The 72,089-nt window shown below is 46.8% G+C and overlaps 2 protein-coding genes and 1 long non-coding RNA gene across 6 annotated transcripts; all 3 read right to left on the bottom strand.

The window, feature by feature from the left end:
• Window positions 1-42,286: 42,286 nt before the first annotated feature.
• LOC123048804 (uncharacterized) lies at window positions 42,287-43,394 on the bottom strand. The gene is made up of 2 exons (XM_044471832.1): window positions 43,050-43,394; window positions 42,287-42,924 (listed from the first exon to the last, which is right to left on the bottom strand). The coding sequence occupies exons 1-2, from the start codon at window positions 43,181-43,183 to the stop codon at window positions 42,573-42,575; spliced, it is 486 nt and encodes a 161-aa protein (XP_044327767.1). The 5' UTR covers window positions 43,184-43,394; the 3' UTR covers window positions 42,287-42,572.
• Window positions 43,395-48,941: 5,547 nt separating this feature from the next.
• Window positions 48,942-52,576, bottom strand: LOC123048802 (uncharacterized). Of its 4 annotated transcripts, XM_044471830.1 has the most exons (5): window positions 51,938-52,576; window positions 51,664-51,857; window positions 51,436-51,505; window positions 51,040-51,273; window positions 48,942-49,276 (listed from the first exon to the last, which is right to left on the bottom strand). In XM_044471830.1, exons 2-5 carry the CDS (start codon window positions 51,853-51,855, stop codon window positions 49,062-49,064), a joined length of 711 nt encoding a protein of 236 aa, XP_044327765.1. In that variant the 5' UTR covers window positions 51,856-51,857; window positions 51,938-52,576; the 3' UTR covers window positions 48,942-49,061. The 4 variants fall into 4 exon arrangements, 3 of the variants coding, with proteins under 3 accessions (XP_044327765.1, XP_044327764.1, XP_044327766.1); XR_006423382.1 differs by having other exon boundaries at window positions 51,590-52,568; XM_044471829.1 differs by having other exon boundaries at window positions 51,664-52,575.
• A 3,483-nt stretch (window positions 52,577-56,059) lies between these two features.
• Window positions 56,060-56,939, bottom strand: LOC123048801 (uncharacterized). Its single transcript, XR_006423381.1, has 3 exons — window positions 56,810-56,939; window positions 56,561-56,598; window positions 56,060-56,382 (listed from the first exon to the last, which is right to left on the bottom strand). It is a non-coding gene; the product is annotated as an uncharacterized lncRNA (long non-coding RNA).
• Window positions 56,940-72,089: the final 15,150 nt, after the last annotated feature.

Raw genomic sequence — 72,089 nt, 5'->3', positions numbered from 1 at the left:
CAAATTTTGGGGGAGTGCGCGGTGATCTCCCTTGCCAATATCTTGGACTGCCTCTAGGGTTACGAAATTCAAAGAGAGTGGAGGTGCAACCTTTGATTGATAAGATAGCAGGGAAGCTGGCTCCCAGGAAAGGAAGATACCTTAATAGAATGGGAAGACTGGTGTATACCAACTCGGTGGTAACGGCTACAACAACTTTCTTTCTGACGGCTTTCTCACCGGATAAGTGGTTTATAAAAAAGGTGGACAAACTGCGAAAAAACTTCCTCTGGGAGGCAGAGGACATAACAATTGGGGGAAAGAGTCTGGTAAACTAGAAACAAGTGTGCTCGCCGAAGCAATATGGAGGGCTCGGGATCAAAAACATCGAGTGTTTCAGCAGGGCCTTAAGACTGCGATGGGAGTGGTTTAGATGGGAAGATAGAGACGGAATGTAGAAGGGATTGGCAACACCTTGTGACGACACTGATAAAAAAGTGTTCAGCAGCTGCACGAAGATCAAAGTTGGCAATGGAAGCATCACAAGTTTCTGAAGAGACCGATGGCTTAACGGGGAAGCCCCAAGTGATAAAGCCCGGGCCGTGTTCAACCTGCAAGATTCAAAAAGATAACTATCAAGGAGGGACTGCAAGATGGAAAATGGATGCAGGGGCTGCAAAGAATGGACAATACGGAGCAACTCACATAGTTCATGCAACTGTGGGAGGAAGTGCACCAGATTGCATTGCCGCCGGAGACAGATACAATTGCTTGGAGTCTTACTGCAAATAGAATTTACACTGCAGGCTCAGCATATGCGGCGCAATTTCTCACAAAGATTGATAAGCCAGGGCTGGCCAAAGTATGGCGAAGTAAGATGGAAGGGAAAGTTAGGTTCTATGTTTGGCTCTTGCTTCAGAACAGAAACTGGACTGCAGATCGACTTCAAGCGCGAGGATGGCCCCACAACGATAAGTGCAAGTTATGTGACCAGGAGCCTGAAACTGCGGACCACATCGCATTGCTGTGCTCATATACAAAAGAGGTTTGGTTCTAGTTCCGACAGTCCAATGCTGCACTGTGTGATATCGCTGCCGCGGCTCAATCCATTGGGGAATGCTGGGACAGATTATGCAATGCGAACCGGCCAAAAGAGAAAATCAACGAGGAGATCACATTGGCGGCATACATACTGTGGAACTTATGGAAGGAGCGGAACGGTAGAATTTTCGAGCTGAAGGAATTATCGACCATTGCTCTCACGGGACTAATTCAAGAGGATGTTAGGTGTTTCAGGGAGGCCTGGAGTGAGTGAGTGTGAGTGTTTGTGTTATTTTGTATGAGTGATTATGTTGGGGAACGTAGTAATTTCAAAAAATTTCCTATGCACATGCAGGATCATGGTGATGCATAGCAACGAGAGGGGATAGTATCATCCACGTACCCTCGTAGACCGAAAGCGGAAGCATTAGCACAACGTGGTTGATGTAGTCGTACGTCTTCACGATCCGACCGATCAAGTGCCGAATGTACGGCACCTCCGAGTTCAGCACACGTTCAGCTCGATGACGTCCCACGAACTCCGATCCAGCAGAGCTTTGCAGGAGAGTTCCGTCAGCACGACGGCGTGATGACGGTGTTGATGATGCTACCGACGCAGGGCTTCGCCTAAGCACCGCTACGATATTATCGAGGTGGAATATGGTGGAGGGGGGCACCGCACACGGCTAAGAGATCAATGATCAATTGTTGTGTCTATGGAGTGACCCCCTGCCCCCGTATATAAAGGAGCAAGGGAGAGGCCGGCCCTAGAGGGGGCGCGCCAAGCGTGGGGATTCCTACTAGGACTCCCGAGTCCTAGTAGGATTCCCCTTTCCTTTCCGGAGTAGGAGAGAAGGAAAGAGGGGGAGAGGGAGAAGGAAAAGGGGGCTGCACCCCTTGTCCAATTCGGACCAGAGGGGGGCGCGCGCCTCCTTCCTTTTGGCCTCTCTCCTCTATTCCCGTATGGCCCAATAAGGCCCAATACTTCTCCCGGTGAATTCCTGTAACTCCCCGGTACTCCGAAAATACCCGAATCACTCGGAACCTTTCCGATGTTCGAATATAGTCGTCCAATATATCGATCTTTACGTCTCGACCATTTCGAGACTCCTCGTCATGTCCCCGATCTCATCCGGGACTCCGAACTACCTTCGGTACATCAAATCACATAACTCATAATACAAATCATCATCGAACTTTAAGCGTGCGGACCCTACGGGTTCGAGAACTATGTAGACACGACTGAGACACGTCTCCGGTCAATAACCAATAGCGGAACCTGGATGCTCATATTGGCTCCTACATACTCTATGAAGATCTTTATCGGTCAAACCGCATAACAACATACGTTGTTCCCTTTGTCATCGGTTTGTTACTTCCCGAGATTCGATCGTCGGTATCTCAATACCTAGTTCAATCTCGTTACCGGCAAGTCTCTTTACTCGTTTCGTAATATATCATCACGCAACTAACTCATTAGTTACAATGCTTGCAAGGCTTATAGTGATGTGCATTACCGAGTGAGCCCAGAGATACCTCCCCGGCAATCGGAGTGACAAATCATAATCTCAAAATACGCCAACCCAACAAGTACCTTCGGAGACACCTGTAGAGCACCTTTATAATCACCCAGTTACGTTGTGACGTTTGGTAGCACACAAAGTGTTCCTCCGGTAAACAGGAGTTGCATAATCTCATAGTCATAGGAACATGTATAAGTCATGAAGAAAGCAATAGCAGAATACTAAACGATCAAGTGCTAAGCTAACGGAATGGGTCAAGTCAATCACATCATTCTCCTAACGATGTGATCCCGTTAATCAAATGACAACTCATGTCTATGGCTAGGAAACATAACCATCTTTGATCAACGAGCTAGTCAAGTAGAGGCATACTAGTGACACTCTGTTTGTCTATGTATTCACACAAGTATTATGTTTCCAGTTAATAAAATTCTAGCATGAATAATAAATATTTATCATGATATGAGGAAATAAATAATAACTTTATTATTGCCTCTAGGGCATATTTCCTTCAATCTCCCACTTGCACTAGAGTCAATAATCTAGTTCACATCGCCATGTGATTTAACACCAATAGTTCACATCACCATGTGGTTAACACTCATAGTTCACATCGTCATGTGACCAACACCGAAAGGGTTTACTAGAGTCAATAATCTAGTTCACATCGCTATGTGATTAACACCCAAAGAGTACTAAGGTGTGATCATGTTTTGCTTGTGAGAGAAGTTTAGTCAACGGGTCTACCACATTCAGATCCGTATCACTACAAAAAAAGACACATCCGTGACATTTTGGGCCGAACGAAATTTTTTTCTGTCATACATATGACACTTCTATGACAATGATTGTGACAAAACCCGGTATCATCATAGATGTGGTGGGCTCCTACTTCTATGACAAAAAATCATGACAGAAAATGGGCTTTTCGTCCTGGGCGGGCCGGAGACGCAGCTGCATGACATTCTTTGGGCCGTCCATGACGGAAAAAACCGTGGTAGAAGCGAGGGCGAGGAAAATTTCGGGGAGTTCCCGGTTACGGTGGGAGGTCGGGGGCCGAGCGATGCGCGTTTCTCTCGTACACGTACGCGCGTGTATTCGAGGCGTTGGCTCTAACTGAACCCGAGCGAGGCGTTGGGCTCTAACTGAACCCGAGCGATTGCACTGCAGGCTACACGTTACTGAACCCGAGCGATCGATCGATGGCTGTTAACTGAACCCGATCGAGCGATTCCTTCGCTACTGCTGCTAACTGAAGCCGATCGATGCTGCCTCTGGGATGAACAGTGAGCGTTGCGTGCGGGGGGGGGGGGGGTTGGATGAACAATGAGCGGTGGCGTTGCCTTTGGATGAACAGGACCCCGTGGTGTGGTGGAGGGCTGGATGAACAGTAGACGGTGAAGGGGTGCCCTTGAAGGGATGGTTGAACAGGACCCCGTGGTGTGGAGGGCTGGATGAACAGTAGACGGTGGAGGGGTGCCCGTGGAGGGGTGGTTGAACAGTAGCCGGTGGAGTAGCGCGCGGTGGAGGCTGGATGAACAGGAGCCCGTGGAGGCTGGAGGAGGTCGACGGTAGCCCGTGGAGGCTGGAGGAGGTCAACGGTGGAGATGAACAGTATCCCGTGGAGTCCCGTTTTGCGGTACGCCACACCCCTCCTGATGAACAGGACCCCCGTTTCGACCGTAGGAGGTCCGTTTCGTCCGTTTTGCGGTACGCCACACCCCTCCCGATCAACAGGACCCCCGTTTCGACCGTAGGAGGTCCGTTTCGTCCGTTTTGCGGTACGCCGCACCCCTCCCGATCAACAGGACCCCCGTTTCGTCCGTAGGAGGTCCGTTTCCTCCGTTTTGCGGTACGCCACACCCCTCCCGATCAATAGGACCCCCGTTTCGACCGTAGGAGGTCCGTTTCCTCCGTTTTGCGGTACGCCACACTCCTCCCGATCAACAGGACCCCCGTTTCGACCGTACGTATGCGCGAGTAGGCGTTCGAGACCCCGCCCGTATGTACACAAACGTGGCTGTATTTTCTTTCTTGCACCCTGGCCGCTGTACATACGTGTACATGCTACGTGCGCACCTCTACTACGACACGTACGCGCCTCTACTACAACACGTGCGCGCCTCTACATCCACCAGTATATATGTACGTACACGTTCGCGGCCAGAATGACAACGCTACGTATGCTTCGACCAGGTGGGTCCCGACTGTCAGGCACTTGTTTCGCAAAAAAAGGCACTTCCTTGCCTGCGAAGATGTAGCTGGTGGGTCCCAGCAGTCAGGGGGCGAATCGTTTTTTTTTTGCCCGGACGCACTTCCTTGCGTGCGAAGATGTAGCTGGTGGGTCCCAGCTGTCAGGGGGAAACATTTTTTTCGCGAAATACAGTGGCTCGTCCGGTGGGTCCCAGCTGTCAAGTGGAGGAATCATTATTTTCCGCGTAATAAGGAGGCACTTCCTTGCTGCGGCCGTGGACCCAGCTGTCAGCCTCCGCACGTACAGTCCATGTCCGATGAAAGTCGTTCCTTGACCACGTTGACCACACCGCGCCGAGAGCACCAGGGCGGTGGACGACGGCGAGGCCTAGGAAGGGGACGACGGGGAGGCGGGGAAGACGCGGCAGTGGAAGCCCGCGCGGAGAGGTGTACGAGGGTTCACTGGTTCGGCTGTGGTGTGAGGCTGCTGTCACCGCAGGGCCTGGCCAGCGGTGGGAATAGTAGGGGGCGGTGAGGCCTCCGCGGCAGCACAGCCAGCCACGGGAGGCAGGAGCATGCGGCACGACCGGCGCTGCTTTGGGCGGCTGGAGCAAGAAGACCAGAGGTTGAAGAAGCACTACGGCCGTTGGATGGACATCGTACGGTCACTGGAGCTAGAATCGTTCATATTGACTAAAGTTGACAAAGGCCCCCGTCCCAGTCAACTTAGTAGGCCCACAAGTCAGCCTCCCACCATGGTGGGTCCCAGCTAGCAGGGGGAGTATTCATTTTTTTGTGCGTAATAAGGAGGCACTTCCTTGCGTGCGAAGATATAGCTGGTGGGTCCGAGCTGTCAGCGGCGGTAACGTTTTTTTTCGCGAAATACAGAGGCCCTTTCGGTGGGTCCCTGATGTCAGGTGGAGGAATCATTATTTTGCGCGTAATAAGGAGGCATTTCCTTGCGTGCGGCCGTGGACCCAGCTGTCGGCCTCTCCACGTACAGTCCACTTCAGATGCATGTCGGTCATTGACCACGTTGACCAGGCCGCGCCGAGAGCACCAGGGCGGTGGACGACGGCGAGGCCTAGGAAGGGAACGACACGGAGGCAGGGAAGACTCGGCAGTTGTTTCCCACGCGGAGGGGAGTACGACTGTACGAGGGTTTACTGGTTCGTCTGCCGTCGCCGGAGAATAACAGCAGGTGTGGGTGAGTAGAGGGATGGCTAGGCCAGCGATGGGAGTACGGTGGGGCGGTGAGGCCTGCGCGGCAGCAGAGCCGGCCGCGGGGAGGAGGGAGCAGGCAGTCCCGCCGGCGCTTGTTTGAGCGGCTGGAGCAGGAAGAGCAGAGATTGAAGAAGCACGACGGCCGTTGGATGGCCATCCAACAGTCACTGCTTGTGCGTCAACCTTTTTTTAGGAAAGCCTCAAATCTGTGGAAAACAGCATACAACCCATCTGCCATTATTTCTAATAATTTACAGCCCATTTGCTAATTATTAAGGGTTTTTTTGGAGCCCATATTCTTTTTGTTAGCATTACAGCCCATATTGTGGCCACGGTTAAAAAATTATACGAAATTTTGCATATTTCGGTGCGGTCCGAACTGTTTTTAATCCCGAAATTTCAACTCACATTCAAACTGATTTTAAAAATAAATGTATATCAATATAAAATCCAACAAATTCTCCACGCATAAAAATTAATGTAATTTAAAATCTCGAAATGAAAAAAAGATATTTGAAACTAATTGCCGGTTTGATGTGTTTTAAAAATGTACAGCCCATTTCTCATTACTGATGGGCCATTTTCTCGGCCAGCCGAATGAAAGCTCTCCTCGTCTTGAAAGATTTGCAGCCCAACAGGCCTGACAAAGCGACTTACTTGGCAAATCACAAAAAAACTGGGCTGTGGCCGTGGACCCAGCTGTCAGCCTCTCCACGTACAGTACTCTTCCGATGGAAGTCGTTCCTTGACCACGTTGACCACGCCGCGCGGAGAGCACCACGGCGGTGGACGACGGCGAGGCCTAGGAAGGGGACGACGCGGAGCCGGGGAAGACGCGGCAGTGGAAGCCCGCGCGGAGAGGAGTACGAGGGTTCACTGGTTCGGCTGCGGTGTGAGGCTGCCGTCGCCGCAGGGCCTGGCCAGCGGTGGGAATAGTAGGGGCGGTGAGGCCTCCGCGGCAGCACAGCCGGCCACGGGAGGCAGGAGCATGCGGCACGACCGGCGCTGCTTTGGGCGGCTGGAGCAAGAAGACCAGAGGTTGAAGAAGCACTACGGCCGTTGGATGGACATCGTACGGTCACTGGAGCTAGAATCGTTCATATTGACTAAAGTTGACAAAGGCCCCCGTCCCAGTCAACTTAGTAGGCCCACAAGTCAGCCTCCCACCATGGTGGGTCCCAGCTAGCAGGGGGAGTATTCATTTTTTTGTGCGTAATAAGGAGGCACTTCCTTGCGTGCGAAGATATAGCTGGTGGGTCCGAGCTGTCAGCGGCGGTAACGTTTTTTTCGCGAAATACAGAGGCCCTTTCGGTGGGTCCCTGATGTCAGGTGGAGGAATCATTATTTTGCGCGTAATAAGGAGGCATTTCCTTGCGTGCGGCCGTGGACCCAGCTGTCGGCCTCTCCACGTACAGTCCACTTCAGATGCATGTCGGTCGTTGACCACGTTGACCAGGCCGCGCCGAGAGCACCAGGGCGGTGGACGACGGCGAGGCCTACGAAGGGAACGACACGGAGGCAGGGAAGACTCGGCAGTTGTTTCCCACGCGGAGGGGAGTACGACTGTACGAGGGTTTACTGGTTCGTCTGCCGTCGCCGGAGAATAACAGCAGGTGTGGGTGAGTAGAGGGATGGCTAGGCCAGCGATGGGAGTACGGTGGGGCGGTGAGGCCTGCGCGGCAGCAGAGCCGGCCGCGGGGAGGAGGGAGCAGGCAGTCCCGCCGGCGCTTGTTTGAGCGGCTGGAGCAGGAAGAGCAGAGATTGAAGAAGCACGACGGCCGTTGGATGGCCATCCAACAGTCACTGCTTGTGCGTCAACCTTTTTTTAGGAAAGCCTCAAATCTGTGGAAAACAGCATACAACCCATCTGCCATTATTTCTAATAATTTACAGCCCATTTGCTAATTATTAAGGTTTTTTTGGAGCCCATATTCTTTTTGTTAGCATTACAGCCCATATTGTGGCCACGGTTAAAAAATTATACGAAATTTTGCATATTTCGGTGCGGTCCGAACTGTTTTTAATCCCGAAATTTGACTCACATTCAAACTGATTTTAAAAATAAATGTATATCAATATAAAATCCAACAAATTCTCCATGCATAAAAATTAATGTAATTTAAAATCTCGAAATGAAAAAAAGATACTTGAAACTAATTGCCGGTTTGATGTGTTTTAAAAATGTACAGCCCATTTCTCATTACTGATGGGCCATTTTCTCGGCCAGCCGAATGAAAGCTCTCCTCGTCTTACTTGGCAAATCACAAAAAACTGGGCTGTGGCCGTGGACCCAGCTGTCAGCCTCTCCACGTACAGTACTCCGTCGATGGAAGTCGTTCCTTGACCACGTTGACAACGCCATGCGAAGAGCACCACGGCGGTGGACTACAGCGAGGCCTAGGAAGGGGACGACGCGGAGACGGGGAAGACGCGGCAGTGGAAGCCCGCGCGGAGAGGAGTACGAGGGTTCATTGGTTCGGCTGCGGTGTGAGGCTGTCGTCGTCGCAGGGCCTGGCCAGCGGTGGGAATAGTAGGGGTCGGTGAGGCCTCCGCGGCAGCACAGCCAGCCATGGGAGGCAGGAGCATGCGGCACGACCGGCGCTGCTTTGGGCGGCTAGAGCAAGAAGACCACAGGTTGAAGAAGCACTACAGCCGTTGGATGGACATCGTACGGTCACTTGAGCTAGAATCGTTCATATTGACTAAAGTTGACAAAGGCCCCCGTCCCAGTCAACTTAGTAGGCCCACAAGTCAGCCTCCCACCATGGTGGGTCCCAGCTAGCATGGGGAGTATTCATTTTTTTGTGCGTAATAAGGAGGCACTTCCTTGCGTGCGGAGATATAGCTGGTGGGTCCGAGCTATCAGCGGTGGTAACATTTTTTTCACGAAATATAGAGGCCCTTTTGGTGGGTCCCTGATGTCAGGTGGAGGAATCATTATTTTGCGCGTAATAAGGAGGCATTTCCTTGCGTGCGGCCATGGACCCAGCTGTCGGCCTCTCCACGTACAGTCCACTTCAGATGCATGTCGGTCGTTGACCACATTGACCAGGCCGCGCCGGGAGCACCAAGGCGGTGGACGACGACGAGGCCTACGAAGGGAACGACACGGAGGCAGGGAAGACTCGGCAGTTGTTTCCCACGTGGAGGGGAGTACGACTGTACGAGGGTTTACTGGTTCGTCTGCCATCGCCGGAGAATAACAGCAGGTGTGGGTGAGTAGAGGGATGGCTAGGCCAGCGATGGGAGTACGGTGGGGCGGTGAGGCCTGCGCGGCAGCAGAGCCGGCCGCGGGGAGGAGGGAGCAGGCAGTCCCGCCGGTGCTTGTTTGAGCGGCTGGAGCAGGAAGAGCATGGATTGAAGAAGCACGACGGCCGTTGGATGGCCATCCAACAGTCACTGCTTGTGCGTCAACCTTTTTTTAGGAAAGCCTCAAATCTGTGGAAAACAGCATACAGCCCATCTGCCATTATTTCTAATAATTTACAGCCCATTTGCTAATTATTAAGGTTTTTTTGGAGCCCATATTCTTTTTGTTAGCATTACAGCCCATATTGTGGCCACGGTTAAAAAATTATACGAAATTTTGCATATTTCGGTGCGGTCCGAACTGTTTTTAATCCCAAAATTTCGACTCACATTCAAACTGATTTTAAAAATAAATGTATATCAATATAAAATCCAACAAATTCTCCACGCATAAAAATTAATGTAATTTAAAATCTCGAAATGAAAAAAAGATATTTGAAACTAATTGCCGGTTTGATGTGTTTTAAAAATGTACAGCCCATTTCTCATTACTGATGGGCCATTTTCTCGGCCAGCCGAATGAAAGCTCTCCTCGTCTTGAAAGATTTGCAGCCCAACAGGCCTGACAAAGCGACTTACTTGGCAAATCACAAAAAAACTGGGCTGTGGCCGTGGACCCAGCTGTCAGCCTCTCCACGTACAGTACTCTTCCGATGGAAGTCGTTCCTTGACCACGTTGACCATGCCGCGCGGAGAGCACCACGGCGGTGGACGACGGCGAGGCCTAGGAAGGGGACGACGCGGAGCCGGGGAAGACGCGGCAGTGGAAGCCCGCGCGGAGAGGAGTACGAGGGTTCACTGGTTCGGCTGCGGTGTGAGGCTGCCGTCGCCGCAGGGCCTGGCCAGCGGTGGGAATAGTAGGGGGCGGTGAGGCCTCCGCGGCAGCACAGCCGGCCACGGGAGGCAGGAGCATGCGGCACGACCGGCGCTGCTTTGGGCGGCTGGAGCAAGAAGACCAGAGGTTGAAGAAGCACTACGGCCGTTGGATGGACATCGTACGGTCACTGGAGCTAGAATCGTTCATATTGACTAAAGTTGACAAAGGCCCCCGTCCCAGTCAACTTAGTAGGCCCACAAGTCAGCCTCCCACCATGGTGGGTCCCAGCTAGCAGGGGGAGTATTCATTTTTTGTGCGTAATAAGGAGGCACTTCCTTGCGTGCGAAGATATAGCTGGTGGGTCCGAGCTGTCAGCGGCGGTAACGTTTTTTTCGCGAAATACAGAGGCCCTTTCGGTGGGTCCCTGATGTCAGGTGGAGGAATCATTATTTTGCGCGTAATAAGGAGGCATTTCCTTGCGTGCGGCCGTGGACCCAGCTGTCGGCCTCTCCACGTACAGTCCACTTCAGATGCATGTCGGTCGTTGACCACGTTGACCAGGCCGCGCCGAGAGCACCAGGGCGGTGGACGACGGCGAGGCCTAGGAAGGGAACGACACGGAGGCAGGGAAGACTCGGCAGTTGTTTCCCACGCGGAGGGGAGTACGACTGTACGAGGGTTTACTGGTTCGTCTGCCGTCGCCGGAGAATAACAGCAGGTGTGGGTGAGTAGAGGGATGGCTAGGCCAGCGATGGGAGTACGGTGGGGCGGTGAGGCCTGCGCGGCAGCAGAGCCGGCCGCGGGGAGGAGGGAGCAGGCCTAGACGGGGCAGCCCAAAACCACGTCCAACACTTGCCAAAACTTCGTCCCTCGTTTTCTCTGTGTTTCGCACACTCGACATTGTGTGGGCATTTTGACTGTGCATCATATGAAGATGTGCTATGCATGAATGTTGATCAGCATGATGTTAACTGGCTGGTAGTTCCATTTTCGACCATGAATAAAACTTCCAACATGATGTTAACCCTGTTTGAAAAGGCCGTGTTAATATAAATGCTCTGCCTCTGAAAGTTGCAGTTTCTTATCTGAAACTGAACTTGCAGTTTCTTATCTGAAACTGAAACTTGCAGTTTCTTCTCTGAGAATCACATTGTCTGCACTTTTATACTCCTATGAAACTACATTTTTTAAGTGCTAAAAATAGATCTCTAGAATTCATAAAATACTTCATATGCTCAATACTGCAAATCTGAAATTCAAAAGACATTCATATCTGAAAGTACTCTCAAAATACACAACACAAAACACAATTCACAACCTGCAAATACTGACAACCCTAAGCTCCTCCTGACAATTCACAACCTGCCCGACTATTGGGCTGGGGGGGGGCAGCCCCCTCCTATTCCTCGGTGGCAGACAGCCGCCCCGTGAGACGATGTGAACGGCGAGGGAGACGATGGCGGGGAAGCGTCGTCGGGCCAACTGCTTTTCTCCTCTTGCAGTTGGGTTCGGTCGACGAAGACTCCACCGGCTCGCTCTGGCAGGACACCCTCACAAACGGCACCCTGTAGATGCTCGATCCTTCAATCTCTGGTGGATGCTCCATCTGGGATCGATACTCCCACCACCGCTCCCTCACGATCGGATTCGGTGAATCTGTTTGCTCCATGGCCCAGAGGAGCAGCTCTATGTACTCCGGCGCGACTCCCTCCGGGAGTATCGCCGCCTTTTCGCTCTGTTGCAGATATTTGGCCATGGATGTCGCCGTCGCCGCTAGTTGGTCCTTGTTGTCAAACCAAGACTGTATCTCCAACATCCTAGCTAGCTTCACAGGGTCGCCGTCTGCGATCCTCACGTATCGGTTGTACTCCTCCATCGATCTACTTCTCCACAGCACCTTCACTCGCCGGCGGTGGTTTTTGAATGGAAGAGGAGAGGAGCAGCGCTGGTTTTGGATTAGAACGGGAGAGGAGCGACGCTGGTTTTGGACTGGAACAGGAGAGGAGGGGCGGTGGTTTTGAAATGGAAGAGGAGAGGAGCGGCGCTGCATTTAGATTGGAACAGGAGAGGAGCGGCGGTGGTTTAAGAGGAGAAGAGCGGAAGAGCGGCGCTGGTCTTGGAAGTATTTTTTTGTTGTTTTGCGTATTTTGGGTCAAAGTTTGACCACGTACTGTATTTGACAAGCAAAATGTGAATGCATGTCACCAAAAATTGTATCGTTTGGTTCGTATCTGAATGTACTTTCAAATTATATTATTTTTGCAACGTATAACATATATTTTATGTGCGAAGAGAGCAACACTAGCAAGCAAGCGCGGAGGCTCCTGCCTATATAGTGGAGTAGTACTAGTTTTCTTTTGTCTACCGGAGCCGGCTTGACCTCGTCAATGACTGTCGAGAAGTCTTCATGCACGTGGCCCGGAGGCGCAGTTGTCGTCATTTTGATCTGAAGCGCCGGATTATAACATATAACACGAAAAAATGCCACATGACAAGAAATCATAACCTCACTGCCCAAAGGAGACAACATGAATCCCGACGGACAAACTAGACGAGGAACAAAGCTCAAATTAAAGATAAACTCGTAGAAAAGGGGTCCGTCGATAGATGTCCTAATTAACATAGCCGGCTTGACCTAGATGGCAGCCGAGTAGTCACTGTTCGTGCATGTGCCCCCAATGACTAGCCCAACTCAGTTGTCGCTGTTTAACCCTCGCAGTGATCCGAAGCACATGACACCTAATTTTGCGAGATGACAAGAAACCTTTTTTTAGATTTCTCACCACAACTACAGCCATGTACAACACAGCCTGCACGATATGTAGACGATAGCCAATCCAGGCGTGTCTGCTGGAGTCTGGTCACATGCATGGACGAACTGATCTTCCGTGTCTTGCAGGGATCGTCCAGGCACCAACGTAGTACAACACTTCTCTAGTACTATCGCTCGTCTCCCTCTTCTATTAAGTCACCCGACTTGCGGGGCCGGGGAGTGTGCCTATGGTCGGTTCTCAATTGCCGTCCCACATGTGTGTGCAAACGCAATATGACGCGCGTTCCATTCGGAGAGCAGCGTGCCAGACCGACCGACCGTCTGGGGTGCGACGCGAACGCGACGGGCGTGCTGTATACTCCGTACATGTGTACCGCCGTTTTCTAGACGCTTTGCTCCATGGCGCGGGTGCAATCCATGGATACAAAATTAGTATACTGTATACTATTTAAAAGTCGAGGGCGGGGCTTTTCCTGCGCGGTAGGCGGGGCAGTTCCGCCTAGTCGGTTCGACAGAGACGCGAGAAGACGAGGGAGTAGGCTGCTGCAAACGTAGGGCTGTGTGATTTGACAGCGAGTTACTGCTGGACAGGTGGGGCCCCGTGATTTGACTTGCCATTATCATTTTAACTGCGGCGCTACGACCGGCGTGAGTCTCCCGATTCCTGACCACCTCCATACAGGTGCCTCTCCCAATGCTCCACCATGTAGTAGAGGCTGGCTCTTGCATGAGAGCCCACTTCTCCACTTTTTCCTTGCCTCTCTTTCCTCCACATATGCAAAAATGCCATGTAAAGCGCACTATTGTACTTACTTTTACTTGCTCCTACAGGTGCTTAAGCTTGCCACATAGGCATAAAGTCTGATGTGGCAAGTTAATCAAGAAGAGAGAGACTAGTTTGGTGACCCAAGGAAGAAACGGTGCTAAGCGCGTGTACCTAGGTGAAAAGACAATTTTGAGTCTATAGCTAATTAAATGAAGCAAACTTAGCAACACCATTTCATTGGAAGAGGTCACTCCTTGGCAAATGCAATAAATACTAGTACTCCCTGTGTCCCATAATATAAGAACGTTTTTGGCACTACACTAGTGTCAAAAACGTTCTTATATTATGGGACGGAGGGAGTACGAAGAAAGAGATAGAGAGGAGTAAAAAAATTACACTTATAGCCAACCTTATAGCCAACCTTGTTGTAGTATGAGTGACTAAGTGATGACTATGTATGACATGCCAACATCAGATAGCCTAACGCACCGTGTTAAATCTCCAAGGGCGCGACCGCGCGAGCGACGCGACGGTCGTGGTAGGCGCGACCATGATACGGGCTGCTGGCAGCCCTTGGATCTGAGATCAAACGGTCGCATGCTAAGTTGCTGAAAATTTGCAGAATAACCCTCCAGGATAGGATATTCACCCATAGGTCTAGAATCACGCCATGCAACCGTTCGATCTCAGATCCAAGGGCTCTCGGAAGCCCGTATCATGGGAGAATGGAAAGCCACTACCCTGCCGTTCGCACGCTGGCAGTTCGCTCCTACTCGTCCCCGCACGTCCTTCAATACTACGGCGGTTCGCTCCTAGTCGTCCCGTCCATTCACATTACGGCAGTTCCACTAATCCTAACCCTCCTCCCAAATCCATGGCGTCCCAAATCTCCACGATCGGCGGTGAGTACAAGGTTAGAACCATCACCGGCGATGAGTTCGACGTCATCTACACCCGTTCTTCCGCGACGGTGAAAGGATGCCTTTCTCGCTTCAGACGCATGTTCGAAGACTCAGATGATGAGTGGGTCGCTGGGCTAGATGTTGAGTACACCACAGTCCTGGGACGAGAGAAGGATCTAAAGGACGAAGAGAGGAAGAAGCCCGCCGTGATCCAGGTTTGCGTGCATGACTTATGCTTGGTCTACCACATATGCCATGCCGACGTTGAGTGCCAGGATTTTAAGGACTTCCTCGAGAGCAACCGCCGTTATTTTAGTCTGACTAAAAATAGTCTCTTTAAGAGGCTAAAGTTCCAAGCACCCCTGACTAAAGAGGGGCTAAAACTAGTCTTGAGACTAAATTTTTTAGTCAGGGGTACCCCTACTAAAATGTGGATTAGTCCTCTCTCTACTCATTTAACTCCTCTCCTTTAACACAGGCGAGTTCTGGATTGGAGGGTTTGGAGGATAATAAATGCTCATTAACTTGATTTTAGCCTTTTTAGTATTTGGATCCAAGCATGGGTGAGGCTAGCATGTTTTAGTCCCACTACTTTTAGTCATGGGACTAAAACGTATCCAAGCACCCTCTTAGTTTTATTTGAGGGGTGGGTTGTGCTGGACACCATTATTGTGACTAGCCTTTTTAATAGTACTATATGCATAATTTGGCGACGAGCGCTCTCTATATGTACCACCTTTTTTTTAATTTCAAGTTTTGCTCCATGGCGCAATCCATCGATACTACTGCTGTACAAAAGTATACATTTTTTAAAAGGCTAGAGGGCGGGGCAGTCTAGCTTGGTCGGTTTCACGAGAGGCGAGGGCCTTTGTGATTTGACGGCTCATTACTGCTGGAAGGCGGGGCCTTGTGATTTGACTGCTCGTATAAATGCGCCGACGACCTGATCGAGGAGGAGCAAAGAACCGTGCGGTATACTCAAGTTTTCCACTGGAGTAGTACTGCGACGGAGGAGCACGAAACACGGCAGCCCAGTGCCATATGGCGATAAAAAATGATCTAATTTGCTAGTCATCTCATTGTTAGCATTGTTCTATTCATTCCCTCAAAAAAACATTGTTCTATTCATGCCTCGCAGAGAACGTGACACGTGCGGCGAAACACCCGAAGCAAAAGATGAAACACAGGAGCAAAAGAAGAAGGAAGATTATCACCCCAAATGATCTAATTCGCCGCGGAGTCGTAACTGCTTCTTCATCGCCTCCACGACCTCCATCTCCTTGCGCGTCTCCTCCGCCATCTTCTTCATTCTGTCCATGACGCGGGATTTCTCGACGCGAGCCTTCATCATCTGTTCCACGGCCGCATTACGTACCTTGACAGCAGCCGGGTGCTCGATGCGGAGCTTCGCCAACTCCTCCTTCTGTTCCATGACGAGGGCCTGCAGCATCTTCATCGAGGAACTACTATTCTCATGCAGCTTCTTCCAGCCGGCGTTCTTCTCCTTCAACAGGTCGATCTCGTGGCAGAGCTTCGCCTTGTCCTCCTGAAGTCGCAGGATTTCGCCGGTCGCCTTCTTCTCCGAGGCAATGCTCTTCTTCAGCAGCATCACCAAGCCGGCGGTCAACTCCCCCTGCTGATTGAGCTCAGCGGGCATGTCGTCGAGGCTCTCCTTCAGCAACTCCATCAAGCCTTGGATGAACTCCTTCTGCTTATTGAGCTGATCGGGCATGCCGTCGAGGGATAACGACTCCAGCTCCGCCGGCTCGGCATGTTCGCCTCCGCGGCTAGGGCGCTCCTGGGAGCCATCGCCTGCCCGTGAGAGATCTTTCGAGGTCTCTGCGTGGCGGCGAGCCCTCTTTTTTTTCCGCAGCCTTGGTTGCCGCTCCCTTGTTACGAGTAGTTCTCGACCTAGAGCTCTGCTCACCGGCCATGGCAACGACGGACGAAGAAGAAGCACTTATGAGGAGGAAAGGTAGAGTAATTTTCGGTTAGGTAGTTCCCCTTTTTATAACCTAAGTACTAGCACTAGTACTAATACCTGCATAGTGGGAACACGTTCAGGTTTGGTACGTACTAGTAGGTGTGAGCAGGCTTTCGAATGTGATGGGAACAAGGTAAAGATTAATTGATGGTTTTGGTTTCGAGGCCCGAAACGGCTCCCGATGAGTTTAGCGGAACATAAATTTCAAGTACTACACTGCTCAAATGCGTAAATATTATGTTACTGTCAAAAATTGGCACAAAATACGAAGGAGACCAATGGAAGTACTACTAGCAACCCACGATTTAACTACTCGCATGCGCGCAGTGGAGTAATAATGTCTTTCTTCCGCCCTCACGTCCACTCAATTTGCATGCGCTGTATTAATTGACCATCAATGAAGTGAACGACTTTACACGCGTCAAATTATCACATGGGGTGGATCTTGGTACAAAATTGCGTCCGCCCGTGTACCCGCGTGTGCGTGCGAGGGAATGAGTGCGTGCGTGGCGTGCGTGCACATCTTCGCTTCGTGCATGTACCGCCAGTATGGCTCAGGGAGGACGAGTACATTCTTCTGGAACCAGCAGCACGTCACTGTGATCAATCCACGCAAGGAGGTCGCGACAACGCCTCCACATGTGCCACGTGGCTTCATGAACTGTAAGAGAGACACTGTGTAGCGTGCCATTGGTATTCTAATTTACGTGTTTTGCACATACTCGAAGTACTAGTAAGGTACACGTGCATTGCACGCATCAGATTTTGCAACCAAATTATGAATAAATACCACACTATAGCATGTAAGCTCTGAGTCATATATGCCTGATGTAGCCCTTCGTTTAATTCTTATAGTTCATCTCATTCAAAATCAATTAGTTTTTATAAAAAAGCTAAGAACGCGGGAATAGGAAAAACATGGGATTATAGTGGAATGTCGTCTTGAATCCTACAGGATTGTACGAGTGTTTGATTGTGCATAGAAAAAACGCAGAATTCTTTCAAAGAGGTTTGAGTGGATGGGATGTTTCCTATGAAATCTAGTGCAAATGAATCATATGGAAAAATTCCTATGGTTTACAATCCTACGAATCAAACAACCAAGATAGGAAAAATTCCTAATGATTAGAATCCTCCAAAATTCCTTTGAGAATCCTTTGAATCAAAGAAGCCCTTAATCTATTTTATGATTCATGGAATTGTGCGTTGTAAAGCATAAAGTAAAAACAAATAATGGCAATTCAACTAGAAAAAAAGTTTGGGCAGTTATGATACGGAAGATTCTAGAACAAAAGAGAACCACTGTTGTTTTGAGGTTTGTGCATTATGCTTAAGTTCAACCATGGAGTCTGCTAGATTGTACATGTGGCAAAATCCGGTGGGGGGCTAGAAGATGGTGCGAGGGGCCGAGTGGAGGGAGACTATGAAGGAATGCACAAGTGCGAGATCGATATTTAGAGAGAGGGGGCGAACACGTGCGCTGTTGCGCGCAGTGGCGGAGCCATGAAAAATAAATGAGCTAGGGGGCCAAGCATTGCTAATCCTTTACGAGGAGGGTCAATTCATGAACTTAAACCATTTTTAGCAGCAATTGTCTAATGATCACATTCATATTAGCCTCGATATATAGTGATGTTAGGGGGGAGGGGGGCAGGGCCCTTACTGCCCCCTGTCTTCGCCATTGTGCACGCGTCTGAGAGATGAAGCGGAAGGCATGGATGATGAGAGGGGGACGTTGGATATATAATTAATGTGGGTGTATTAGCTATATATGTTAATCCTATATAGAGAGGTATAGATTGATCGATGTGGACGTGGGAAAGAGGGTGAGACCTCACTGGATATATCGATTGATCGGTTTGTGTGGAAAACTATGAAAGACCTAGCTATATACACACATACATAGAGGAACATCGATCGTTGCGCATGCACGCGTGAGAGATAAAGAATGCCCGATATGATGGAGAGGGGGATGTGTGTGGGTGTGTGCCTTCATGGGAGACCGACCTGAAGAAAAAGATTGTATGCGTGCGATGGATAATGCCGACTGGTAGTGTGTGTGCATGCATGCACGAGAGAAAGTTAGTGGTACAATTATAAAGAGAAGACTACTGTGTGGGTGTAAAAGAATAGGTGAGGTCATAATCAATGTAAAGTTGAATTCAAATATTTGAATAAGAGATCCTGATGTTTGAAACCCATGCATGCATGAATATAACGGAGATCTGCGCGGTGTGGTTTGGAAACGAGCATGTTGTAATGTATACACATTGAACAAGGTCAGACTGATTTGAATTTGAGATACCGATGGCAGACATCATTTGGCCACGTCGCATCCGTGCATGGACACACTATTCTAATTGGAGATGATGGGCGGCTTTCGCATCACATATCTATATCTATACCCCTATATATATATTATTATATTTTTTATATTGTGTGCGGGTAACTTTAACTTTGAAAGATGGTCGTTGGATGAGGCGAATCCGATGGTCCAAAGATGGCAAATTTGAGCACTACTGGCCGTTGGATATCATCTAGATTCCACCAGATTTCGCCACATGTATAATCTAGAAGACTCCATGGTTGAACTTAAGCATAATGCACAAACATCAAAACACAAGCACTTCTTATTTGTTCTAGAATCTTCCGTATCAGAATTGCCCAAATGTTTTTCTACATGATTTGCCATTATTTGTTTTTACTTTATGTCTTACGACGCACAATTCCATGAATCTTAAAATAGATTAGCTTTCTTATAAAAACTAGATGATTTTGAATGAAATGAACTATAAGAATTAAACGAACATCTACATCATGCATATATGACTCAAAGCTTGCATGCTATAATGTGGTATTTATTCATAATTTGGTTGCCAAATCTCATGCGTGCAATGCACGTGTACCTTACTCTAGTCTAAATGGTGTTTGTGTGTGTGTTGTGCGTGTTGAGGTGCAAATTGTCTTTTTTTGGTACACGTTAAGCTTGTTCTTCCGAAATTTCAAGCCGCGCCTTGTTATGCCGAAAATTCAAGCTAGCGTCTCTGTCTATCGTGCTGCGAAACTCCCGCCTCTTCAACCCGCGCCTTGTTAGCCCGAAATATTTAAGATATATCTTTGTCTCGTTGTGCTCCGACAACTCCCTCCATCTCAACCCGCGCCTTGCTATTCCGAAATTACAACGCGCGCGAAAACTCCCACCTCCTGTGAAATCCCGACACGCGAAATGCCCGTGGTACCCCTGAACCGAAAGAACCGCCTCAAATCGGTGGGGGTACTTTCGTAACTTACCCCACATTTCGGACAAGCGCGTCTCTAAGCCATGGTTCCCCACTGCCATCCCATCCGCCCACCCATTCGTACACCGAGGCCGCGAAAACCCGCGACGAAACCCCACACCCTGCTCCGTCCGCCACCCAGCCGGAGCCTCTTCCCCGACGACGTCGTCCACAGCAACACCTCGACGTCCCTCATCCACCGTACCGGATGAGGATCCGTCGTCGATCTCATCGCCCCGCCGGCTCAGCCACCCCGTCCTCCACCTCCAAGGAGCTGCCCCGACGTTCCCCTCGTCTTTCGCGCCACCTCCATTCCCACACCGCCGTCTTCACCTGCACCACCGGAAGAGCATCATCATCACCGTTTCCTCGGATGAAGCTGCGGCCTAATCGGCGCCACCAAAGAGGTTGTACACTAATCGCCGCATTTTCTTCTTGATTCGATCTCACGGTGCTGCCGGCGCTCGGTCCTGAGCCGACACGGCGTGGCTCCATCCACGGCGGCGTCGCCGGCCACTTCCTCCACGGCGTCGCTCCCTCGGCGGCGACGTCCACATCAGTAGGAGTTGCTGCTGCTTTAGCTCTCGCTCGCGCTGCTGCTCTGCTCTTGCTCTCGGTCCCCTGCCTGGTCTGCTCTTGCTCGTGCTGCTGCTCTCGCTCTTGCTCTTACTTGCGATGCTGCTCCGATTTAGCTACACTTCAGTCGACTAAATTGACTTTTGGGTCAGTCGATTTTCAGGGGGTGGGGGGACTCGCCGGGGTGAAGGAAGAACCAGCCGCAGCGGGGAGGGGGCTCGCCGGAGAGGTATCCCACTATCTATCTTAGGGTTCAGGATGGGGGCGGTGGTCGCCGGCGGTGGCGGGGCGGTGGCATGGGGATCGCCGGAGAAAAAGCTCGGCACGGGGGGGGGGCTAGAGGGATGGCCGGGGCGGCGGCGGACCAGCGGTGGGGAGTGTTTTAGGGGCGGGCGGGGTGGCGCACCGCCGGCCGCGGGCGGCGGGGGCTGATGTTTGGCCGGTGGTGGCTGGCGGCTCGGGGGGTGGAGGTTGAAGATGAACCGCAGGCCCTTGATTTCGTATCCAACAGCTACAAAATCGACTGACCAGAGATGAAAAAGTCAGTCGACCGACGTGTAGCCACACCTTGCTAGTGCGTTCAGTTTCGACAACAAATTCAGTTTCGACAGCAAAATTCAGTTTCGACAGTTAAGTTCAGTTTCGACAGGTAAGTTCAGTTCCGACAGTTAAATTCAGTTTCGACAGTTAAGTTCAGAGATGAGCGGCTGATGTATTTTACATCTAGCACTTTGTGGTTATGTATTTTATGTAATGTATTGGAGATGCTATTAGAATTCCACTCAGGTTAACGTTGTTCGTTGTCTCTCTTGTCCTGCTTCAGCCTCGGCGTCGTACAACTCACCGGAGCTGCTCCAACGACGAAACCCTCCATCACAGCGGAGCAGTACCTCGGGCTCCATCTCCATACGCCTAAGATCTTCTTCCCCTCCTCCGACAGCCAAGTCAGCCGGAGCATCCTCACCGGCCAACCCAATCACACTGAGATCGACATGGCTTCGCCAAAGAGGTTGTACACTTGTTGCATCTCTTTTTTACTCTACATGTTATATATATTGTCCACTGAGCACTCGTAGTAACGGGAAATACGATTATTTTATCCTACTATATGACAAGCAGTGAGGTACCAGGCAACTTAGCTATCCGTGATGGACTCTCTTGAACGCCATCATTATTTATCTCTGCGCGTTTGAGCTGTGCATTTGTCGATGGGCCTGGGAGTTGAGCTAGTATGGCAGTGGCCTGGGTCCAAAGTAATAGAAGTAGCACAAAAACATTTTTTTAGTGTAGGATTTTCCTTGCTCAAGCCTGCCTACTAGAATCGCCTGTGCTTGAAAGGAAAAGTGAATGAAAAACATCGGAATTGGAAAGTTTCCTATGGTACTACTTTTCATGAATTTGGTGCAAAAGAATGGAGCAAAGGAAAACTGTAGGATTTGTTCCTTTAGTGTCTCCTTGAAAGAAAAACCGTAGGAATTCTAATTTCCACTTCTCCTCCTTTTCATATTCCTATTCATCAAGCACAAGACTAAGAGATAGTAGCATAATAGCATTATAACCGTACATTTTCTTGTGGTTTGACTTAATCTCACCATGCTTTTTTGCATCCTGTGATCTTCCAATTGTTGTGAATTAAACACCCAGCATCCTGTGATCTTCCAATTGTTGTGAATCAAACACCCAGATTGGCAGAAATCCTGTGTTTTTAAATTCTCTGTTTTGCACGTGCATTCCTATCCTATTCCTGTCTATTTCCTATCCCTCCATTGTTAGAATCCTCAAATTCAAACAAGCCCTTACTCAATTACTTCTGTTACAGATATGTGTCAAAGAAAACCTTGTGTGGTTTGTCCTGCTCCTGCGGCGCTGTGTTCCACCCCAGCTCAGCTGCTCCAACGACGGAAGGGTTCACCACAACAGGGATCCGCTTTCCAGACTGTCTTTCGCCGCCTCAGATCTTCTTCCCCGCCGCCGGCAGCCACGGCAACTGCATTACCATCATAAACTGAGCAGATGACCTTGAGGACTACACGGGTCCGCAAGAGAGGTCACACTCTTCCCTGTCTGCTTACGTTATGCGTCGCTTAATATGATGACATGCTACATTATCGTTGTGTTCACCTATTAGACTCCGAGTCAGGTCCAAACTAATGCTGAAACTTGAGTTTTTAAATGGTTGTGGGGTATATATTGGGGCAACAATCAGTACTATCTGTCTACTATCTGGTTAATCTCTGGTGTCTACTATGAGTTTCATGTTGGGTGCAAACAAACATTAAAGGAGCCATTGTCTGTATTTTTAACTAAAGCTATTATCTGCCTGCTATCATTGGTTTTGGGTCTATCCACAGTTTGCTACCATCACTCTGGATTTGTGCATGCACTCCTTACATAATCTCACTATGTTTTATTCCTATGCATGCCAGTTATTGTACACAATGGAACTGATCATGTAGAGCAAAAGAGACGAGCCTTGCGTGGCAATAAAATTTCATGCAGACGTCGTTCCATGGTGGGCGCAAAGGCAGCCCCCCTCCACCCATTTCGGATCGTAATCAAGAGGAAGATAACTGTTCTGAGGGGGATTCAGAAGGAGAAGACCACTCCTATTTACCCCATGAGGTCTTCGCTCTAACTTGGCATGCTGATGTTGGTAATATCATGCATATGGTGCCTTGCATTGCTTACTGTATACATTAAAGATGTCATCTGCTTAGTTTAGACATGCTTTGTGTCAATGCCATCTGTTTAGTTTCTTTATCGTATATGTGAATCATGCAATGCCATCTTGTCTAGCCAGGCATCATATATGTGAATTTTGCAATGCCACCCTGGTTAGCCAGTCATCTTATATGTGAATTATATCATGCCATCATTTTTTTATTACGTGTTAAATTTGTCAACAATTTTAGTACATTCAATTACTCTTCCTGTGCATCAGCCATTCGGCACGGTCATGGAAAAATCTGGAGTGGAAACAAGGTCTTCAGAGCAGACAATGCTATCTGACGAAGCGCATGTCTTGCTGGTTACCGATAGCTCCTCAGAGGAGGATTCAGAGACAGATGACCAGTCATATTCCCCCCCCCCCGTGGTGCATGCCCTAACTTGGCAGGGTTATGTTGCTCATATCGTGCGTATGGTATCTTGCATTGCTATGTCATTTGCTTAGTTTAGACATGCTTTGTGTGAATGCCACCTGTTTAGTGTCTAATTACCATATATGTGAATTATGCAATGCCATCTTGTTGCAAGACATTATATATGTGAATTATGCAATGTTATCTTGTTGCAAGGCATTATGTATGTGAATTATGCAATGCCATGCTGTTTAGGCAAGCGTCATATATGTGAATTATATCATGCCGTCCTTTTTTTGTATTTCTCATTGCTTTTGTCGACAATGTTTGTATATTCAACTGCTCTTCCTGTGCATCAGCCATTTGAATTGGTGATGGAGAAATCTGGAGTGAAAACAAGGTCTTCAGAGCAGACAATGCTACCTGCTGAAGCAGATATCTTGCTGGTTACATATAGCTCTTCAGAGGAGGATTCGGAGGCAGATGACCAGTCCTATTATCCCCCTGAGGTGTATGCTCAAACTTGGCAGGGTCATATTACTCATATAATGCATATGTTGTATTGCAATGCTTAGTTTTTACATCATATACACAATATTGAATGCCATCTCCTTAGTTGACACATCATATATTTGAATTATGTCATGCCATGATGTTTACATAGACAGCATGTATCTGAATTATGGCATGCCAACCCATTTTCTAAAGACATAATATAGTTATATCATCTCATCCTATTTACATAGTCATCGTATTTTAAATTATGTCATTCTATCCGTGAATTATATCATGCCATCATGTTTCCATCAATGGCATGTTTGTGATTTATGGCATGCCAACCACTTTAATAGACACATCGTATAGTTATATCATGTCATCCTGTTTACATAGTCATCATATTTTGAAGTATGTCATTCTATCCTGTTTAGTTAGCCATCATACATGTGAAATTGTGTCATGCTATCCTGTTTAATTAGCCATCATATATGTGAAATTATGTCCTGCTATTCTGTTTGCTTAGACAACATAAATGTGAATTATTTCATGCCCTGTTTTCTTCCCTACTATCCATTGCACCTGTCTATCTTACAATGTCTGTACATTCAATTACTTTTCTTGTTTATCAGCCATTTCAATTGGAGGGAGTGATGGCAGTATCTGTGGGAGTAAAAACACGGTCTTCAGAAAAGATCGTGCTACCTGTCGATGCAGATAGAACCACGGTTGTACTTGCCCAAGAACCAGCCCCACCACACATAACCCACACTCATGCAGATTGTACCCCTACCCAGTTGGACAGAGAACCAGCTACACCCCTTCTAACCCCAACCCCAGCAGATAGACACCCAGTTCCCGTTGACACAGCACCGTCTCCACCACAGAGCACCCAAACACGAGCAGTTAGTAAGGCAACTGCAGTGCCCAAATCACGAGGACCACCACTCCGAACCCGAAGTCAACGCTTAAAGCAGAAGAAGAATTGTTCTCAGGTCAGGTTCCGTAGCTATGGTTCATACTACTTTGCTCTTGCATCACTGTATTTACTGATACCAACTAATTTCAAATTTGAAGGATGCAATTGAAACTCCAATGGCGCAACAGGTATGTTTTAAACCTGTTTCTTCAACGTGTTTGGCTGTTTGCTGTTGTAACTTGCTCTATGTTGATTTCAGTTTCAATTGAATAAACAGTTATGTTCTCATGCCATGCACATTACAAGTGTTGTTATTGCTGTGTAGTTTCCCACACTTATATTCTGTCTATGCTGCTTTGTCTTAAATAGATATGATTCGAACTGTATCTATCTTGATTTGGCAACATAAACTAGAATGATATAGACCATACAGTGACCATACTACATAGATATATGTTTGTTTCATGTTGTTATCCTGTCCACCTTACTACTGAACTGGTTTACCAAAATGAGTTTCATATACTACATTGTAAACCTGAGATGTGTTTGTTTGTTTCTCTTTTAGAACGCGGATAAAATATTGGAGAAGAGTACCCTGTTATGCAATGGTAAAGGAAGTAATGCAGATAAGGTTCAAGATAGTGAGACATCCCTGTTGGTCTCCAAGAAAGCTGATAAAAACTATATTGAAGACACTGAGACAACCCCAAAGTCCTGTCTTGATGTAGTGTTCGAGTTACTGGCTACCACTGCTGGCACCAGCTCTTCGAACTCGTTGCCTGAATCAGTTCGGCTTCTTGAGTCTCAACTTCAAGTTGAAAGACATCGATCAGATGTTATGCGACAGGAAGCCGAAGGACTGAGGAAGTCCCTGCAGAATTCAGATGCATACTTTCTGGTGCAACAGCAAGCGCTGGAGGACTTAAGCGCCAAACAAGAGAAAGTTAATAAGCTTGCTAAGCATCTTGCCAGCATTATGGGTACCCAGGATATTGTTTCTTGAGCTCTTCTGAAGTGGTTTCAGTTCTGGACTTGTTTTGCTGCGGCGTTTATATGCTGCTGTGTTCCCTATATTTGCACTGGTGGCGAACTTTGATGCCCAGTGGATGTAATATGTGTAATAGCCGTGATAGCCTAGTGTAAGTTGCTTGCTTATTTATTTCCTTGTTATCTTGTTTATTTGTTTGCTTGTAGTCAGTGCAGTTCTTTTTCTGCGGTTTGCTAGTGGCTGCAATAACCTATTTTTTAAAACTAGGCCACAATAACCATGGGCTAATATTTACTGTAGTGACACTGGGCCTCCTACGGGCCGTAGAAATAGTGGGCCTTCTACGGGCCGTAGAAGCAGTGGGCCTTCTACGGGCCGTAGAAACAGTGGGCCTTCTACGGGCCATAGAAACAGTGGGCCTTCTACGGGCTGTAGAAACAATGGGCCTTCTACTGGCCGTATCATCAATGGGCCTTATACGGGCCGTATGATCGATTGGCCAAACATGGGCCAAACAGACCGCATTCTGGCCGTAAACGGGCTAGAGTTGGAATCGTCCGTTCATGGGCCGACCATAACGGGCCATCGTTAATAGGCCGTATTTGATGACGCTATGAAAACGGCCCAACGTATTAATGGACCACAAATGGGCCGACTGTAACCACGAGCTGAATTTGGCCCACAAGCAGAAAATGACAGTAACGGGCCGTAAGTAAACGAATGCTGGAAAATAGCCCAAGAATAAATGGGCTCTGAGAAGGCCGAAAGATAACATGGGCTGGAAATGGCCCAACGGAATAACGGGCCGTTAATGGGTATAAAGTGATACACTGTTCTTTACGGGCCAGTTTCACCACGGGCCGTTAATGGGTGTAAAGTGATACACTGTTCATTACGGGCCAGTTTCAGCACGGGCCGTTAATAGGCCAAGAGTTACATAGGGCCTCATATGGGCCGAAAGACGTCATGGGCCATACATGGGCCAGAAGTGAAAAGAGGCTGGAATCATATTGGATGGCCCAGATGACGCTACTGGGCCTAATTCGAATAGGGCATAACGGGCCTTGGGTTAGCGGGCTGTAAATGGGCTATATGCGAACAGGCCGTTAACAGGCTTTCCATGGGCCGGCCCGCCACCTTTTGACCAAGTCAAACGGGCCGGCCTTTTCACAGGAATGGGCCTCTGTTGGGCCGTGCCACGTGTCGACGTATCATAGGCGCCTTCTGTCCAATGAGTGGATGACATCTGTCCCAGCTATGAGCCGACACGTGTTTCCTCCAGCCAATGATGATTTTACACGTGGACAATCCCCATTGGTCGGGGTTGTTAACGGGTTATCGGATCCAAAACCCGACCCGATAGCTTAACGGCGTTCCGTTACGGTGGATGCCACGTGTCGGTCACCCTTGACGAAAGCACTTCTGTGACGCGCGATTTATCGTCATGGAAGTGGACACTTCCGTGATGATAATTTTGGTAATGTCATGGAACACTTCTACGACAGCACAGGTATGACTATCTTGATTCCGTCATAAATTTGTCATGGATGTACATGCATGACAAAAAACGCGACCTACTGTGACAAACATGTATCATCATGGAAGTGTATTTTTTTGTAGTGTGTGTATTTTGCAAATTTCTATGTCAACAATGCTCTACACGGAGCTACTCTAGCTAATAGTTCCCACTTTCAATATGTATCCAGATTGAGACTTAGAGTCATTTGGATCAGTGTAAAAAACTTGCATCGATGTAACCCTTTACGACGAACCTTTTGTCACCTCCATAATCGAGAAACATATCCTTATTCCACTAAGGATAATTTTGACCGCTGTCCAGTGATCTACTCCTAGATCACTATTGTACTCCTTTGCCAAACTCAGTGGTAGGGTATACAATAGATCTGGAACACAGCATGGCATACTATATAGAACCTATGACTGAGGCATAGGGAATGACTTTTCATTCTCTTTCTATTTTTCTGCTGTGGTCGGGTTTTGAGTCTCAACTTCACACCTTGCAACACAGGCAAGAACTCCTTCTTTGACTGTTCCATTTTGAACTACGTCAAAATCATGTCAAGGTATGTAGTCATTGAAAAAACTTATCAAACATCTTGATCTATCTCTATAGATCTTGATGCTCAATGTGTAAGCAGCTTCGTCGAGGTCTTTCTTTGAAAAACTCTTTTCAAACACTCCTTTATACTTTCTAGAAAATTCTACATTATTTCTGATCAACAATATGTCATTCACATATACTTATCAGAAATGTTGTAGTGCTCCCACTCACTTTCTTGTAAATACAGGCTTCACCGCAAGTCTGTATAAAACTATATGCTTTGATCAACTCATCAAAGCATATATTCCAACTCCGAGATGCTTGCACCAGTCCATAGATGGACCGCTGGAGCTTGCACATTTTGTTAACACCTTTAGCATCGACAAAACCTTCTGGTTGCATTATATACAACTCTTCTTTAAGAAATCCATTAAGGAATGTAGTTTTGACATCAATTTGCCAGATTTCATAAAATGTGACAACTTGCTAACATGATTCAGACAAACTTAAGCATCGCTACGAGTGAGAAAATCTCATCATAGTCAACACCTTGAACTTTGTCAAAAACCTTTTTCGACTAGTCTAGCTTTGTAGATAGTAACACTACTATCAGCGTCCATCTTACTCTTGAAGATCCATTTATTTTCTATGGTTTGCCGATTGATAACACACAAGTATAGGGGATCGCAACAGTTTTCGAGGGTACAGTATTCAACCCAGATTTATTGATTCGACACAAGGGGAGCCAAAGAATATTCTCAAGTATTAGCAGTTGAGTTGTCAATTCAACCACACCTGGATAACTTAGTATCTGCAGCGAAGTATTTAGTAGCAAAGTAATATGGAAGTAACGGTAACGGTAGCAAAAGTAATATTTTGGGGTTTGTAGTGATTGTAACAGTAGCAACGGAAAAGTAAATAAGCGGAGAACAATATGTGAAAACCTCGTAGGCATTGGATCGGTGATGGAGAATTATGCCGGATGTGGTTCATCATGTAACAGTCATAACATAGGGTGACACGGAACTAGCTCCAATTTATCAATGTAATGTAGGCATGTATTCCGAAATAGTCATACGTGCTTATGGAAAAGAACTCGCATGACATCTTTTGTCCTACCCTCCCGTGGCAGCGGGGTCCTAGCGGAAACTAAGGGATATTAAGGCCTCCTTTTAATAGAGTACCGTACCAAAGCATTAACACATAGTGAATACATGAACTCCTCATAACTACAATCATCACCGGGAGTGGTCCCGATTATTGTCACTTTGGGGTTGCCAGATCATAACACATAGTAGGTGACTATAGACTTGCAAGATAGGATCAAGAACTCACATATATTCATGAAAACATAATAGGTTCAGATCTGAAATCATGGCACTCGGGCCCTAGTGACAAGCACTAAGCATAGCAAAGTCATAGCAACATCAATCTCAGAACATAGTGGATATTAGGGATCAAATCCTAACAAAACTAACTCGATTACATGATAAATCTCACCCAACCCATCACCGTCCAGCAAGCCTACGATGGAATTACTCACGCACGGCGGTGAGCATCATGAAATTGGTGATGGAGGATGGTTGATGATGATGACGGCGACCGATTCCCCTCTCCGGAGCCCCGAACAGACTCCAGATCAGCCCTCCCGAGAGAGTTTAGGGCTTGGCGGCGGCTCCGTATCGTAAAACGCGATGAATCCTTCTCCCTGATTTTTTCTCCCCGAACACGAATATATGGAGTTGGAGTTGAGGTCGGTGGAGCAACAGGGGGCCCACGAGGCAGGGGGCGCGCCCCCCACCCTCGTGGACAGGTGGAGGCCCCCCTGACGTGGATTCTTCTTCCAGTATTTTTAATATTTTCCAAAAATAAGTTTCGTGGAGTTTCAGGTCATTCCGAGAACTTTTGTTTCTGCACATAAATAACACCATGGCAATTCTGCTGAAAACAGCGTCAGTCTGGGTTAGTTCCATTCAAATCATGCAAGTTAGAGTCCAAAACAAGGGCAAAAGTGTTTGGAAAAGTAGATACGACAGAGACGTATCACCGATCATCGGGCAAGTCAACCAAAGTCCACACTTTGTTCTCATACATGGATCCCATCTCAGATTTCATGGCCTCAAGCCATTTCACGGAATCTGGGCTTATCATCACTTCCTCATAGTTCGTAGGTTCGTCATGGTCAAGTAACATGACCTCCAGAACAGGATTACCGTACCACTCTGGTGCGGATCTCACTCTGGTTTACCTACGAGGTTCGGTAGTAACTTGATCTGAAGTTACATGACCATCATCATTAGCTTCCTCACTAATTGGTGTAGGAGTCACAGGAACAAATTTCTATGATGAACTACTTTCCAATAAGGGAGCAGGTACAGTTACCTCATCAAGTTCTACTTTCCTCCCACTCACTTTTTTCCCCAGAAACTCCTTCTCTAGAAAGGATCCATTATAAGCAACGAATATCTTGCCTTCGGATCTGTGATAGAAGGTGTACCCAACTGTCTCCTTTGGGTATCCTATGAAGACACATTTCTCCTATTTGGGTTTGAGCTTATCAGGATGAAACTTTTTCACATAAGCATCGCAACCCCAAATTTTAAGAAACGACAACTTTTGATTTCTTGCCAAACCACAGTTCATACGGTGTCGTCTCAACGGATTTAGATGGTACCTTTTTAACGTGAATGCAGTTGTCTCTAATGCATAACCCCAAAACGATAGTGGTAAACCGGTAAGAGACATCATAGATTGCACCATATCTAATAAAGTATGGTTACGATGTTTGGACACACCATTACGCTGTGGTGTTCCAGGTGGCGTGAGTTGCGAAACTATTCCGCATTGTTTCAAATGAAGACCAAACTCGTAACTCAAATATTCTCCTCCACGATCAGATCGTAGAAACTTTATTTTCTTGTTACGATGATTTTCCACTTCACTCTGAAATTATATGAACTTTTCAAATGTTTCAGACTTATGTTTCATCAAGTAGATATACCCATATCTGCTCAAATCATCTGTGAAGGTTAGAAAATAACGATACCTGCCGCGAGCCTCAATACTCATCGGACTGCATACATCAGTATGTATTATTTCCAACAAGTCTGTTGTTCGCTCCATTGTTCCGGAGAACGGAGTCTTAGTCATCTTGCCCATGAGGCATGGTTCGCAAGCATCAACTGATTCATAATCAAGTGATTCCAAAAGTCCATCAGCATGGATTTTCTTCATGCGCTTTACACCAATATGACCTAAACGGCAGTGCCACAAATAAGTTGCACTATCATTATTAACTTTGCATCTTTTGGCTTCAATATTATGAATATGTGTATCACTACGATCGAGATCCAACAAACCATTTTCATTGGGTGTATGACCATAGAAGGTTTTATTCATGTAAACAGAATAACAATTATTCTCTAACTTAAATGAATAACCGTATTGCAATAAACATGATCAAATCATATTCATGCTCAATGCAAACACCAAATAACACTTATTTAGGTTCAACACTAATCTCGAAAGTACAGGGAGTGTGTGATGATGATCATATCAATCTTGGAACTACTTCCAGCACACATCGTCACCTCGCCCTTAACTAGTTTCTGTTCATTCTGCAACTCCCGTTTCGAGTTACTACTCTTTAGCAACTGAACTAGTATCAAATACTGAGGGGTTGCTATAAACACTAGTAAAGTACACATCAATAACATGTATATCAAATATACCTTTGTTCACTTTGTCATCCTTCTTATCCGCCAAATACTTGGGGCAGTTCCGCTTCCAGTGACCAGTCCCTTTGCAGTAGAAGCACTCAGTCTCAGGCTTAGGTCCAGACTTGGGTTTCTTCACTTGAGCAGCACCTTGCTTGCCGTTCTTCTTGAAGTTTCCCTTCTTCCCTTTGCCCTTTTCTTAAAACTGGTGGTCTTGTCAACCATCAACACTTGATGCTCTTTCTTGATTTCTACCGTCGTCGATTTCAGCATCGCGAAGAGCTCGGGAATTACTTTTGTCATCCCTTGCATATTATAGTTCATCACGAAGTTCTAGTAACTTGGTGATAGTGACTAGAGAACTTTGTAAATTACTATCTTATCTGGAAGATTAACTCCCACTTGATTCAAGCAATTGTAGTACTCAGACAATCTGAGCACATGCTCACTGGTTAAGCTATTCTCCTCCATCTTATAGGCAAAGTACTGTCAGAGGTCTCATACCTCTCGACACGGACGTGAGTATGAAATACCAATTTCAACTCTTGGAACATCTTATATGCTCCATGGTGTTCAAAACATTTTTGAAGTCCCGGTTCTAAGCCGTAAAGCATGATGCACTAAACTATCAAGTAGTCATCATATCGAGCTAGCCAAACGTTCATAATGCCTGCATCTGCTCCTGCAATTGGTCTGTCACCTAGCGGTGCATCAAGGACATAATTCTTCTATGCAGCAATGAGGATAATCCTCAGATCATGGATCCAATCCGCATCATTGCTACTAACATCTTTCAACTTAGTTTTCTCTAGGAACATATCAAAATAAAACAGGGGAGCTAAACGCGAGCTATTGATCTACAACATAGATATGCTAATACTACCAGGACTAAGTTCATGATAAATTAAAGTTCAATTAATCACATTAGTTAAGAACTCCCACTTAGATAGACATCCCTCTAATCATCTAAGTGATCACGTGATCCAAATCAACTAAACCATGTCCGATCATCACATGAGATGGAGTAGTTTTCAATGGTGAACATCACTATGTTGATCATATCTACTATATGATTCGCGCTCGACCTTTCGGTCTCAGTGGTCCGAGGCCATATCTGCATATGCTAGGCTCGTCAAGTTTAACCTGAGTATTCCGCGTGTGCAACTGTTTTGCACCCGTTGTATTTGAACGTAGAGCCTATCACACCCGATCATCACGTGGTGTTTAAGCACGAAGAACTTTCACAACGGTGCATACTCAGGGAGAACACTTATACCTTGAAATTTAGTGAGAGATCATCTTATAATGCTACCGTCGATCTAAGCAAAATAAGATGCATAAAAGATAAACATCACATGCAATCAATATAAGTGATATGATATGGCCATCATCATCTTGTGCTTGTGATCTCCATCTCCGAAGCACCGTCATGATCACCATCGTCACCGGCGCGACACCTTGATCTCCATGGTAGAATCATTGTCGTCTCGCCAACTATTGCTTCTACGACTATCGCTACCGCTTAGTGATAAAGTAAAGCATTACAGAGCGATTGCATTGCATACAATAAAGCGACAACCATAAGGCTCCTGCCAGTTGCCGATAACTCGGTTACAAAACATGATCATCTCATACAATAAAATATAGCATCATGTCTTGACCATATCACATCACAACATGCCCTGCAAAAACAAGTTAGACGTCCTCTACTTTGTTGTTGCAAGTTTTACGTGGCTGCTACGGGTTGAGCAAGAACCGTTCTTACCTACGCATCAAAACCACAATGATAGTTTGTCAAGTTAGTGTTGTTTTAACCTTCTCAAGGACCGGGCGTAGCCACACTCGATTCAACTAAAGTTGGAGAAACTGACACCCGCCGGCCACCTGTGTGCAAAGCACGTCGGTAGAACCAGTCTCGCGTAAGCGTACACGTAATGTCGGTCCGGACCGCTTCATCCAACAATACCGCCGAACCAAAGTATGACATGCTGGTAAGTAGTATGACTTATATCGCCCACAACTCACTTGTGTTCTACTCGTGCATATAACATCTACGCATAAAACCTGGCTCTAATACCACTGTTGGGGAACGTAGTAATTTCAAAAAAATTCCTACGCACACGCAAGATCATGGTGATGCATAGCAACGAGAGGGGATAGTATCGTCCACGTACCCTCGTAGACCGAAAGCGGAAGCGTTAGCACAACGCGGTTGATGTAGTCGTACGTCTTCACGATCCGACCGATCAAGTATCGAACGTACGGCACCTCCGAGTTCAGCACACGTTCAGCTCGATGACGTCCCACGAACTCCGATCCAGCTGAGCTTTGCAGAAGAGTTCCGTCAGCACGACGGCGTGATGATAGTGTTGGCGATGCTACCGACGCAGGGCTTCGCCTAAGCACCGCTACGATATTATCGAGGTGGAATATGGTGGAGGGGGGACCACACATGGCTAAGAGATCAATGATCAATTGTTGTGTCTATGGGGTGCCCCCTGCCCCCTTATATAAAGGAGCAAGGGAAAGGCTGGCCCTAGAGGGGGCGCGCCAAGTGTGGGGAGTCCTACTAGGACTCCCAAGTCCTAGTAGGATTCCCATTCCCTTTCCGGAGTAGGAGAGAAGGAAAGAGGGGGAGAGGGGGAAGGAAAATGGGCCTGCACCCCTTGTCCAATTCGGACCAGAGGGGGGGCGCACGCCTCCTTCCTTTTGGCCTCTCTCCTCTATTCCCGTATGGCCCAATAAGGTACAATACTTCTCCCGGTGAATTCCCGTAACTCCCCGGTACTCCGAAAATACCCGAATCATTCGGAACCTTTCCGATGTCCGAATATAGTCGTCCAATATATTGATCTTTACGTCTCAACCATTTCGAGACACCTCGTCATGTCCCCGATCTCATCCGGGACTCCAAACTACCTTCGGTACGTCAAATCACCTAACTCATAATACAAATCGTCATCGAACTTTAAGCGTGCGGACCCTACGGGTTCGAGAACTATGTAGACATGACCGAGACACGTCTCCGGTCAATAGCCAATAGCGGAACCTGGATGCTCATATTGGCTCCTACATACTCTACGAAGATCTTTATCGGTCAAACCGCATAACAACATACGTTATTCCCTTTGTCATCGGTATGTTACTTGCCCGAGATTCGATCGTTGGTATCTCAATACCTAGTTCAATCTCGTTACCGGCAAGTCTCTTTACTCGTTCCGTAATACATCATCCCGCAACTAACTCATTAGTTACAATGCTTGCAAGGCTTATAGTGATGTGCATTACCGAGTGGGCCCAGAGATACCTCTCCGACAATCGGAGTGACAAATCCTAATCTCGAAATACGCCCACCCAACAAGTACCTTCGGAGACACCTGTAGAGCACCTTTATAATCACCCAGTTACGTTGTGACGTTTGGTAGCACACAAAGTGTTCCTCCGGTAAACGGGAGTTGCATAATCTCATAGTCATAGGAACATGTATAAGTCATGAAGAAAGCAATAGCAGAATACTAATCGATCAAGTGCTAAGCTAACGGAATGGGTCAAGTCAATGGCATCATTCTCCTAATGATGTGATCCCGTTAATCAAACGACAACTCATCCGAAGCAAGTGAAAGATATAGCTTCAGATGGCTCCTCTCCCTTCTCCCCCTTCGTCACCCCGCGCCCCGCTCCCCTCCTCCTCCCCTGTCCTCGCCGTGGCCCATGGCTCCCCCCCCCCGCCTTCCCTTCCCTCCCGCCGTCCCCCCCCCGTTCGGGTCGGGATGGCTCTACCTGCTCCTCTTCGGCGGCGTCCTTCCCCGGTTCGCGTTTCTGGGCGTTGGGCGACTCGGTGGGGTCGGATTCTGATTCGGAGGAGTGTGCTTCGTCGGCAGTGGTTTCGGTGGTGCCGCCCGTGCCGGCGCCGGGCCGCGCCAGGAAATTTGCTCCAGGTGGCCGGGGCCGGCTGGTGTCGTTTCCCTCTGGGTCATCGGGGTGGTGGTGCGTTGGCCGGCGATGGCGGCGTGCGGGTCGGGGCCCGGCTCCTTCCCCTGAGTGTGGTCTCCTCGGTCCTTCCCCGTCCGCTATGTTGGTGGATTTGGGTGATGTGGCATCTCCGGTCGCTAGTCCTGTTCGTCCTCCTCCTCTCCGGCCTGGGCCGGTGGCGGCGACGGCGGCCGCGCCGGTTTGTGCGGGGGCGGGTGGTGGCCAAACCCTAGATCCGGTCTGCTATGTGGTCGAGATGGGCCTAGGTGAGCTCGTGGGCCTGGCGGTGCCTGGTTCGATTCGGGTTGGGCCGCCCGGGCCCCCGGCTCTGTCGTCCCTCGAGTCTTTCCCCCCTCTCGTCTGTGGGCCCGGGGCAGCTGGTTGTGGCCACTGCTCCGCGTCCGTCCCCTTCCCGGGCCTGTGGTCCCGTTCCGGCCCTCTCTGGCCTGGCCTGTTGTGGCTATTTATGGGTGCGTCGCGGCGCTCCCCCCTTCCTAGGGTTTCCTGCTTCCGCCGCCAATATCCGCAGGGTGCGTCGCCCTATCCGCCAGTTTTTGAGATCCGCTCCCTCCCCACCCCCTCTACTCCTCTCCTTCGCTGAGGTGACCACCATGGACAAGTCTCGGGGTTCCTCCTTCGAGGCCCTTTCGGGTAGCAAGCGGGCCCGTGAAGCTTCGTCGGGCGATGGTGTCGATCTGGCCTATGAGGCGGAGCTGCGTTCCAAGCTTGAATCTGAGCGGGCGGTGCGCGTGCTGCCGTGTGAGCGGGAGGATTGGGAGGCGGGGCCGGAGTGCTCCGTGGCCAGATCTGGGACGGCGATCCCTGGCTCTGGGCTGGATCCGTGGGAGGCCGCTGCTGCTTCGGCTGGCGGTGGTTCCTCCTTGTTGGCGCCGCGCCCCGCTCCGGCCAGGGGCCCGGTCCCTCCGCCCCGGCCTCCTCCTCGCTCGTTTGCGGCGGGCGCTGCCTCTCGCTCGGGGCCGCGCTTCGGGCCTGGCTCTTCCTCCACGCAGGCCGGGGATCGGCGCCCCCCTCCCTCTGCTTCGGGTGCCCCTTCTACGGTCCGTGGCGATGGCATCCTGCCGCCGCCGCCTCCCCCTCCTCGCCAGCACCCTGCTTCCTCGGGCCCTTCACCGACCCTGACTTGCTTTGCTTGCCACCGCCCGAACCACTTCCAATCTAGATGCACTAACCCACCCTTCTGCCTCATCTGTCGCTCTGATGGCCATCTTACTGTCGACTGCCGTAACCGTACCAAGAATCCCTCTTTCATTCAGTTTGGCTTGGGTATTCCCGGATGTTCTTTCTTCGCTCTGGATGCTGATGTTCCTGTGGTGATGGCTGCGCCGTCCCTCTCTAACGCGGCCATCATCACGGTGTGCGGTCAGCTGATCTCTCCGCAGACCCTCCTGGATGGTTTGAAAATATGGGACGATGGTGGCTGGGATTGGCAGGTGCGCCAGCTTTCAGAGTATGAATTCGCAGTGGTTTTCCCCTCCAAGGACTGTCTACGGATGATCTCCTCGTGCACCAGTTTTACCCTCCCCCTCAACCAGCTTGTGGTATCTGTCAAAGCGGCTACTTGTGGTGCCAAGGCGGTGGGCCCGCTTAGCAAGATCTGGGTGCTAGTTGATGACGTGCCAGTTGGGCTTCGATCTGTGGAGTTCATGCTGGCATTTGGTAAGCTCATTGGCAAGCCCGTGGAAGTGGATTCGGAATCCCTGGGCAAGGTTGGCCCGGTTCGTCTCAATGTTTGGTGCATCGACCCCGTCTGCGTTCATGGTTCCGTGGATGTCTTCCCTTCTCCTGAGGGTGTGCGACTTCGGGTTCGGGTGGAGGGTGCTGAACCCCATGCTCCACCTCCACCTCCGCCTCCTCCTTCCAAGCCTTCGGACCAAGATGACACACAGGGGGATGGTTCGGCTGGGGGGCATAACCCAAGTGGAGGTACTAATCCGCGTTTTACAATCTGCTCAAGGATAATGCCCCTGCTCCTAATCCTCAGAAGGAGGACTTGGCTTCTCGTGACGCTGGTGTTTGCTCCATGTGCCTACTCGCCCGCAGTCTCCTTCCTTCTCTGGGATCGAGGATCTTCCCGCTTCCCCCTTGCGCTCCACCGAGCCCTCAACTAAGAAGAAGAAGAAGTCTTCAGTCCGGAGATTATCGGCTAAGAGTCGGGCCTCCTCCACTTCCAAGCTTTCGGCGGCGGGTCTGGCTCGTCGTCTGGACAAGGATCTGGGCTCCGCCTCGGGGTCTGGCCCTGGGCCAGCGTCGCCGATCCGGTGCTCCCCTGTGCTGCATTCTCCGGCGTCCACGGCGTGGAAGGGCCAGCGTGTGCGCGATTCTGGCGTTTCGGTGGCGGTGCGGGCGGAACGGCGTGCCGCGGCCAGGGATCTCCCTCCTTCAGGTTCGTCTGCCCAACCATCTCTTCCTGCCTCTCCTGTTCGCCTTGTTTTACCAGCTCTGTCAGATGATCATTTGTTGCATATCATGTCTGATATTGGGGTGGCTGCTATACCGGGGATGGGCTCCCCCTCTCACCTTCTTTCTGTCATTAGGGCCAATGAGGCAGCCCAGGCTTCCATTGCTAAGGCCGTTGAGGCCGCGAAAGGTGCTGGTCCTGCTGGTGCTCAGGGCCAAGCCGGGGGGTTGGAGGCGACAAATGGTTGTGGCCAGTCGTCTGCCCCCCCGGGCCCTTGCTAAGGTTGGGCGTCCCAAGCGATCTAAGCCTTGTGGGGCTCCGTGCAGATCGAGTCTCCGTATTAAAAACCTTTCCTTCAAATGAGAGCTTTATTCTGGAATATTCGTGGTTTCGGTGCTAGGGGGCGCCGTGACCAGATTCATGACTTGGTTTGTGGTGAACATATTGACATTTTAGGGCTGGTCGAAACGTTTAAGGAATCCTTTTCCCCTTCTGAACTCTCTGCGATAGCTGGGATGGATAGGTTTGATTGGCACTTTCTCCCCGCCTCGGGTCATTCCGGGGGAATCTTGATTGGGTCCAAGCGGGACGTTTTTGATTTCATTGCTTTTGATCATGGCATCTTTTGGGCTAGCTGTGTGGTTCATCATCGTCAGCTGAACACTTTGTGGGAATTTATGGTGGTATATGGCCCTGCGGATCACACGCTTGCTCCTCTCTTTTTGGACGAACTATCGATTAAGATTGAAGCATGTAATATTCCTCTTCTAATTGGGGGTGATTTCAATTTGTTACGTTCTCCGGCCGACAAGAATAATCCTAATTTCTCCTGGCCTCTTGCCAATGCTTTTAATGGTTTCATTAGTAACTGCGCGCTGCGTGAGCTCCCTAGGGTGGGGGCGCGTTTCACCTGGTCTAACCATCAATCCTCGCCTGTCCGGTCGGTGCTGGACAGGGTTTTTGTTTCTGTTCAGTGGGACTCGCTGTTTCCCCGCGCGCTGCTTAAGGCTAGGCCTGCGGTGGGCTCTGATCATGTTCCCTTGATCCTGGATGCTGGTATCCTTTCTCTTGTTTCTCCCTCCCGTTTCCAGCTTGATGCTTCTTGGCTTATTGTTGAGGGCTTTTGTGACATGATGGTTTCTAAGATTACTAATCTTCTTTCTTCTCCTCATCGCTCCTTTGGTCCCATGGATGATTGGCACAAGGTGTCTTATGAGTTGCGTAAATTCTTAAGGGGGTGGTCTCGGAATAGGGCGGCCGAGTTGCGTAGAGACAAGGAATCCCTCGAATCTCAAATCCGGGATTTGGACCAATCTGCTGACACATCTGGGCTCTCCGCCTCTCAGTGGGCTACTCGCTACTCCCTGGAAGACGCTTTGGTGTTGCTACAGCAACAGTCAGAAATTTACTGGCGCCAACGAGGTGCCCTTAACTGGACCTTGAAAGGGGATGCTATGACGGCTTATTTCTTTGCGATCGCGAATGGCAGACGCCGCAGATGTTTCATTGACACTCTGTTGATTGACGGCGTTAGAATTTCTGACCAGTCCCTCATTATGAATCACATTGTTAGCTTCTATTCCAATCTACTCGGCTCTAAGCCGGACCCTGGGCTTGGCCTTTGCCCTGACTTCTGGGATGAGGGGTCTAAGATCTCTCCGGGCGAAAATTCGGGCCTGATGGTCCCCTTATCTGATGAAGAGATTTGGCAGGTGATTAGCTCGGCTAACCCGAATGCTGCTTCCGGCCCTGATGGTTTTTCGATCCCCTTCTTCAAAAAATTCTGGCCGCAGTTGCGGCCTCTCATTTGTACGATCATCCAAGGGTTCTGGTTGGGTACGGTGGACATCTCTCGCCTTAATTACGCTGTCATTACCCTTATTCCTAAAGTCAAGGGCGCGGATTTGATCTCGCAATTTAGGCCGATTGCCCTTATTAATAACTTCGCCAAGTTTCCGGCTAAAGGGTTAGCCACTCGTCTCTCCCCCATTGCCCACCGTACCATTAGCCCTTTTCAGTCGGCTTTCATTAAGGGTCGTTTCATTCTGGACGGGGTTCTCTGTTTGCATGAAATCGTTCATGACCTTAAGATTCGCAAGTCGAAAACGGTGATTCTAAAATTAGACTTTGAGAAGGCCTATGACTCGGTCAGTTGGCATTTTCTTCGTAGAGTTTTATTGGCCAAAGGGTTCGAGGGGCCCCTCGTCCATAGGATTCTGCAGTTGGTCTCGGGAGGCCACACTGCCATCAATGTTAATGGTCAGGTTAGCAAATTCTTTGCCAACGGTAGGGGCCTGAGGCAAGGCGATCCTGCCTCTCCCATTTTATTCAATTTTGTTGCAGATGCTTTATCTCGCCTACTCTCTAGGGCATGGTCTCACCCATCTCCAATATGCGGACGACACTATTATTCTGGTCGAGTTGAATGAGGCCTGCCTTGCCCACCTCAAATTTATTTTACTATGCTTCGAGGCGATGTCGGGGCTTAAGATTAACTTTGCCAAGAGCGAAGTAGTTGTGACTGGTGTGGACGAATCGGAAGCCGCACGAGTGGCCCACCTTCTTAACTGTAAGCTGGCTCCTATCCATTCAAGTACTTGGGTTTGCCTATTTCCCCGGATGTGCTCCATGCCAAAGATTTTGCCCCGGTAGTCACAAAGGTGGGAAACAGGGTCCTTCCCTGGCGGGGTAGATATAATACGAATGCTGGTAAAGTGGCTCTAATTAATGCTTGCCTCTCCTCCCTCCCCATGTTCCTTATGGGCTTCTTTCTCTTGTCGGCTGGGATTCATGCTGGTTTTGACAAACACCGTGGGGCGTTTTACTGGAATGCTGAGGAAAATCGTCGCAAATATCGCTTCGTCAAATGGAAATTGATGTGCAGGCCCAAAAACCTTGGGGGTTAGGAATTCTTAATACTTCCATCATGAATCAATGCTTGATGATTAAATGGTGGTGGAAGATTATGAGCGCTGAGGATCAACCCCTTTGGCTGTCGATCCTTAAGGCTAAATATTTCCCGTCCTCAAGCCCGATGTTTGCTCTGCCGCGTGGTGGCTCTCAGTTTTGGAAGTCTCTGGTCAAAGTTAGACCTGTTTTTCAATCTTTCGTTAAGTTTGTTGTTGGGGACGGTTCCTCGATTCGGTTTTGGCTTGATTGGTGGTGTGGAGATTCACCTCTCTCGGTGACCTTCCCTACCCTTTTCTCTTACTGCTCTGACCCTAATATTTCTATTGCGAAGCTTGCATCCCAGGGGTGGAACCTGGCCTTTCGCCGTTCTCTGTCGCCTGTAGAGTTTGAAGATTGGCAACGTCTTACTGCCCTCTTCCCTACACTCTCGACGGTCAGGGATTCGGTGCTTTGGCCGCTTTCTGCCTCTGGGCGTTTTTCTGTTAAGTCTCTTTATTCTAAGCTCGTTGTGGCACGCCTACCAATCTTTTTCCCAAGTTTGGAAGGCCCGTATTCCCCCTAAGATTAAAATTTTCTTGTGGCAAGCCTTTCGAGGCCGGTTGCCCTCGGCTGATCAGATTCGTAAGAGAAATGGGCCGGGCTCCCAGTTCTGTGCTCTTTGCGGTGATGTGGAAGACTCGGATCATATCTTTTTTTCACTGTCATCTGGCTAAGCTTATTTGGAGTTGCGTGCGGGACTGGCTTCATGTTTCTTGGGCCCCTGCCTCCTTTGCCGAGTTGCGCAGCTTGGCTTCCAACCTCTCCGGTGTATCTAGGCGCATCTTTTGGGTGGGCTTGGGGGCTTTATGCTGGTCTCTGTGGACTACTAGGAACAAATTTACTATCGAGCACGTGTTTCCGGCTAAACCGGCTGACTGCTTATTTAAATCGTGTGTTTTCCTGCAGCATTGGAAATCATTGACTAAGGTCGACGACCAAGAGGCGCTCTCTATGCTGATCTACAAAATCCGGACGACGGCGTCTCAGTTATGCAGACAAGAGCAGGATGCTTGATTGCTTCTTTTGGGCTAGATGCTTTAGCTTTAGTTGGTTCTTTCTTTTCCGGCCTGCGTGCCGTGTACTGGCGTGGGAGCCATGTACCTGACTTTATCCTTCGTCGTCTTGCCCAGCGTTGGGGCTTGGGTGTGTTTGATACTTTTCTGTGATGCTGCTGCTACCTGCCTTATGGATTTATTTATAAAGTCGGACGTATGCCTTTCCTCTTAAAAAAAATGACAACTCATGTCTAGGGCTAGGAAACATAACCATTTTTGATCAACAAGCTAGTGAAGTAGAGGCATACTAGTGATACTTTGTTTGTCTATGTATTCACACAAGTATTATGTTTCCAGTTAATACAATTATAGCATGAATAATAAACATTTAACATGATATGAGGAAATAAATAATAACTTTATTATTACCTCTAGGGCATATTTCTTTCAGATTAAGCCTCCCACTGATGTAGTAGTGTGTGAACTCGGATCTTCCCCGACGGGGCATCCGTTCTGTACCCATTTCCCCCCTACTATAAAGCAAAGGCAGAGCTCCTGCTATTCACGTCAAAATGTGAACATATGCTAACCATGGCACTGGTGCTTGACTGACTAGGCCGCATGAGCCGGGCGGAACCGGGAGGCGAGGATCCAGAGCATCCCGAGTGCCGACATGGCGGAGAGGGCCCCGGCGGCGCATGCGGTCGCAACGGCGACAAGGTACGTTAAGCACACGGTGGCCTCCGGGTGGCAGTAGCTGTGCTGGATAGCGAGCTGGTCGACGGCGAGGGCGGCGCACGCCGAGCCGAAGGTGGAGCACGCGACGACCCACTCGACGGCTATGAGGACCAGGAGCTCGACATTGGTGGGCTCCCAGCCTTCGGAAGACAGCCACTTCATCTGTAACGCCAGTAGCACCGCACTCCACGGGAAGGCACCGCACATCAAAGCCCACCACATCAACCTGGCCAACATCCTCGTATATCAGACCCATCAGAGAAAGCATGGACCGGGCTAGCAGGGATCAGAATCAAATTAAGCAGGCAGCAAATTAAAAGAAGAGAAATCAAATTAAGCGCGGGACTCAGCTGGTTGGGTAGCCTGAACGATGGCTGGTATGGGTCCTCCAGGCAACAGACGACGAACACCACCTCCAAGACGAGAAGGAAGCTGTCGGCTGTGGAGGAGAGGACGAGGAGCTCCAGCCTCCTGCCCACGGCCATTCGCGCGACGTGGGAGGGGGCCTGTCTCCAACGATCGGATCTACGGACACCGGTAGAGAAGCAGAATTGTCATTGATGCATCCCCAACCCCACCCCTTTGATTCGAAACGGCTTTGCCGTGCCTGTCCTGGGTGTTTTCATCGATTTGGAAACTTGATAGGGGAAGAGAAGTGGTGGCGTCTGTGCTAGCTTGCTAATAGATGACCATGAAGTAGTGGGCTTGCGTTCTGGAGTATTAGCCGTTTCTATCGACCGTATCATGCATTTCCCGTGTGTGTGTGGTGTTGTGTTGCATTGCACACTTGCACGGTCCTGCCGGTAACACTTTGCGCGTGTGTTTCTGGATGACAGGACAGTTTAGCAGTCCGCTAATTCGAATTTGGCATCGATCAATTTTTGAATGAAGGAAGAAAAAGGAAGGAGAGGCGAGGAAAAAGGAAGGAGAGGCGAGGTGTGGGGGGGGGGGGGGGGGGGGGGGCTCGCTGGAGATGTTAGAATAAACCAAGGCATACGTCGATCATCCGAGGACCAAGCAATCACACGAGCACGGCACCGAGATTTGTTAACGAGGTTCACCATCATGGCTACATCCCCGGGGCCTGACTACAGGCGCTCCTCCCCATGACACCGCTACAATACTGCACCTGGCCGCCCGAGCGCCGGCAGACGCCGCCAGTTTCCCCGCGTGCATGTGCTATTATGTTGGCATGGGTTACATCGTGGATTTTTTTCAAAACTATGACGTATTTTATAGCAAATTCGGAACTATAGCATGCAGTGGAGAAAAATCAAAACTAGCACCCCGTCGGCCACGCGTGGCCGAAAAGGGTGTTTTCGGCCTCCCCTTGGCCGAAAAGGACTTTTCGACCGTGCCTCGGCCGAAGAGGTGCGTACCTGGGCCGAGAAGTCTTTTTCGGTCAGGAGTAGGCCGAAAAGTCCCTTGGGCCCACTTTTTCACGTGAATGGTTGGCCGAAGTTGCATGGCTCCACTTTTCGGCTTACGTTAGGCCGAAATGTATTTTTTTTAAATTTTGGCATATAAATACTGTGCAACCATTGCCCATCTTAGACATTGAAAAAAAAACACGCAACCCTTTTTCCTCAATATTTTTCTGCCAACTGTTTCCCTCCATATGTTCCCGCCACCCGTTTCCCGCCAACCCCTTTCCGCAGTCGTTCTTTCCCGCCATTTTCTCCTCTCTACCTATAAAACCCCCTTCACACGGAGGTGGATAAGCAGTCCAGTGTAGTGTAGTCAAGATGTCCCATTATCCTTCCGATCGTAGTTTTCACCCTGGGAAGAGCAGATGTCCTCTGAGGCTAGCCACCGATTTCAGGATGGACAATAAGATAGTTCCATGGGACGAACTCACCGGTAGTGACACCATAATGAATGAGTTGGCTCACGAATTACGTAGGTCTGGGTGGCCTGAAAGGACCTATGAGGAGGTACGTAAAGAACTTCTTAGATTGCATGAAAGGTGGAAGAAGGTAGTGGAGCTTAGGAGTGAAACTTTCAGAAGGACTGCAGCAAAGCATCCATTTTTATGAGAGATACTTTCATATCAAGTAACAATTAATTAGATTATTTCTTGCTATACAATAGTATTACTAATGCTTATTTGTTGTCATGCACAGAGACAATTTGCGCATAGCCAGGTGAGGGGCTGCTACCCGTCCTTCACGGTGCAGTTTGATAGTTTGCACGAGGATCAAGTTATCTGGGAGCCATACTCGCATCAAGCTATATTATCCAGGTGCCCAGTTGGGATTTCTGGATTGTGCACTAGAGGTCGACACTATTGGATGACCAAGGCCAAGTTGGTGTTCGACGTGACGGTTGAAGAGATGGCTCTTCATAGGATGATGAGACAGTTTGGTCTATGTCAAGAGCCTGACATTCCAGATATTCCACACTTACCAGAACACGTGCACACGTAAGTAGTAATACTATTTTAGTTTTAAGCTCTGCATTCAGAATATACCTAATCATGTAACGCGCATGTCAATCTCAGGGACAGTCGCCTTGGAGGAAACAAGTCCATGACTTATTGGCTTCAGAGCATTACCCCTTACGTTGACGAATGGACTACCGCACCGACAAATATCTGGGATGAGGTTCGGCCCTTTAACTGGGACAAGTTCGGGTTGTATCTGCAGCGTTACCGGCATACAATGAGGATCTACTTGGTTCCATCGGCTGCTCCTGATCAGATCGAAGCCCCTCTCACCAGCGATATGTACCCAACTACCTCTGTTGTGGGAACCAGACACCACGTGGTACGTGCCATGGTTCTCATATGTTAAGTCTTTTCTTAACCTGGACATATTCAATTGGTTATCTATTTGTGTTGTCTGTCATACAACGAGGATCTAATTGGTTAACTTTTCGTGTACAGCTTGACTTGACAAGCGAGGCGCGAGAGGAGGTTTCCACCTTAATGCAGCGCTTTCAGAAGGACTGCAGCATTAAGGCGGAAACCTCCCATATGGAGGGAAACAATTGCGGGAAAATATTGAGGGGAAAGGGTTGCGCGAAAATATATTTTTTCAATGTCTAAGATGGGCAATGGTTGCACAGTATTTATATGCCGAAATTTAAAAAAAAATTACATTTCGGCCTAACGTAAGCCAAAGAGTGGAGCCATGCAACTTCGGCCAACCATTAACGTGAAAAGGTGGGCCCAAGGGACTTTTCGGCCTACTCCTGACCAAAAAGAACTTTTTGGCCTACTGCCGACCAAAAAGGTCTTTTCGGCCAGGTACGCACCTCTTTGGCCAAGGCACGGCCGAAAAGTCCTTTTCGGCCAAGGGGAGGCCAAAAACACCCTTTTCGGCCCACGCGTAGCCGACGGGGTGCTAGTTTTGATTTTCTCCACCACATGCTATAGTTTTCGAATTTGCTATAAATTACGTCATAGTTTTGAAAAAAAATCTACATCGTGTGTCTACCCCCACTATATATGTGAGGCCTAGGATACAAATGTCCTATTAGGACACAACTCCTACCCTGTCTACACACAGTCCAAAACCAAGTCCAACTGTAACCTACCTTGTACAATAATATTCGACACAACTCTAACAAGAGAGAAGGAAGGGGCCGCCGTCATCACCCCAGTGTCTATCTTAGGGTTCGGGGTGGAGGCGGTGGTGGACGGCGGTGGTGGGGCGGTGGTGTGGGGACTCACCGGAGAGAAAGCTCAGTGCGACGGGGCCTTAGAGGGATGGCCGGGGCGGCAGAGGACCGGTGGTGGGGAGTGGTTCCGGGGAGGGCGGACCGGCAACACGGCGCGGGTGCGCCGCCGGAGTCGGGAGGCGGTTAGGCCGGTGGTGATTGGCGGCTCAAGGAAGGAGATGTGTCGAGAGGTTGAAGAAAGACTATGAGCCATTGATTTCGCATCCAATGGTTCAAGAATCGACTGACCTCAAACAAAAAATTCAGCTGACTGATTTCTCGCCATTCCCATGACGGGAACCAGGAAAATTGGTTTTGACCGAATTTTTTGTAATGGCATTGGCAAGGTTTTGAGCTGAACATCATAACACTTTTCACAGGAGGTTGGAGGTAACCCTAGCCGTCGCGGCGGTCATGCAGGCCAGCTTATTGGCCCCTCCGGAGGTCTTCTTCAAAATTATTCTGAAGCTGACATTATCATTCTTCTTCTTTTTCTTGAGAGCGGTTATATATTCTTTGGTAAACATTGATACATCATCCGCTAACACATTAGACAACAAGTCTGGTGGTTTAGCATTCCAAAACATCGATACAAACCGCTCCCTCACTGTCCCCGCGCCGCACGGCCTCCGCAACGCCTTCCCGAACTTCTTCGGTTGTCCCCCATCTACACTACCGCTTCATCATCCCCGCTGCCCCACCCGATTCGAAGCCGCTCTGTCGCCGTCGCCGCACCGCACGGCCTCCGCGGCACCCTGGCGCACTTCTCCGGCCATTCCCCGTCCACACAGGGATGGCCCCGAGGAGTAGATGTAGTTCAAGTAGAATCGGTAGGAAGTAGTTCGGTACGATGTAGTAGTTTTATGTTTTATTAACTATGTTTGCTTCAAATGAACTTGATATATTTGAACTATGCTTGAAATGATCTAGTAGTTTTACATCATCTATTGGAGCACTAGTGCCTATTTACATCAGCTGTTGGAGTTGTATATTTTTTCTGGATGTATTTACTCACACCAATTTTTAGTGATGTAAAATACATCATTTATTGGAGATGATCTTATCCTTCTATGTCAAGCTGGCAATGGTTAACTGTTACCTGCGTACCCGTGGGTAATTACTCTATCAAGGAACGGGGATGTGCCAGCTTTAATGCCCATGAGAAAGCTGGTGGGTCAGATACCTTATCCAGCGCATAAGACGGGGATGGGAATGGGATAGCATTACCCGTGACTGTTACCCACCTTACCCGTTTGGGCCAGATTCAGCTCTTCGAAGCCGGTGGCTGCTGCGGCTCATTGACGCCACTGTGCAAGGGGTTCCTTCAACTCCACGCGAGCTGCTCATCCGTATTTTTTCTGGCCTCCGGCGATGGTGGCTGGCCTGGACGTGGCGGAGTGGCCGGAAACAGAGAATTCCAAGGATGGGTTTGCAAAATTTCTTTGTATGGGGTCCTCTGTGATGTATGGCGGAGCCAGCCATAGGACTTGTATCCTCTTTGTATTTCGGTATTTGTACTCTGTGATGTTTTCTGACTCGTATAAACACAAATAACGTATGCCTACGAGCGTACAGTTTCGAAAAGAAAATCACCTGTTTTCGTGCTAAACTTCTTCAAGGTTTCGTTGAGCGCTTGCATGGTGGTGACCAGAAATGTGCGCACATGTTTTTTGAGTGAAAGTTAATTTTACTGAAATTATTTTTTCTAGAATAGCAATTTTTTAAATGAGTGAAATACTGAAAGTGTGTGGAGAGAAAAAGGAACGTTGTGCATGATTCGTGTACAGAAGGTCTTTGTGAGGGTTCCTTCCTTCAGATCCGATGGTTAACTTCGATGGTGAGATGCAAACTATAAAAGACGGCTTGACCCAGAGGGATGGTGGTGCAGCGGCGTTGGTGCATATCGCATTTTGTTGCTGGGATCGCGAAAAGTGGTGGTCACAACACATGTGTGACGTCGACGGTCGTGCTACTCGAGCTACCGGTCTCAAGATCCGGGGTGAAAGCCTAGGTCTGACCCGAGTTGGTTATACCTGGCAATGGCGATATTAAGTCGTTACCTTGTTGAAGGCATTGCTCGGTTTTGCTCGGACTGATTCTTCAGGTGAAAACCTAGATTGTTGCCTTTGGTGGTTGGATCCGGTGACAGTGAGGCTTGAGCGTTGCTCCCTTTTTAAAGGCGTTGCTGTTGAAGAACTTCGTCGTCCATGTGGTGTCATTAAATGGTTGGTGCGGATATGGTCTTTGATATAGCTTGCTGATTGCAGAGCTGATCGCTTTGGGTGTTTTTTTCATCGTCTATGCATACCTTTGGTCTTATTTGACTTTGTTATTTGCTGACGTACTTTTTTGAGTGTGTTGATGTTGATTGTGTGTATCCTAACTATGCAGAGGCCGGGTGTGTGTGCTTATTTTGTTTGTATCCTTTTGATGCTCCATTCCGAGCCAATAAAATCCACCATTTATCGAAAAAAGAGAAAAGGAAGTGAGCAATATATGGATTCTTAATGGTCGCTGGAGAGAATAGGGGCAAATAGCCCAGAACCATCGTGCTCAACACATGTAGTTATGAAATATGATGATTCTTTATACAGTCAATTATTCACATTTAATGTATTCTCTAACTAATACATTTTGATATACAAGCAAACAGTGCCAGCTTGTTGTACATTAGCTAATCTATGAATCCAAACCCACGGCTAGCTAGGCAGCTAGTGGCAACTCATCAAATAGCCTTGGAACTGAAGAAGGTTCCTCCTCTGGTCCTTTCTTGGGCCTTTCACTCAACATAAACATCTGACAATACTCCTTTTTCTGTCCCTCCCTTCCACACAAAAATCCTCCGTTCCTAGGGTGCCAAATCCCAACTGAGCCCTTGCAAAAGGCACACTTTCCTTTAAATTGGCAAATCGGTTTTTCTGATAAATATAGAAGAAACAAGAAAAATTAGAATTCATGCATGTCAAAATGTTTAAACAACATAATAGATGGTCAATACCAAAGAATGCTCTAACAATTTGTGACAAACAAATGGCAGTGCCATTTGTTTTCGTGCATGCACAAATTGAAGTGTCAGTGGTCATGACCGACAACTGCATGCATGAAATTGTAGTTGCAACATAATCAGCAAGTGCAAATGCAAAATATAAAATATTTACACAACATCAATCTTTCACCGATACTATGCATTCTGCTAGTAAGCACATCAACAAATAATGATATTAATATGATCCCATATAAGAATAATTAATATAAAATTTCAAAGGGGAGACACCCATTATATATACACTATGTTTACCATCAAAATACATACCTGGTCTTTGACTCATTAGTCACCAATTTGTTGGATTGTATGGACTAGATATTGCATGTACAATTATGTTTAGTGTTGCAGCCAGTTGGTTATGTAAAATTCATATTAAGGAACTATCTTACAACATGTATGGCCAAGGATATTAGGTGCACAATGAGGATATCTGAAACCGAGAATTCAGAAATCTCGGAACTAAAAACCTGATCGACTAATTCAAAGCCCAGATACACTATACTAGTTCAATCAATAGCAATCGGCAAGACAATACGTTTAACAATAGAATAACGAATCAGTGTAATGTCATGAAACGCTAGGGTCAGCCAAGTCTAACCATTGGTAGCCTTTTGTAAGAACTACCCTCCCGAGGGTACTGCTGGTTGCTCTTAAGGTTGTGCATTGAAGGTTCTCATGTAGAGTAGAGCAAACTAGTGAATGTTGATTTTCATTTTCTTTTATCAATCAGGATGTACCGAGACATGGAATCCATAGATTTATATACTTTCGAAAAGAAAACTACTATTGGATTTTCGACTCTCGGGTGTACTACACCCGAGTTTGCAAAAAAAGGAAAAAACAATATCAAACGTGATCCAAAAATTCTGAAATTTTTCAACATCAAACGTGATCAAATGTTTTAGTTTTTTGCGAAGTTTCATCACAAATAAAGCTCTCACAAAAAAAACAAATTCATATACTCAAAAAGTGCACAAAACATTGACCCGTGATTTTTTGGCAAGAGCTCCCTCCATATTTGTGGATGAAATTTTGCAAGAACCTAAAACATTTTATCTTGTTTGCCATTGCAAAATTCCAGAATTTTTGGATAATGTTGATATATGTTTTTCCTTTTTTTTTGTAAACTCAGGTGTAGTCACCTGAGTGTAACCACACCTTTCCGATACTGATACTCCCTCCATATTTGACCAAGTTTATAAGAAAAAAATATCAATAATTGCAATGCCAAATTAGTATCATTACATGGACAATAAATAACAACTTTCCATTAATTACTCCCTCCATTCCTAAATATAAGTATTTTTAGAGATTCCAATATCGACTACATACGGGTCAAAATGAGTGAATCTACACTCTAAAATAAGTCTATATACATCCGTATGTAGACTATGCTAAAATCTCTAAAAATACATATATTTAGGAACGGAGGTAGTATATTTATTTAGTATTGTGGTTGTTGATGGGTGTTCCTATAAATTTGGTCAAACTATGCACCATATGACTTCCGACAAAATTAGTGTGCATTTTCTTTCAAATCAGAGGGACTACTAGACAGCTAGCATAAAACTATGACAAATGTAGGGATCAACATATGTTGGAGCAATTCAAGTAGTTAATTGTATAGTTACCCACCCAATATAGTGCACGTTTCGACAACTGGTTTGCCGAAGCGGTCATAGTGTAGCTCAGCGAAGAAATACTGGTCAGAGGTATCTGGTTCTGGAGCAACCCTACCGCGAGCGCAGAAGTTGTGCTTTTTGAGGCACCGGCGAGCTAAAAAGTTGAAGTGAAACCAAATCTCGTCCCTGAATCCGACACGGTTGCACGACATAGGACTGACAAGCTCTGCACCCTGAACTCTGCACCCTGAAACATAGAACACAAGGAAGGCATAGGGAAATTTTGTAAGGCCCATCAACAAACTTGTTCAATAAAAGGAATATTTTTCTAGTCGAACTATGTATATTTTTCTAGTATAATATCCGACAAAACTTGTTCAAACAAGCAAGCAAGGTAATGATCTATTACCGGGTTGTTCGAATTGTAGTGGCGAAGGGCGATCTGGACATGTGGGAGAACGATGGCTTTGTTGCGCTCCCTGCATGCGTGCATATATATGTGAGTACATGTTATGACTAATGGTCACAGCATCTGAATAATACTAGCGAGTAGATCATCCTACTATCAATAATGGAACAGCTAGCTGGCGGATGAAGCCAATCTGCGTGGGATGATGTATAGGAGGGAGCAGCACACTTCTGAGCGGGGGCCGTACAAGACAAGGTTGCGGCGACGCTTGCGCTCCAACCTGTCCATGAAGCGTTGGACATGGCGTTGTTGCTGGTCGAGGGGCAGCCCGTGGGGATCGTCCTCGTCCACGATCTGCCCGTCAAGGTGTAAAAACTCCACTGCTGCGTCGGCTATGGCGGAAGAGACGGCGGATCCCATCGCTGCAATTTAGTCGCAAGGGAAGGGGTCGGATATATAATAACGAACTACAAAACAGAAGAGGAGACATTGGCTGTACTACAGATATATAAACCGCAAACTGAGAGTCTACAGGAAGACTGGATTTATGTTGGGACGGCGGCGAGATCGGGTTCTATTCCGAAGAGGAATCCAGAGCCTTTCTTAACCCTAATCTTGTACGGTTAAGAAGAGCCTTCTCTCCCCACTGGATTTATGTATAGGAGACTTGTGAGCCGGGGATATGGCGTCTGTCTAGCAGAACCCAAATCAAATCAAGCACGAATAGGACCTGATCGACGACTATGGTGGGGTGGGGAGAGTATATGGCAATCCGGCCACGGCGTCTTGTGAGCCGGGGATAACCGAAAGGCCCGAGACGGGGACTTCGATATACTCTAGTACCACCTCTTTTTTTGACAGCACCGATACAGGGCGAACCCTATTTGACGCCCGCGTGCGTCAAACTGCTGCAACTTCGCTATACAGTTCGACTCCTTGATTTTTTTTTTTGAATAGTTTGGATTGCTTACCACATGTGTTACGTGGTAGTTTGACTCCTTGATACAGGGTGGTTTTTTGTGAATTTTAGTACTGGCTCGCTGTGACGCCAGGCAATGCGCCGGGCCATTCCTGAATGCTCGTCTTCTTGACGCGCGCGAGCGTTAGCAAGGGCAAATCCTATTTGACATGCTTCGCGTTCGCTGCTTTGGTTTTTTGTTCCTTTTCTTCTATTGCCTTTTTGTTACGTTTTATCTTTTTGGTTTTCCTTTCTAGCTCTTTTACGTTATTTTTGTTTTTTTCTTTCTCTTTTACATTTAAGGAAATGTTTCATCGTGCATTTTTTCGTTAGTACTGTACTACGATGAACAGTCTGTGTTTCTTCTGTTTATTTTTAATTTTCGTTATTTCTTGTGTAGTATACAAGAGTTCATCCCGTATTACAAAAATGTGCATCATATATTTAAGAAAATGTTCACCGCGTATTAAGAAAATGTTCATTGTGTATTTAAAAAATGTTCAGCATATACCACAAGAATGTCCCATGTGTATTTTCAAATTGTTCAGGGTATCCCGCAAAAATTTAAAATATGTATTTTCAAATTGTTCAACATATATCCCAAAAAAAGGTTCAATGTGTATTTGAGAAATGTTCATCGTATATTACAAAAACGTTCAACATATATTAAAAAATGTTCAATGGTTGAATTTTTATTTTTGGGTCTGTCACTACATATAGTTCTTAATTATTCACGCAGCCTATTGATTGTAATCACAAAGCAGCTCAAGTGATAAGGAACGCTAAACTCTCTACCGTAGGGTTTGGAGTTTGATTCCACGATACGGCGTTGTTTTTTGGGATTTCTAGTACAGGCTCACTGTGACGCCAGGAAATGTGCTGGCCCATTCAATCATGTCCTGCGCGACTGCTCGTCTTCTTGATGGACGCGAGCGTCAGCTAGGGGCTCTTTGATACAGGGGCGCCCCTATGTCTCGCTTTAAGCGAGACAGAGAGATGCGCCCGCATTGGGACGAGCCCCAGACGGGCCGGCCCAGCCGTGCAGGAGCCACAGCCTTTTTTTGTTTTCTGTTCTCACTTTTGTTATTTTGTACTTTTCTTCGTACTTTAAAAAATTCTTCATATATATAAAAATGTTGAACGAGTATATGAAAAATGTTGAACAAGAATTTAAAAAATGTTGAACAAGTATTTGAAAAATGTTGAAATAGGTGTGAAACATTGTCAAACGAGTATATGAAAAATGTTTAACAAGTATCTGAAAATATTGAACAAGAATTTGAAAAAATTTGAACAAGTATTTGAAAATGTTGAATAACTATTAAAAATGTCGAACAGGTATTTGAAAAAGGTTGAAATAGGTGTTAAAAAATGTTGAACTAGTATATAAAAATTGTTGAACAAGTATTTGAAAATATTGAATAAGTATTAAAAATGTTGAACAAGTATTTGAAAAAATGTTAAATAACTATTAAAAATGTTGAACAAATATTTGAAAAATGTTGAAATAGTGTTGGGACAATGTTGAACGTGTATAAAGAAATGTTGATCACTGGTTACAAAAAATGTTTTGACGTGTAAGAAAATGTAGAGTGAAAACGAAAACAAACATAAGAAAACACAAAAGAAAAAGAAAAAATGAAGAAGAGAGGTTGTATTGTTAAGGCTGGTCATAATGGAAGTATCATAGGTAGTATCATGCATGCTAACTAGACAATTTTGCTGAGGTGGTATAGAATTATAAATGAAGAAATAGAGGAATGAGTATCATATCATGATACTCTATCATAATTAATGCTATGGTACTATGTGTCATGTATGGCAATAAATAGGGTAATCTATGATACTAATATATGATAATATGCATTATGAAGTTGGTATCATACACTAGTATAACGCCCATGCGTTGCTACGGGCTATAATCTGCAAGGTTGAAGCTCATTTCTTTCTCATACGTCCGGGCATTTTCGGACATCAAAGGATCACCGAACGGGCTCCCCAAAATTCAACCGGCTGGACAACCCAGGCTTCCCCAAATACATACCATATATGAAGGAGAACTATGGTTGTTCGGACTATCCGCCAAGTTATCTCCAACACGCGGCCCCAACACAAAAAACCCACCACCCCTTGTCCTGTCGGACCATCCCCTTCCCGCTCGATTTCCGTCGTAGCAGTGCTGGGGACCTCTCCTTTAAAACCAGATGACACCCAACCTCACCTTCGCCATGGCGTCCTCTCTCCTTTATATTGTACCTCCCCACAGACCGCCAAGAAGGAGTCTGCCGCCAAGCGCCCCGCTCCCCCCCCCCCCCTGTTCGTGTTGATCCACCACCGCCATCAAGGGAGGAGGTGTGCGCTGCCTAACACCCCCCGAGCCAAGAAGGCAGATCTAACATCTTCTGAGCCAGGCCACAAAAATGTAATGTCGTTATTGGGCATGCAACTGATATACCGATGTATCCATTATTAATTCTTGAAGCAACCAACCAGTGCATTTACCCTTCTATCTTAACTAAAAAAACAACTGGATGAAAAAAAATGAACCGCACGTGGATGCAATTTACTGCAAAGCCATCTCTAATGAAATGCAATTTGATAAATTTTCCGAAGTAGGAAAATTATTTCGCTTAGACAGCGGTAACTAAACAAACCAACCCCAAACCCCATTCACATCTGCTACATAATATAAGTGGGAGGCCTATATGTGTCCACATATTTTTTGTATGAAACAAGTGAACATCCCACGTAATCTCATGTCAATGATAGACTCAGCTAAACTGTTGTGCCGAAACAAAATACTTTGCTGAACACTTCAAGTAACCTACTACTGATGTATCGTAGTTCTTACTAAGCAATTGGATATAACTTTAAAAGATTAATCTCAGTTTTACAATTTATTGCTGCATCTAAAAATCAGTTCATCTCAATGCACACATGAAATACAGTCCACAGTTTGCTGCCTAGTTCTTTGATGTTTATATCCGATCACACTATCATACACAGATCCACCGGGAGCTATAAGAAGGCAATTAGCAAGATAGCGAATGGACCAAAAGAAAAATTATTCACATATTCAAACAATAGAAAACCAGGAACTGTGATTGGATTGATGATATTGATACAGTCAGGCAAGTCAATTATGATGTCATCTCTTCATAGCAAGAAAAATCAAGATTTCACCCTGTCATTTTAGGGACATTTATGTTAAGAATTTTAAGCTTGCTTCTTCAGGTCAACAGAGGACAAGCTAATAACAAAGAGAGTACAATGCCAGCTTTTTCGTGATCATCATGCGAAATTAGATCATCGTACTACTGGAAAAACCCTATAGGTAGACAGGTAATAGCAGCGCGGGGTTAATGGGCTGCGCTACTACTACTTTTAGCAGCGATGACGTGTAACCCGCGCTACAGGTAGAGTGTAGTAGTAGCGCGGGCAGGTTCAACCAACGCTGCTGCTAAGTGGGCCCCAAGGCATCTCACATGTCAGACAATAGTAGCAGCGTTGGGTATAACACAAGTATGCATATAGTTAAGGCATCAAGGGAAATATGTTGGATGTTGAGTCCAACAGAACTCATCGCGGTGTACTAATCGGTAGTTAAAATTTAGCTAGAGATATTTAGTGTAGCAGATAAGTGGAAGTCAAGCTACATCACAAAAATAATGACAAAGATCAAAACCATGGTTATTCCTGGCAATTGATCATCCTATACAGGAAGGTCAAGTGCATATACCATCAGTAAATAATCTAGGTATACAGGTACAGAAGAGCCACAGGGTTGATTGGAGCTTCAGTTTAACATCAACCAGAGTCGCAAAATTGCATCAATAACAGGATCTGACACTTGCATTGTGGTGCTTTTTTCACTCTATATCCTAGAACTGCTAGGAAATGGAAATAAAATGAGGGGGGAGCAAGAAAAACTGTCAGGAATTAAACTCACTTGTATGTCCAAATCATAAATCTTGGTATTGAATCTTCCCCTGCATACAAATCAAATGAAGTTAGATAAGCAAACTGCTGCTATTTCATGTGAATAACATGAGGCGAATTAATCAGCAAGCAGTTTAATCCTGAGAGTGGACCCAGTATTGCAGTCTCATATGCTCAGCAGATTGGTAAAACTTTACAATGCATTAGAAAAGTACAGTTGTAATTTACCTGACAGGGAAAGAGGTCAAGAAAATGCAGGGAATCAGCTGGTCCATACAAATTAGATAGAGCGAATATATTAGCATGCTATATAAAATAAGGTGATTATATTAGGAGTTTGACAGCTTATTAATCGAGCGGATGCAGAGAGATATGTTTTTTTTCCTTCTCCCGTGGCGAAGTCCCTGGGAGTGGAAGTGGAAACCTAACTAATCGACTGAGATCATATAGTACGCGGGATCGGCAGGAGGCGCGAACCTCCTGGGAGTCGACGTCGGCCGGCGGGGAGAGGTCGCCGTGGTTGGCCATGCGACGCGGCGGCGATTCCGTGCGTACGGTGCGGTGCTGCTCCGTCCTGATCGCCGTGGAATTTGGTGGCCTTGGGTCGGGGTGGGTGTGGAGACAGGGAATTTGGGCTGGCGGTATATATATGGGCCGCAGCCTGTAGGGGCCGTGCCGGTCCGACTTCAGATCGTGGTCAGGTCTCCTTGGCTGTTTCGAATATTTCTCGGTCTCTTTCTAAAAAAAATTCTCTCTCGAAAACAAAGTGGTGAATCCCTTTTTTTTCGCGAAAAATCCCCCTTTTTTCTAGAGAACCACACTCCTATATCTTTGATTGTTCTGTTTTTCCGTTGATGATTTATAATTTGTAATGACTTTTTATTGTTTTCAAGGATAGCAAAAACCTCTCATGCCAATCAATTTTAAGAAATAATAATAGGATGAGGGTGATCCTCTTTGGCAGATGGAAATCTGTCCAGGTGTCAACACTTTTTAATGTGACACTAACGATGACGATTAAACTTTGACAAGATTTGCCAAAATCAAGCCAAATCTTGTCACTCTTTGGTTATGATTCATAATTTTTTGGCTGGTGTGTCAGTCATAGATTATGTGATTGGCTCGTGTAATCATTTTTATGACTAGTTGTGGTATTATTTTTTCACTTTACTTTTAGGTCATGTGTGGACTATCTTGAACATTTGGCACCTACTAAATATAAATAAAAATGTGTTAGTCATAGGTTTGCACTTACTCACAATAGGTCATGTGGAGACTATCTTGAACCCAATTGGTTGTTTGGCTGGTGTGTCAGTCATAGGTCACGTGACTCCTTCACCTCTGAGTCCTACACCAAAACCTACCCAGTCGACAACAAGGGCTCCCGTGCTTGTATTTTCTTTTGTCGCCTTCGGGTGATCAGTTTGGCAGATCTTTTGCCACCTTTCAAAAGAATAAATCTGCTTTCAAGGTTTGTTAAAACTTCCAACGGATAAAGTTTGTTGGCTTCTTGTATGCGAACTCACTCTGCATTTTAAAACCGAACCAAAAAAATGTACCAAAAACAAACCGAACTGAACCAATTTTAGGGTTTTTATGGCTTCTGGTTTCAGTATGGTATTAACTTTTCATGACATTTTGAATTTTAGTTTCATGGTATATACCAAAAGCTAAACGGTTGACCGAAGTAAAATATATATTTATACTTCTTGATGCGAACAACCATGCAGGTAGTCACTTTTTTTTGTATGGGAGCCAGATTCCCTGCTAAGTACGTACACTTTTCTTGTAACATAATCAATATTTTCACGTCCATAACCATCAAGGCATGAATCCATGCATGCATAGATACTTATATATAGTTTTATATTGTTGTATAAAAAGAGTATGTGGTTTGAGTCATAAATTTGTAAATTATTATTATGTCATTTTTAAATTCGCATTGTCTTTAGTTATTGTGGTATGTATCGAAATCATACCAATATAAGTTGGTATATACTAAAATCGAACCGTATCTTAATTTCATATTGTATTTGTTGAAGTGTTAATAGCGTATAAACCGAATACACGGAGTTAATGCAAATTTCAGAATAAACTATGAATTTGAATGTGCTTCCAAGACAAAATGGATACATGCTAGCCGTTGTATTTATGAAAAATAAATTCAAATGGACCAACCCGGCTCAAAATCCCACGACCTTGGGTTTTTTTTTTAGAAAAGGAGGATGCACCCCCGGCCTCTGCATCTGGACGATGCATACGGCCACTTTATTAATTATTAAGCACAAAAGACCTTACAAAATAGTACATCAGTAAGCCTGAAGCCACCATCTAGGCAACATCTGTCGCTACTCCTATCCCCTTGACGCAGTGGTGCCGAATGTCCGAGCCTAATACCAAACAGACATCGCATCAAATCCTAACATCTAATGCCGGATGCCCCATCCTAGCCACATACCGGGACTGGGTCACACGCCGGTCCGGCGCACTCACCGAGGCTGCCGCCGCCTTCTTCCACCGATCCATCTCCAGAGCAGGTACTGACGCACAGACCTTGCCAGGCCTGCCGTCGACGCCACCATGGCACCAGACAGCTCGACCACCCTGCGCTCGTCCATCTAGCCGCATCCGTCGTCGATATGCAGCTGCACCATGCCGCCACCACTCGTCGTCAATGACGCGGTAGATACAACGCCGCACCACCTGGCAACCTCCACACCATCGCCACTGCTGGAGCTACTCGGAGCCCACCATCCACAACATCTCTCCCCCGAACAGCAGTTCCTCCCAAGACGGCGCCTTCATGGAGGATACGACGCGCAGGACGCCGCCGCCGCCCAATCCAGACTGAATTTTGGACTTTCGTCCGGGAGGGGTTCGGGGGTGGATAGGGAGGACCTCGGCTTCGCCTCCAGGAAGGGTAACGGCGTCAAGTGACGTCGCCGATGCCGGGCCGAACACGCCGGCCAAAGTTTCCTCCGGTCCCCATCCTATGCCACCAAACCTCCGTGTACTCCGGATCCGGCAAGCCACGATCTGAAACCCGCGAAGATGAAAGAGCCATGGGGCTCAACCCACCAGAAAGGAGGATCGAGAAGAACTCCTTGTAGATCTCCAGACGCCGAATCCAACAATCCGACGTGGCCAGCGACGATCATCACCACCCCGCGGCGGCCGACGGAGTCCGAAGAAAGGATCCAGATGGATCCGATCTGGATCCGGCGGCACCCGCGACCACCGGTCAGGCCAACGTAGCCACCACCTCACGACACGCGGGTCGCCACCGCCACGCCGCGCACGACGCCGATGGGAGACCCGCCCGCCGCGCCGCCGGACCCCACGTTCGCCCGGCGTTCCTCTGGATCTCGCTGTCCCGCGCCAGCCAAGACGGAGAGGATGGGGAGAAGCCCCGCCGCCGCCCAGCCGGCCAGGCTTCGCCCGGCGGCGCTATGGAAGGCGGCGAGGAGGGGGAGAGGAGGAGGAGACTCGAGGGGCGGCGGCTAGGGTTTTCCCCCCGGGTCGCCCGCGGGGGCGACGCGAGGGGCGAGGTATATCCCACGACCTTGGGGTAAAACAACTTTTTTTAAAGAACAGGGTTTCCCCCCGCCCCAACTTTATTAAGCCAAGGAAAAAACCACGCGTCCAATAGTTTATAGTTCTCAACGCAACCAAAATAGCTGCAACAGACTACAGGCTTACAAATTTATCATACCAAATACGGACACATAACATAAGGAGAAGCTCAAACTACAGATGAACAATCAGGCACACAAAACCGAGAGGCACTCCCAATGCAGATCGCCAGTTACATCTAGGCGATCCTAAGCAACTCCCCTCGCCAATGATTGAGCAGCCTTAAACACTGGAGAAGAAGAGCACCCTACGCGTCCAAGCATAGAATCTTCCATTGCTTTACCAGCGAGCCCACCAAGTCCAGGATACAACACATGCCTCGCCATTTTCGCCATGGAAAGCAACCATAAGCCTCATAAGGTGGCAGACGTAACCAAATTAACAGCTTCATTTTTTTGTTTTTTCGCCATAGTGGTTTCAAAGATTCAAATGAGTCAGATGCAGACATGCAGAAACAGTTAGCCACAACAGACCAGATTTCCTTAGCAACAATACATTCAAAAAACATATGTTGAATAGTCTCTACATCACTGCAAAAAACACAAGAAACATTTTCTATATGCCTTCTTTTAGATAAGTTGTCTCTAGTCAAACTTTTATTGTTGAGAATAAGCCACAGAAAAACATGTATTTCTGGAGCTACTTTAATCTTCCAAATACATCACCAACATCAGAAGACACACCTCCAAAGTTGATCATCTTATAAACAGATTTAATGGAGTAATTTCTAGAAGGTTCCAACATCCAACTAGGATGGTCATTGAAGAGCAGAAGCATCTTATCTTTTGGAGCACACGACCCGGACCGTCGCGTAGTCTCCCCATGGGCGAACGCTCGTGCCACCAGAGACCCTCGCGTTGCTGCTTCCCCATCCGCCGCTGCCGCCGGCAGGCCCGGCGCTGAAGGAACCGGGATCTAGACGCGACAACGGTCTCCTGGTGCAGCTGGGGCATGGCTGGGAGGGAGTTGCGCGCAGCGGCCAGGGCGGTGCCCCTTGTCGTGCGGCGGATGCGCTACCCTCCATGACCCCCGGGATCCGAGGTCTCCAACGATGGTGGGCATGGCGGCGGCCGCGGATCTGGATCCCACCTAGATCCGTCGTCAACTCTTCATGTGGATGGTCAGTGGCGCGATGAGGGCTCCGGTGAGGGGATGGTGGATCTCCGCCGGAGAACCGGTGGCGGCATACATCTTCATGGCGATGCTCCGCGCGGTTCCAGCTAGTCGCGAGATCAGGACGACGCGGCTTCCGGTGAAAACCGCGCCTTGCTGCGGTCTTGGCGGACGATGGCAGCATCTCTGATGCCGTTTCCTTCTCGAGGCATCGTTGTTGCAGGTCACGTCAACTCGATAGTGATGTTCCGGGGGAAACCCTGGATTTGGGTTTACCGGATCGGACGATGACGACGCCTTCGGTGCCGTTCTCCCTCCCAGGGGCATCGTTTTGGAGCAAGTATGGCTGGAGGGGACAAGAGGAGGAGCGATGTTACATCTACCGCAAGGCCGACGACGGATCCCGGCAGCATGGCGCTACGGAGTTTCGGCGACGAGCGCGTGTGGATGGATACACGCAGGACGGTGGCATTGTCTGGCGCCGTGGTGGCGTCGACGGCAGGCGTGGCAAGGTTGGTGCGTCAGTACGTGCTCTGGAGATGGACCGGTGGAAGATGGCGGCGGCCTCTGAGAGTGTGCCGGACCAGTGCCGGACCTAGTCCCGGCATTGTGGCTTGGCTGGGGCATCCGGTTTTAGATGGTAGGCTTTGGTGCGATGTCTGTTTGGTATTCAGCTCGGACATTTGGCAACCCTTCATCAAGGCATAGGAGTAGCGGCATGTGTTGCCAAGATGATGGCTTCAGACTTACTGGTGTATTACTTCGTAAGGTCTTTGTGATAATTAATAAAATGGCTGCATGCACCATCCAGATGCAGAGGCCGGGGTATATCCTTCTTTTCTAAAAAAATGGTCAGTATCAGAAGAGAGAGTGGTTTTCCTAACAATGCTAGTTTACTGGATCCACCTATTCATGGTAGGTTCATCCACACACCTTCTAAAGGTGAGGTGTAGGTTAAAGCCATCCCACACTCACTACAACAAAACATGTCAGTAGGTACGCTTTTTCTAAGACGCTTTTATATTCGTCTCTACATTAGGAAGTACCTATTATGTAGAGACGCTTTTTAGGACGATGTGCATAGCGTCACAAATTTCACCTTTAGAGGTACATCACATTCATTATTATTTTCATGTGTAGATATGTAGCCACGATTTTTGAGACGTTTTAAAAGACGACGCTATGGCGTAGAGAAGAATTTAACAATAATCCATAATCTTTTCTAAGAGTAATAACATGTAATCTTGTAATGGTAGGCTGTAAATAAAATCAAACTAATAAAATTGACAAAACACTAACCGGAAACGACCTGCCCATCTCTGCCAACAAATGAAACCGAAATCTCTTGACAAAACTCAGTTTTTTTGGGTTGAAACACGGAACAGAAATCTCTTCGCGCGCACCTCCCAGACCTAGGAGCCCCTATTTGACGCCCTTTGCGTCAAATTGTCAGCGTGACGCACAGAGAGGGAGCCTGACTGGGCAAGCCCATCGAGTTCTTACCGCGTGACGAAAGAGAGCAGAAAAAGGAAACGTGCGCGACCCAGGATTCGAACGGGAGACCAACTATGTACTATAAGGCGCTCCAAGCCAATCTAGCTAACCAATTTTTTTGAGGGAATCCAGCTAACCAATATTATTGTTAATAAGGCGGTGCATATCTTAAAGAACTAAACATCGATGTAGAACCGGAATGGTGTACTGTAGCGAACCGGAACTAGTACTGTAGTGAACCGAAAGTAGCTATTATAGCGAATCTGAATTAGTCTCTGGGGTGAACTTTTCTTAATGTACATTTTGAAAAAGTACCAACATGTCTTCAATTCCTGAAAAAAACCCGGAGATAAGAACATTTTTTGAATATGTGAACAACTTTTTTTGAAAAGGCAGAAAAATTGAATGGAAAATATTGCTTTAAAAACATAAACCATTTTTTTAATTTGTGAACAAATTATGAAATTTTTAACAGCTGTTGAAACCACGATTTTTTTGAAATTTTTAAGAAATATTTGAAAAGTGGAACATTTCATGATATTTGGAGCAAAAATTTCAAACCGCAATTTTGTTTTTGAATTTGTGAACAAAAAATTTAAAATGGAACATTTCATGAAATTCCAAATGATTTGAAATCGAGAACATTTTTCTGAAATTGAACGGACATTTTTCAATTTCTGACCAAAATTCGTAATCCCGGAAAATGCAACATTTCATGAAATTCGAACAGAAATTTAAAATCATGAACATTTTTTGATATTCTTGGATATTTTCTGAAATGCGGACATTTTTTTTAGTTTTCGACCAAATTTGAATTCACCTTCTGAACAATAAAAATAAAAATAGAGAAACATATTTTAGAGATCCTGAACATTTTCTCAACTTGTGGACAAAGTTTAAAGATAGGAACATATTTTTAAAATTCCTCTACATTTTTTGATAACAGAATATTTTTTGAAAAACCTGAACAAAATTTTAACAAAATTTGAACCTTTCGAAAGAAATATTAAAAAGAAAGTCAACTTGAAAAAGAAAAGAAAAAAGGAAAGTAAAAATGGAACAAAAAATTGAAAAGAAAAAGAAACATAGAAGAAAAAGAAACAAATAAACGAAAAATCTAAAAAGGAAAAATACGAAAAATCAAACAAAAAGAGAAAACCAGACAAAATTGTTCAGGAACCTTAAAACCGGAGCTTGAACCTTCTCAAAGCCAGGATCTGTGTAGACGCACATGGTTAAGACTACTGGGCCGGCCCACCAGGCGCAATGCGATTTTGTTTAACGCGCGACCTATAAATCCCAAAAAAGGAGTGACCTAGCGAACTTGAACTCAAAACCTAGCACAGCTGGACTCCGCTGCTTGCCAATGGAACAGATAACTCTTGGTGAATGTTACCAAGTGCAAAATATTTAATAACACACTGCAGCGTCGAGATTCGGAAACATTTCTGATTATTTTCGAAAACTGCCAAAAAATTTAAATATCAAATATTAAAGAAAGCAAATTTCGTTTAAAATTCTAGTTTTATTAAAAAATGTGAACTGAAAATCTGACATTTTTTGAAAAACATAAATAAATTTTGAAATCCCCCCAAAACATTAAAATGCAAACACTTTTGAATATTCTATTCCTTAAAACAAGAGCAATTTTTTAAATGTCGAATTTTTTAAAAAGTGAACATTTAATTTAAAAGGGTACAAGTTTTGAAAACATGAACAAAATTTAAAAAATGCCAATCATTTTTTATATTTTCGAACATTTATTGAATATTGTGAAGAAAATATGAAATTCTGATTTTTTTTGGTTTTGAAAATGTGAGCATTTAATTTATTTTTTCGGAAAACGTGAATGAAATTTTGAATTCCAGGAACAGTTTGGAAAGAGTTATAAAAAAACAAATTCTAAATATTGTTGAATTAATGAAAAAGAAGTGGAAAATGAAATAGAAAAAAAAGTAAAATAAAAATAAAATAAGAAAATAAGAAGAAGACACAAAACTTTTTCAAAATTTTAGGTAGTTGTTACGTGTGCAAACCCACACACCACGCATGGGTACCCGTGGGATGGATGTGCTCTCTTCTAGCACAAGAAGAAACAAAACTTTATTCCATGTAGCCGCTTGTCTCGTGTTCATCACCGCGCTCACACCAAGTCGCCCCAATTTTAGTGAGCTCATTGTGCCACCATGCCCTTCCTCTTTATGGTCGACATTGTACATCGGAACATTATAATTATATTTTGATATAATTATTGTTTTTCTTTAGAAAACAATCACTGACAATATGTGAGCAATAAATAAATTTTTTCTTGAGACGATAGGATTCCCGCATTCATTAAAAAAAGTTGCTTAGTTAATTGGAGAAAACCAAGCGAGAACAAAATAGTCCGGTTAATTATGAAGAACCGGGAAAAGCAAACACAATCGTTGAGCGACACACAAAAGATACCCCACCGCACACTACTCCAAAGAGAGACTCGTTGAGACAACACGTATGTGTCATCATCATCACTATTCTCCTAGAGGCGTCCTCGCCATTCCTGAACTCTGAGCAAATCTTCAAATCCGCCGTAGGTGATCGTCGACCCAATCCACACTGTACAGGCCGTGTGAAGATGTATGAAGATTTGCACCAGAACTTAGTCGCCTATGACTAGACATCGCAACTCCGACGCTCACGGAGAATCATGAAGAAGAACTAGGCACAACTAGTGCCGCATAAGACCGTTGAACGAACCACCTGATTCCGTCATCGTATGCCATCGAGACCCCACCATCACAACTTCGACTCCACAGGAACAAACAAGCCGTCGGAGAAGAGCCGACTACGCCCCAACCATTGCCACGTCTTCGATATTGCTCCCCTCATCGTCATTGCCAGAGAAAGTCTCGATGCCAACACCGGCGTCTTCCACTGACCCCGCTCGCCAATATCCAACTCCAAAGAAAAAGCCCCATGGGAGGGGGATGTGACACTAAGACGCCGCCATCGTCTGATAAATCCAAGCTAAACTATGGGCTAATGTTGGGGTTATTCCCCATGATGAGACCCGGCACTAGTGTGACCCGGTTTTCGAGCTTACAGGTTCGAAGAGTCACACCGCTTCCGGGGACGCCTGCTCCCTCAAGAAGAAGCCCGCCGCTGCCGCTGCCACACAAGCTTTTTCCGGCGGCGCACCACGACAGCGGTGAGGGGGGAAGACGATGGAGGAGGCGGTTATTTGTGGTGGCTAGTTCATCGCTGTGTGGAGCGACGCGGGCCCTGATGTCTGCTTCTTAATGGCATATGTGCAAAAATAATAACAGAGCAAGTGTATGACCACCGGCCCATTCGTTCCTTTATTTGAGGTGTTTGTTTTTTCAAAAGTCAAACAAATGTATGTTTGACCATGTTTTAGAAAAATATATCAATATCTACAACACGAAAATTATATCAATACGTAATGGAAATAAATTGTCATTTTGCTAAATGATTACAATTAAGTTTTCCTGCATTTCGTTTGGAGGAAATTATTTTGGCCCTTGGCGCTCCTATTTTTCTTTTGCCGCCAGAAAATATCTCCCCGTGTATATTCTCTCTCACCCACGCCGCCATCTCCCCACTTATCTCCTTCAACCACCAAATTCATCTAATGGGATCCCTCCCTGGCCGGTGATGTGCATCGCCTCCACACAGGAGCGGCGATCGATTCGCTTGGTGGCGGACTGAGGGAGACTCGGTGGGCGGCGAGCGATTGGATGAGGCGGAGGTTGGGGGACAGAGACCGGCCGGCGGTTGCCCCGGGGGCGGGGGCGGCGGTGATTGGGCGGCAGATCGGAGGAAGCATCTGCTGCGACGTATAACTTCGTCTTCAACCTATAGGTGGAATATGCAGAGCAAGCACGGAAGTACATCTGTGCCGCCTAGGATAGCCACCCCAGATTCGTCGTTCCCCTGCCCACTGTGATCTGATCGCTCAAGCTATGGTACTGAAAATCTTCAAATTCTTCTAGTATCTCATACTTATGTAGTAAATTGATTTCCTGCTTAATCGCTGTAAATTTTAGTTGTTCAACTCTGCAAACTGAAGGTGCTCTGGTCCGTGGTAGCCTGGTAGGAGTCACATCAATAGAAAAATCTTCTGAACATTGGGCGTACATACAGTTTGCATGTTCGCTCGGTTTGATTGCTTCTCGGTTGGGTTGCTTGTTGTTTACAGATCGTGGGGAGAGATGAAAAACTACCAGCCTGGACGGCGCTCGTCGTGTCTGGCGTACAACCTGTTGCGTGTCAATGACGGCTTTGCAAGGCGGCAGTGTTGGCGCCGGGCGCCGGCGACCACCTTTGGCTCCGCTCCTTGTCACCATTTTGCCATCCGTCCTCGCGCGTGGCCCTCGTGGCAAAACTCTAGACATCAGGTGGGGATTGGTGACCATCGGCGTTGTTGCCTTGGAGCTACCAGCGCACGATTCCACCTCTGACGTTTCATGCCCGGGTGCTATTTATTGGACTCACTCCACTTGATCTCAAGTGATGCGATCATACAGGTCTGTCTAGCCGCCTCCCTTGTCTGTTTGTAGTTGCTGCTTTCTGGCAAGTAGTACAAATTGGTCTAGCCACAGCCCACAGCCGCACCTGTGCCCCTGCATTCAAACAAATGGAATTAAGATTCGAAGTTAGTAGAAAACTGATAACATGTTCAGAATTTTCACATCACACAACCAAGTAAACTCCGATAGACAGGGGACACAAAAATGGCGCATCCATGTTTTGATTGCATCCGTGTATTCAACAATCACATAGCATGTTACGTTTCACCCGGAAAATAAAAAATAAAAGATCACAGAACATATTTTACTTGAAGTTTCTTTATTACCTTAGTGAATTAGAGAATAGAACAATAATGTATCTTTTGTTATGAGAATGATTGCATGAATAGTACATCTAGTTCAGGAAAAAAAAGACCGGGAGAAAATATTTGATAGTTGGAAACCAACTATATCAGTTATAATATTCTAATATGCTAATTATTTCCTTAATGAAATGCTCACTATATATATTCAGAAGTATAACAGAGTTACATAGGTGTTACTCTGCTGATTTGGCTCTGCTTCTCCTGTTTGCAAAGAGGATTTTCTTATTTCTGCTATCTGGCAGTTCTTATCTAATAATGGTTATCATTTGCCATTGATAATATTATCTCGTAGTTTAATTCTGCCTATAGCGCAGGATTTGATTTCATTCACCGTCCATTATTTAGCTACTTCAACGTCCTACTAGCCTTGCTATCTCTAAGGAGAAACATAAATGTCGAATGATGTTGCCATTCTTGACACTGAAAAATGGTCATGTTTTTCAGGCCCAACAGGTGTTACCTTTGATAAAGCATGCAGATCATTTACTATCTCTTTGTCCATTTCAGGGGAGAGCATTTCAAAGGAATCATGGACTGGAGGTGTAAGGTTACATGACAAGCTATTTTGCTCACGCAGTTTGATGAAAAAAATTCATGAAGTCCACTTCCTTGTTTATTTGGCTCATGATTAATGTTTTTTTAACTTCCAAATGTTGGCTAGCAATTGATATTCTATGATTAAACATGTCATAATCCATTGATTTACGGTCACTGTTACATTTGATAATTTATAATCACATAAATGAACTTAAATTGTTCCGGGCCTGGCATGTTTAGCATTTATTTACATTATAGTACAATGAATATATGATGGAAACAACGTCGCAAGATCACTCAGCACTATTGGCCGGCACAGCAAAACATGGATACACTTCTAGTTTACATGACGAGTAATTCATTTGTTTGCATCATGCATGCATGTTTAGCTTTCAAAATAAATTATTATGTTGTAACAAAACCTTAATGTAATCAGACCAAAAGTATGTGTAGAATAAGGCTACTTAGTGCATTCCTAGTACATGATATCGGAACTCCTGGAAATTATCATTCTTGAGCTGATTATGTGTCTCCATTCACACCTCTTCTTATTTAATTGCAGAATGCTCATACTGAAAATAGCAATGCAGCCAAGTTAGGTGGTCTTCACCAAGTCACTAAGCAGGTACATATATGCTAGGTATCCAAACAGTTGTATAATTATGGTTGGTCTAATTCTCTATGAAATTGTCCTTCTTTGCGTAAAGTGAAATCTTCCCAGTTTTATGAATAACAAATGTTTCATTTCTTGCAAAAATGGGATAAAACTGAAGTCCTGTTCTTTTCAATCAATTTGAGAAGCTAAAACAAACCCGTGACCAATGCAATTTTAGGGGGTAAAGATAGAACATATGTGGTTGAAGGAGACATGCTTGGAGAGCAGTATGGTGCAGTCTTTGTCTGTGGCTCTACAAATCTAGGTGATGTGAACTAGTTAGACCATATGAAAAATTCCAAACAGTAGGAGATGTTTGTTATGTTTTTGCTTGGCCTTGCTCACATGTAAGTATGTTTCCATACAAGCATCGAGTGTGCTCCAATATCCACAGTTAAGATACTTTAGTTATCAAAATCTTTGTGGCTTTTAGGTACAAAAAACTAAGCCAACCATTCAAAACAAAGCATTTGTATGATACACTTTTTATAATTTATCAAAGAACATCTTATCTTGCACTTGCCTAAAACATTGTTCATTTTCATTTTCAGGGTGGTTGAGGATTTGAAAAGAGAGTGCATTAAGGGAGCCATGAGTAATTGGGTAGTTGAAGATTTGAAAAGGAAGTGCACTGAAGGAGCCAGGATCAGTTGATGGACCAGTCTGTGAATGAACAAGTATTGTGGCTTATGTTATATTTTAGCTTAATTGAGAACTATAGTTCTAGACTATAGGATATTTTATTATTTATTTGCATGTTTTGTATGAATATCTGTTAATATTCAGTTGTGAACTTTGGTGTAATTATCTGTTCGGGCTGATTATTCCACTCAGCTTGCCTTTTTTTGGAGGGGAACTCAGCTTCTCAATTTTGATAACGTGAAGTTTGCAAATGCAATCTATGACGTGGAATCGTGCCTTCATATGATGATATTATTTGATTAATCTGCATGTGCGGCTATGTCATGATAAAATGATCATTTGAAATGATGAAATACAAATTCAAAATAAATCAAACCATATTTAAAGTAAAATATTCCATTTGTATCGAGTCGCTTATGTATATTTAAAGATAAATATAACGTCTCTAACGTGTATAAGTATCGAGCCCATGATTAATGTATTTATAGAAGCGCCTCAATGGTATTGAGACACAAATGAAACGTGTCTATGTGGGTAGAGACATGATATGAGCGTGTCTATTATAACGCCTCTACCTGTGTAGACACGATGTTGAACGTTTCTATATAGCGTCCCATGTCATCTAAAGACGCTTCACAAGCGTGTCTACATGGTTTGAGACAGTCCGTGGGAAGACGTTCCAAAGACGCTTTACTAAAACGACTCTACAGTTGTCTAGAGGTGAAATAACACGTCCCTAGGTATGAAATTTGACGTCTCTACTGGTAGTTTTTGTTGTAGTGACTTCCCTCTAGAAAGAGCCATCCCAGACTTGAGCCACAATACTATTCTGTTAATGGCGGGCTAAAACAACTCTTGGCCACCACTGGAGGGTCTGGAGCCCTGTGCCGTTAAGCTGGAATACATACACCAACCGTACAAGTGCGCAACACAACACACGGGGAATGTCGGCCTCGACGAGGCGGTCAAGGCGTGGTACAGGGCGCATGTCGGCCTTATCCTGAACCAGCTTCCCTCGATGACGACGCCCACGCCCACGCCCACGACGACGCCGCCCACGCCCACGCCGCCAACAAGCCCGACCGATGATGCCGCCAAGACTGCCCGCAGCGCACAAGCCACGCCGCCAAGCACAGAGACCCCGTCAAGCCCGCGCACGCCGACTCCGCCGACGCCGGAGGCCGACCTCGCCATCTGATGCGCGTTTCTGTTCTGATTTTTGTACGCTGAACTTTTCATCAATCGCCGATCACCGCTTGATCGCCGGATTGTGGCGTTTATTTTTGGGCGCGGGAATGAACTACGTTTGAATTTGCCAAGGCTGGGGGGCGCCTGGGGCCGTGGCTGGGAGCTAGGCCGCCCCAGGGGCCGAACTAGCGCCGGCTCGCCCCCAGGCGCAGTTTTTCGGCGCCCTAGGGGGCCGAACGGCTGGAGATGCTCTAAGGTTGACATAAACTACTTCACGTCTGCTTCATGTTTGTCTATGCAGCATGTGCTGCGCAGCACAGCAGGCGCCACCAAATCGAGTTTCCGAATCGATGAGAGCATCAGGGCTGACACGGCAAAGGTGCTGCACACATTTGTAGAAACGCCGCCGCTTCAAAGATTCAAAGAGAGCGGTACTGAGGGAGTGGTGAAAGGAGTAATGCTATATCTTTATTTATTTTGAAAGGAAGTAACTTTATTAACAAATTTCTCAAAAACTGACTGCAACCCATTTAACCCCCACAAGAGTGTTCGGTAACAAGACACTAAGGCGCGTTATCCTTTCCAGACATCAAATCGTTATTTGTCAAATCGCAAGCCCCAGCTAGGGCCTCGTTCCCGGTTTGAGTCCCGTCGGGCCATCATTTTCTCGATTTAATCTTCCCTTTGTATACTAAAAGGTGGAACCCAACCAACGGTTAGCCGACCTGTCTTGCAAATGCAAAATAATAGAATCCGACTCTTTTTTTGCAAAAAGATGACGGGAACGATCACTGACAACGGGCCTCATGCCATGCTGGCATGATATTTGCATGCCCGCGCTAAGTTTTTGTGCCAGTTGGCTATATTTTACAACTACAAGCACCAAACTAAACTTGCATGAACATGGCAAGTATCAGTAACAGTGGTGCAATTACCTCATATTTTTGTTAGAAAAAATCCCATGGATAATGCGCTTCCCGGACCAATTTGGTACGTGCTAGCCATTGTATTTATGAAAAAAGAAAGTCAAATGGACCAATCTGACTCAAAATCCTGGGCAGACACTCTTGGTCACCAATGGAGCCTTGCTTGCCACGTCGAAACTGGAATACACACACCGACCGTGAAAGTGCGCAACACATGACAGAAGACACGGGGAATGGAACGCTACGGTCGATAGGAGCTACTACCACTACTGTACCTCATGCTCGTCTACTCCGGAGCTGAAAAGAATGGCGAGGGAGCAAGCATGCGTTGTGCAGCACAGCCGATCGATGAAAGTCGTCCAGTGCTGGCGCGGCAATGTCCAGTTTCCAAATCGATGAAAGCGTCCAGTGCTGGCGCGGCAATGGTGCTGCGCACACATTTGTAGAAACGCCACTGCTTCAGTGGGGAGGGGTACTGGCAGGCATTTCTACTTCTCTACGTACATTTCCTTTTCAGCTAGCTAGCTAGCTCGATCATTAAGGATTGTTGTCATAAAAAGCGACAGACACTCGCAAACACTTGTCCTCCTAGATACTAGTCTACTACTACTTGCAAGCTATACTGGCATTCTTATGCGCTAAATCTGGCTGAACTTCTATTATCTCCTCAATCTC

Source organism: Triticum aestivum, chromosome 2D (assembly GCF_018294505.1).
Source record: "Triticum aestivum cultivar Chinese Spring chromosome 2D, IWGSC CS RefSeq v2.1, whole genome shotgun sequence".
NCBI lineage: Eukaryota > Viridiplantae > Streptophyta > Magnoliopsida > Poales > Poaceae > Triticum > Triticum aestivum.
The sequence above is the reverse complement of the archived record's forward strand: the minus strand, read 5'-3'. Positions and strand labels throughout refer to the sequence as shown.

Bases quoted from the DNA above. Each gene is read 5' to 3' on its own strand.
- LOC123048804 (XM_044471832.1), bottom strand. From the start codon at position 43,183: ATGGCCGTGGGCAGGAGGCTGGAGCTCCTCGTCCTCTCCTCCACAGCC. The intron at 42,925-43,049 runs GCTGAGTCCCGC...GATGTTGGCCAG, and splicing joins TCGTTCAGGCTACCCAACCA to GTTGATGTGGTGGGCTTTGA.
- LOC123048802 (XM_044471830.1), bottom strand. From the start codon at position 51,855: ATGGGATCCGCCGTCTCTTCCGCCATAGCCGACGCAGCAGTGGAGTTT. The intron at 51,274-51,435 runs GTAATAGATCAT...TCTATGTTTCAG, and splicing joins ACTACAATTCGAACAACCCG to GGTGCAGAGTTCAGGGTGCA. The intron at 49,277-51,039 runs GTGGGTAACTAT...TATATTTATCAG, and splicing joins CGAAACGTGCACTATATTGG to AAAAACCGATTTGCCAATTT.